The 60,948-nt window shown below is 43.0% G+C and overlaps 2 protein-coding genes across 3 annotated transcripts in view; one reads left to right on the top strand and one right to left on the bottom strand.

Moving 5' to 3' along the window:
• The window catches only part of usp31 (ubiquitin specific peptidase 31), a 16,449-nt gene extending 13,023 nt beyond the window's left edge, over positions 1-3,426 (top strand). For both annotated transcript variants that reach the window (XM_076144176.1, XM_076144177.1), the window contains one exon: positions 1-3,426. This exon is cut by the window's left edge and continues 2,922 nt beyond it. The gene's annotated coding sequence lies outside the window, so the exon portion shown is untranslated.
• A 26,199-nt stretch (positions 3,427-29,625) lies between these two features.
• hs3st2 (heparan sulfate (glucosamine) 3-O-sulfotransferase 2) lies at positions 29,626-43,602 on the bottom strand. The gene is made up of 2 exons (XM_076144260.1): positions 43,118-43,602; positions 29,626-30,244 (listed from the first exon to the last, which is right to left on the bottom strand). Exons 1-2 carry the CDS (start codon positions 43,600-43,602, stop codon positions 29,626-29,628), a joined length of 1,104 nt encoding a protein of 367 aa, XP_076000375.1.
• Positions 43,603-60,948: the final 17,346 nt, after the last annotated feature.

The following is a 60,948-nucleotide window of genomic DNA, read 5'->3' on the forward strand; positions in this document are numbered from 1 at the left end:
CACACTAACCTAACGCGTGTAATTATCTCATTTTTAATATGTAGTCCTCTTCCTCCGTACGTATTATAGAGACATATCGTAACGCGGTGTGTATGGGCCTCAGACTTGAAACGGTAAAAGGGTTCACGCTCACGTTCATCTCAGCGTTTCAGGGGGGCGATGTTGAGACGAGTTGCTCCTTTACAACACCTGGTGCTGCAACGAACAAACAAACAGGCCGGCCTTCCTCTGGCCCCGACCTTTCTCACATTAGCATACTTAAAAAGAAAAAATGCTGATTCACAACTGTGACCACACACACACACACTCACGCACTTCCAAAGCGAGCGAGAACGACCAGGCCATCAGCGGTACTGCAGGAGAGTCGCGCCACTTAGCTGGATTAGTTTTTTGTTTGTAACTGTCAAATGCTGCGTTTCATTTTTCTTCGGTTTGCATCTCAATGGTTAAAATAGTAGAAGAAGACTTTTGTTGAACCGTGACAGTCGTTACAGATATGACATCACCCCGCAGCTGCAATAATGACACGTTAGATTAGCGCACCAGCACACTCAGCGTTGTAGCATACTGTTATTTTTTTAAACACACAATGAATGTAGATATAGGTCCTTAACACACAACATGTCACAGGTGATTATTACTTCAACCAACAGCGTCGTCTGAACTTCCTCTCCTGAAGACTTACAGTATTTCCAACATGCGCTATTATGTCTTTCGTACGGCGTAAGTCCTGTAGATATGGAAGGGGTAGGGGGAAGTGAAGTCAGCGTGTAAATGAGCAGGGTAAAGGTCACGGTGAGGGTTTATTGTTCCACTTTTTCCAGTTGTACCTAACGCATATGTTAAGCGGCAGACGTAAATAGATGTTCCACACATTTCACAGTTGCCGTACTTTATTCCTTCATCCATACCTACGTTGATTGCTTCAGATTGACTCGGCGAACGTATCGACGGCGGGATCCTTAAGACGCCCTTAAGAGATTAACACTGTGTCCTCCTCTCACTCATCTCACTCACGGAAGAAGTTTTTACAGAGCAACGGAACAAATAACCTCACCTGCTGTGTAGCGACTCGCCGGTCTTCCAAATAGTTGGCGGGGGTCTTGGGTCTTGGGGGGGGGGTCTGGAGTGAGTACGTCGTTGAAAGTGTCCTTCTGCGTTGAACGAACACGCGTCTTTGGGGTCAAAGGTGTTGGAACAGCCTGGGTTCATTCAAACGGACGAGCTCAGTTGCTTTCATTGTTTACAATAATATATATATGTATTTGCTTACCACAACCTTTGTTCCCGAGGCTAATGAAAGTTATTTCTGTTCGTATTAGAGATCCACTCAGTGAGCAGCTCATCCATCTGCAGTTTGATCAAACATCCACCATTTCATTCTTATTATGTTTCTTATCCCATCAGTATGATTTTGAGCCGTGTCTAACCGCTGCATCTATTTCACTTTACAGGCAGTTGAACCAACATGTCAAGAATCAATGTGAGATGCAGAGTAGACAGGAGTTTTATATCTGCTTTCTGCCTTTTAGGTATTGGTCCGGTTGTTTTGCCTTATTATTTGTCGTCATCGTCACAATATTGAGAAGGATAAAGGAATGCTGTATTGCATGAAAACGCTAACGCATGTGTTTTTATTAACTATGCAAGACGGCCGCTTTGTAACGCCCAGACAGCAGAGCATGGCCGCTATATTCACATTGCTTAATTTGCACCTTACGAATACCTTGAAATTGTAAATGAAAGATTATCTAAGAATCGCACCTATATGAAAATATTTAACACTTCGATGCCATAATCTTGTGTTTCCCCCCGTCATTCCATCGTGTTTTACTTTTTGCATTCTGCTCATGTGCTCTCTGGGTGCTGTTGTACACCAGCAAACACACTACACACACTACACACACACACACACCTTTTTGTGGTTCTTAACGGCTTCATGCATGTGTGTATTGTGTAAAAGCCTTCCATTGATTTAGGTCACAGTGAGCTCCCCGTTCGAAAGCAGAGAATTTGGTGTCTCACTCTCAATAAGGCGTCTCACACACTGTATCAATATATGCAGCAAAATGCAATAAGGAACAATTTACAGTTTTGTATTCCAGTATATAAAAAAAACACTAAAATGGATGTTCAATATTGTCTACACTATGATTTGTTTCATAATGTGATTTGTTTTGTTGTTTTTTAAGGGGGAATGCAGGGAGTTTACACCAGACGGACACGTAAAAGACAGTTGTTTGGTCTTGGGGAGCACAATTTGGCGAAGTGACAACTTGTACAAAGGCTTTTTAGAGCAGTAGAGGGTAAGTGACCTGCCATGACATCACTGGGGCGGCTGCTGGGGAATAGGGTTTTGAAAAGTAAAGCCACCCGTAGGATTTGGGTTGGGGCTGAATTCAGAGTTTGATTAGGAGTTATTGTGCATCCACATGAAACGACCCTTGTGATGTCACAGAGGTCCGTTTCCTTGACTTCCACAGTCACAATAACTTGTTGAGACCCTGAATAACGCTCAGCAAGCTCAAAAAGCTGATTTTGACGTGAACAAATTGATGCAATCTCCCTTCAATCCAACATAGGCGAGTTGAGAACGCGCTGAAGTGACATGGGTCTAAAACTCTTCACAAACCTCTGAGACTCAACCAGATGGCTTGTTTTTTGAGGCAATGGTGCAATGCAGATGTTTTTTATTACGGTCGTTAAAATGTCAAACGTTTAACGTCTTTATTTACATCATTTATACATTAACCTTATACGCAACAGAGATACGGACGATCCACGCAGCCACACACTGGCAGCTCTGCTTGCGGTTGTGTGCAGTGATCCAGATGTGTCGATAGAAGCTGTTTACCCACACTCTTAATGTCAACAACGCCCACTCCAGGTCACTTCAGTGGGTTTTGCTGTTGCTTTTGTTTTTTTTTGGGGGGGGGGGGGTGTTGCGTTTTTGGGAGTTTTCAGAATCAGTGCGAGGCTTTAGAGAAAATGTTTTTTAGTTTGGATGGTTTTCTTCTGCCTGATACAGAAACCTGGAAACACACTGAATGAATGAATGTCATTTCAACCAACTGGAAGAGCAATGTTTCATTTTATTCCTTCACAAAGAACATAGTGCTGACCGCAAAGCTCTTTTTTTTTTTACTCATAAGTCATGGAACAAAAATGTGTAGGACATTCTTTAATGTATTAGTTGGCGTACCCGGGCTGCTTTGACTCTGCTCCTCTCACTATGAGGTTCATTCATTTGAATCGTTTTTCTATCAAACAGCTTTATTTCATTTTTTACATTTTTTTTAAGTTGATCAAACCGTTTTTGACATTGTACAGTTTTAAACTAATACATTAGACGGTGTCCAAGTCTTGTATGTTAATTTATTTCTTCTTCTTTTTTGTTATATGCACTTTTAATGTGTTGTTTAAGAGTGCATTTCTCCAAAATGGACAAATGTTTGTATACATTGTTGGTTTTCCCATGCAAGAAATGGAAAATCTGATTAAAAATGTTCAACATTTCACTTGGGAGTGTGTGTGTTTTTGTTGTGTCTGGTGCTGCTGGTTGGTACACTAGAGGGAGCTTTGCTCCTAAAAATGGACCCTCGCCACACAGAGTGTGACACAGACACACTGCTGCACACACTTGAGCTTCACTTATGCAGCATTGTAACTGTAATATGACATTTACATTATACAAAATATTGCACTATCCACAACTTCACATTGATTGATCCCCGAAAAATCTATGAAATACTTCTAAAGCATTCAGAGTCTAATGGAATCAGTTTGCAGTCAGATCTGCCGGGCCGCCCACAATCTACATTTCACATTCGCAATCTCCAAACTGTCACAAATTGTATTACGCAGATGGAACGAGACGCGTTGTGTAGGTGAGCGGAATGTTCAAAGCTCCCTCCCTCATCCAGCTCCCATCCAGCTGCTGTTGTGTGAGCGTACCAGCAACACAAATCAACCGCTTATTGTTTCTCCGCTGCACACACCGTGCATCGTCTCAGACATCAAGGCTGTGCACAATACACAAGCGGCTCTAAATTCCGGAGCGGGATTGTCACCTGGAGCTTTTCTTGCTCACAGGATAAAGACGCTGGAGAGCTGAAATATGCTGACACAAGCACATTCACCAGTGTCATTGATGGTCAGGTTGAAAAGAGTAAGTGAAGACGTTAAACACCAAGTACGACTTTGTATTCAATATAGTATGAAATATGTCAGTTATGTGGAATAAGCGATGAGTCCCTGAGGTTTTTAAAGGACCAGAGTCTCTTTATTATGGTGTAAAATAGCAGCGATGTGTCAAACATTGTCAACATCGCAGAGCTTCATGTTTATGGCGACAGAAATCCATCCAGGCAAACAAACCCAGAGGTCCCTGAGAGCTTCTACTTTACTTAACAAACAAGTTTCCATCTGTGTGTAACGCCTACACACCTGGTGAGACACACCCACCGAGATACATGGCTGCAGTAAAGCTGTGTGAGAAAGCTGCAGCGAGCCAGGGTGGAAGTGAGCGGTTCGATCTATTCTTTATTTTTTGTTGCACATTAAGACATTGCAAATATTTCAAAATCGAGCCCGAAGGAAAGTTGGAAACAGTGGGAAATCTATGGGTGTGTGTTGCTCCATAAATCCAAAAGTACAAAAATCGATAAGAGAAAAGCACCGACTGCTTGTTGTGGAGAAGCTGGAACAAGCAGCTGCTTGAGATGTTCACTTGATAAACGACTTCAAAGATTAATACGTCATCCGAATAGTCATTGATTTCGTTTTTTTACCGATTGATTCTGATTAATCGATGAGTCCTTCCAGCTCTATTTGTGGAATATCTATAAACCGATGCGAGGCTATGAGCGGAGAGTGTGTTTATGATGGAGGGTCACAGTCAGATAGTGTGTTAAGGACATTGGGAGTGTAAAGGCAGCTGTTTCCCGCCTTGCTGCTGATTTCCTCACAGCTGCAGTAAAACCTTAGTTGTTTTTTCCGAAAAGATTGAAGCCTTTTGTCTCAACACCTATTGGGCCGCCATTATATCAGCCCAGCCGTAAAAACTGAGAATTGCCACTTGGTCTCTGGCGGAGATCCAGGACATGAATCATAGGACATTTCCTGGTAAGCTGAAGACGCCGTTTACTCTCTATTCTCTTGTTCTTTTAAGTGGAGTTGAACCGGGCGCCTGACTCTTCACTCTGGGTAATATCAGTCCCTACGGTACAGTGGAGTTACTTTAGAAATTCGCCTGTGGTTTTTATCTTCTTTGTCCCCTCTTTTGACTCCACCCAGGAGAGAGCGGGAAAATCAATAGCAATCGATCCCAGGAGGCAGGAGAAGGAGGTTGGAATTCAGGGGAAGGAGCGGGGGGAGGAGACAGAGACGGAGAGGTGCGAGCCGAGGAGTGCAAGAGTCCAGGCAGAATATGCATGTGCCTGCACAGCTAAAGGTCAACCACTGTCTGTAACAACACATTATAAAGTGTGTAGGCCCTCACGCTCACTGAGGGCGCACACATAAAAGGAAGAATAATGGCAGTGACATCACCTCTAAACTGCGAGTATTCACTTATTTTATACACTTTGTACTCTTCCTGCCAACCGTCCAGATGATTCTCAATAGTTTTCTTGCAGATTGTCTCAGTGTGACAAGGCAATGTTGAAGATTAATCGCTTCAACTGTTCAGGATTTGCTCTGGGCATTCATCTTAAAGTAGGAGATAATACACCAATGCCTAATCTGATGTAAAATCTAGTGCTCTGCTCTCCCAGCATTCATTTGTCATGTTCTGCCGTGCAGCAGGCAATTAGCCGCCTGTTCGCCGCTATCTGCCGCTGAGCCTCATCTCACATTCACCTTCACGCTGCTTGTTTGTTAGTCCGTCCGACTCCAGACCACTCAATCAACCTACTTCTTCTCTGGGTAGCAGACACACACACACTCTCACTACAGAGAGGAGAGGCCGTTTGATTCCAGTGGGCAGAGATTTGTGCGATGTGCTGAGGGTCCAGCGGGTCAAAATGGCTGACAGCTCGCAGATTGAGAGCTGAGATCTTTCCAGATGCAACGGCCCAAGCGCTGATCCAAGGCATCTGTGCTGCGGCTGGAGGTTGGGTGGCTGCAGATGTTGTATCCTAGTGTCTGTCTGTCTGTCTGTCTCTCTGTCTGTCTGTCTGTCTCTCTGTTCTGTTCTCAGTACCTGCGGTCTTTGAGCAAACACCTGTAGACCCAACAAAGGCTGAGATGAGTGAAATTTCAAAGGAAGTAAAGACCTTTTTTTCCTCTTTGTTCCATTTTTATTATTCCCTGCTGCCATTTCCTTTTTTCCCCTTTATCTGCCATATTCAGACAAAGCAAATACACAAAGATGAGCGCTGAGAGAAATCGTCACTCTTCCTGATTCCCATCAGAACCATCCGAACGGTGAGTTTGATTTTAATATAGATTTGCAAGACACACTGACATCCGATCACAATGATGTCACGCCGCCGCGCCGATTCGTCTTCTCTTTTGCTTACAAAACATCATTCGCTCAATATCACAATAGCCATTCTCTAAGTCGATATTATTTGACGAGATCATGCAACCGTGCGTCTCTGTGAAAGTGGGAGCGTGTGTGATGTTCTTCATGGCTGAAACTAACCAAAGACACGTGAGCAGGAACATTACAGACATCTGACATCTGCAGCAATATTCACATGTTTACATTATTATGATTATTTCCACAAAGGACCTATAACAATGGAAATCATCAGGGGAAAAATTATAATCTTAGTCAAGGTGAAATATTTGATTCATCATCTTTTTTTTAGAAGTGATGGAAATTTAACGGAGCTTTTTTTTTTTTGGGAGTTTATTATCATTTTAAGGCGGTAATATATAACAATAGTTTTTTATATCTTGTAATCATGATGGTGGTGTTTCTATCTGGTTCCACTCAGCAGGTGGAAGAGTGTGACGGCTACATGACTCATATGGTTTTATGACTGTTGTTATGGCGACATGAGTCACGCCGTGGTCATTTATTATTGTTATATGAATAATATCATCTATTATATGAGTCATATAATGGAGCATTCTTATTGATTATGGCTGTGTGAATATATTGGTTAAGTGGTGATTGTTAACTGTTGTTGATTATTATGATGATTATTTCTATATGCATGCATATAAATACTCTGGTTGTTACAGATGTATGGTTGATGATGGTTTTACATGCATCACTATGATCCCCCAGGATTACTGACCCTCCATCAGCGACGCTCTGCAGACTCACTCAGCTGCCACTTATTCTGATGTGCTGCATCTCTGTGACTGAATTTCCCATCAAGCTGGGATAAGAAATAAAAAAAAGAGTATGAATCTCTCACAGAGACACGAGCGGGTCAATACCCAGAGTGCATTTGCATTCATGGAATAACCAACATAACACACCAGGAGTATGATGGAATATTGCTGCTGTGTGTGTGTGTGCGCGTGCATGTCTCTCTCGCTGACCCGCCGGGTTGTTGTCGGTCCGCTGTCCGTCTGCGTCCACGCTGTCTTGATGAATAATTGCATTATGCGATTACAGGAGGAGGAAACGCAGCGTGAGCCACATCTCTGGGCCCCGGTTGGCTTTGAATAAACCCCCATACACAATGATGTTGGAGGGGAACAAAAGGGTGGAGGGAACAATATTTTAAGGAGGCTTAGTTTTGTACTCATGAATCCTCTTTATCATGATATATGGCTTCATGAGCACAGCAGCTAATACGCATATAAAACCAGATGCCCTCATAAGCTGTTTCACCATTATTTATTTATGAATGAATATTCTCTGACTGCACTAATATATCCCCGGGCTTTGGAAAATGGCTGAATGTATTTGTTAAGCTTGGTGTGGGATTCTTTATTACCTGTCAAATCTGTAAAAGTAATACTTCATCATGTGCTTTTATTTCGGGGTTCCTTCGCCGCCTCGACCGCGCCGAGAATCGTCTTCAACGCGGCAGCGGATGATGGTTAAGTGTGCCGGAGCACTAAGGTCCACATAAAGGTTTTTATTATCGTTACCTACACTCATTGCATTATTAAAACCGAAAGTTTGATGATACTTGACACGAGCGCAAGTGTTATTTATTACCAATGACGGCTTGCAAGTGAATGCTGTGATTTCCTGTCAAATGATGCTTTCAGTATCCAGGGAGAAAAAAAAATGCTCCCTAAAACACAGATGTTAATGACCCAGATGTGACTGAGGCCTCCTAGCTCATATTTACATTACAGACACACAAGCCAGAGTGCTGCAATGGAACGACAGAGTACTTCAGCAGAGTACTTGATCATTTAGAGTACTGTGCACCAGAGGAAGGAGGATAAACATACAAATGAGCAGTTTAGATGCGTATAGTACACCAGTGTAAGTAACGCCATAATGGAAAACTACTCAAGTCCGGCATTAGAAATTCACTTAATTTAAAGCTAAGTAAGTATGAGCAGAACTCTTTACTTTAAAATGTTAATATGGGAGATTTGGAATTAAATACTGCAAATTCTGAACTAAAGCAGATGTTCTTTCTAAGTAAAGTCTAAAAGTTTGACCAATACCTTTAAGAGATTCCAATAAACAAACATTTCATCCAACCAACCCCCTAACCAAGCATGAAATGTTTTTTAACTCCAAACAGTCACAACATTTTGATCTTGTATTGAATTTGAAGCCTTAATCTGTAAAGATCACACAAATGTCTGGAGTAGAAGTAGAATATTTTCCCAAAGAAGCACAAAATGGAAAAACTTTTAGTTGAGTAAATACTGACTGTAGTCACTTTCCCCCCTTGTCTCATGAAGGACGATGGTTCCCCTCCTCCCCGCCTCCCCCTCCTCTCATTACAATTGAACTCTCTTGCAGCATTTCCTCGAGACGCCCGTGAAAGTCAGGTGTCTGCGAACAGGAAGTGACTGTGAGACGGCAGATCTCGACGCTGCTGCATGAAGTCCTAATTTCCTGATCACCTAATTGACCTGGCGTCATGTTCATGACTACTTTGGGAAAAAGGGGGCCTCTGCTGTCTGCTCTGCTAATTAACAGTAAGAAGAGGCTCTATCACGTTCCCCAGACTCTCCTGTTCTTTCAGCTCGCACCAATGAGAATAACAATGAGCCCCGGCAGAATGAATTATAGATCATCCCATACTCTGAAGAATAATATGAGGCCTTTATTGCATAGTAAATTTGGGTGACCGTTTATGGCCCTTTTTGGCTGTTTTCTCCGCCCGCAGAAGCCAACTAATGAGTCGGTAATGAGTCAGCCAAGCGTTGGTTCTAACCGGCCTGAACCTGAGTCCTGCTGCTGTGGGTTGGAGCTTTTTTTTTTCCCCTCTTCATTTCCCTCTCGTCCCTGTCTGGCCTTCCAAGCAGCTTTTCCTCAGTGATAAGAATACACTGTTTGCTTTTTAATTTGGCTAATTAACATGCAAATACAGTGCTAAGTTAACCTTCAGAAACTCTAATCCTGGTAGACCTGTGCTAGCCATTTTTATGACACCCGCCGTCTAAACCCAGAGCTCAGAATTAAGTCCTAAGAGTCTTAAATTTTGAGTTTTTAAGGATTATGCTGCGGTTATGTTGGACATATTCCCCTCCAGATGAAAATGCATAAAGAAGTAACATATGGATCAATGGACGACATGAGACAGAATTCCATATCGGAGAAAGATGTGTTTTTTAACTTTGAGTGGGCATTTTTTTTTATCAGTGGTACTAACTAATATATCACGTCTCATTCCACAGGTTTCCGATCGTTGCTTTCATCTTCTCAACAGGCTTCTGGAGAGCTTCTGGAGAAAGAGTCCATCCGCCGCAGAAACGCCAGCCGCGGCTTTGAGGTCAGCGCCATAATTATGATATAAAGGAACATATTAATGAATAAAATATTAATCTATGCCTCGAGTGTGTAAACTGGAACTCCCCCTCCTCCCCGCCCGTGGCCGCTCGCGAGGCTCTTAAAAGTCTTATTTTCATGCATTTTTAATTGGCTGGTGAAATAAAGGAGAGACGGGAGAAAACAGACAAAAATGAACCTCGCTAAAAGTCTTTACAAGTAATGCAGAGCCAATTTAGGGCAGTTTAGTGTGGCTGTATTCCAGCAGCGTCCTCGGGCACCTCTTTTATTTTCATAGGAGATTCAGTGACAGTAATGAATCATAGTTAAGAGCATACTGCAGTGTAAGCTCGCAGTTTATTAAATAGTCAGCAGCTCATTGCTTTTGATCCTTGGGAACGTCATTGGAATTGATTAGAGTCCGCTGATGTTGATAGCCCTCCGACCGCTCCCTCTCTGGCGTTCTCTCCTCTGCACGCTTTTCATATTGCTTCAGAGGGAGCAACAACAACGAGCAGACTGACCCGAGGAGACGCTGTTTGTGAGTGCGAACGCCGTGACCTTGACTTGTGCTTATTCTCCCGAGCGTCGAGTTTCTCTGGCTGAAGGCGGGAATTTAATCATGGGCGTTCTTTTGTCTCTGAAACAGTTCCACGCTGACATTCTGCTGAAGGACGAGATATGTTTGGGGGAGAGTTATCAGGTCTCGCGCAGGAGCCAAACTCCTTTCAGCTTCCCGCCAACGCGTCGTCTATCATCAGATGATTGATACTCATATCTGGCGGTATCGCGGGGCCATTCTTCTTAATTCTACTCAGCATCCGCCATTAAGGCTGCGGCGGCGAGTCAGGGCCGAGTTATGTTTGCTGATTAGTTTGTGTTTGTGATGCAGCGCCGGCAGTAATGTGAGATTTGTGACATTGACGCTGTCCGGTGAGTCCAGGGTCGAAGAAGAATTATTAATGGCGACGGCAGGAAACGTTGTGCTGTCACTCACAGGGGAGAGGAAGAGGAAATGAGTGCAGGGTGCTGGGACTTCCACTACATCCTTGAAGGTGTAATCACTTTTAGGGAATGTTACTTGAAATTATACCTGAACCAAAGACTTAAGGGACGTGGGAGGAATCCAGAGCAGGCAAAGGAACCCTACAGACACCAGGACAAGCAAACGCCACAGGAAGAGAGGCACCGTGGTGGATTTGAACCCATGACAGAGGGAACATGTCAAAAAAAGGCGTATTTGAGGCCAAATTAAATGGATGCTATTACAACAACTCAACACTAGGGGGGGCTTGAAAAGTGACCCAGCACTGCTTTAGGTAAATTATACAAGCAAATTCATTTTTTCTTTATTCCTATCAAACACAAATTGGAGTTGCCTTGGATTTTGGCAGGTTTTATAGATGAATAACCCATCATTGTTTTAATATCCCACTTATCATCTGTAGTTCCATGGGCGTTCTCCTCCTCAGTCACATTAAAGCTCCGCCGTATGCTGAGCGCTTACGTAACATTGACCTTCTGCCGGCTCCCCCCCTGGGCCCTCTCAGCGTGAACCCTCCTCTGGTGATGTCGCACAGCAGGGGGCCGTGTGGTTCAGTTGCTCCATGCTGGTCACAACTCTTCCTCTCGTTTCACGCTGCTACTGTTCCGTAATGGCTCCAGATGATTCATACTAAGCACTCTGATGTGTGGTTTGTGTGTAGAGCTGCGTGACGCTTCCTTCAAATATTCAGATATTACAGCAAATAAAAACAACAAAATAAAAAATCACTCTCATATTGAACATTGAACACAAATATAAATCTGGAGTTAAAAAAAAGTGTTTATTTTCCATTCCAAATACATGATTCACCTAAAAATAATGAAGATTGAAGTTGTTTAAAGCATTTTTAATCATTTTTTGAGTCTGTCCATTCCATTAGATTGTATTTTACTTTGCTGACTGATAAGTTATGAGCCCGAGGGACTAACTTCCAGAGGCTTAGTCACCAAATCCTCACGTCTGCATGCAACCCAGTGCTCGCCGGTGTAACAGATGAGTGATTCGTCTTTACAGCGGGAATAAACACACACACACATTACGGCGATTAACCAGACTCTCCTCATAAAACACTGAATGCTACAAATTACTTGTGCACCTGCTGTAAAGTAGGAAATGATTGGCCTGACGTCCACCACAGCACATAAAGGGCTGCTCTGTATTGCCTCTGACACTCTGTAATTACTGATTAGAAAAATAAGAGCAACTCAACCCCTGGTGACACGCAATAAAAGAGTCTTTAATCTGTGTCATCAGCGTCCTCAGACCCTCTGCCAGGTGTTATCAGGAGCTGGATATGGCCAGACAGTCAATCCTGCGCCTGCTGTGCTCAGCATAAGGATGTGTGAGAGCAATCTAAAAGCTGCTGCTCTAACGGAGACAGAGCATCTACAGCAGCCTGTTCCTGGGAGCACATAATTTCCCATTTCAGCATATTGGCCTTTTCTGTAATTAATCTTAATTCAGGAGCAGGAATTAGAGGGGGGAGTGCGTTGTATGGAAACTTATGAGAGATTCAGAGATTGGCCTGTACGATCGATCTGTAGCACGAGCTGTTAATTAAGAAAAAATGGATTAAACACGCAGACAGCCGGTTGTCATCGAGGAAACCACTCTATTGCGACGTATCAAAGGAGCCGTAGGTGTGATATACAGTATCTTTTAGGTACCTTGGAAGGAATATGTTTATGAGGTCGTGCTTGCTGACGATGCAGACAGGCCATCTTACTCCATAGGCAATGATTATAAAGCCCCATTTAGTCTTATTCAGCAGCGTTTATGATCACATAAATCTCTTTGGCTTTTATTATGTTATTTCCCTAATGAAATCTGTGAAAAATGCTTCAACAGAGGTGCACACAGGCTTTTATGATTATCACAACAAAGGCACCCATAGCAACATTTTTATTATGGCTATTAACCACAAACAATAACGGTGAGATGACAGAAGGGCGACATCGAGGGCCACCAACCTTTCTGCCATATTTGTTTCCGTCCATTTCTCACCTGCGTCTTGTTTATTTTGCAACTCCAGAGAAGTTATGAAATGAAATTTAGATTTGTTTGTCATTGCACCAACCTCAATGGGAACAATAAGCAAAACAAAAGCAATATTTATTCCATGATAGACTCTTAAAAGGTGGAATTTGGTTGAGATTTCATGACAAATAAAGGGATGGTGTCCTATTAGAAAGAAACAAAATGACCTGCATGTTGTTCTCTGATGTTTGTGTAATTTTCCACTTCATTATATTCTAATCATGATTGGACAAAGCACATGGAGGTCAGTTTGTGCAGCTGAGAACAATATGGCCGTTTAAAGAGGACGATCTCAGAGCCCGCAGACAGAAGCCAAACTGCTGTTTAGGTTTACGTCCAGCAAGTTATTCATTTCAATCATGCAAATTAGATTTTCTGTCACGTTAACGACCTGAGAGTGAATTCTAAACAGCAGAGGACAGTAAACAGAGCAAATCACTGTGTTTTCAGCCATTCAGACAAACTGCACAGACGGATGATGAGTGAGTAAACACATTTGACTCGACAAGAAATAAAATGTATAAAAATATTCAAATTTCCAGTATAAAAATGTGGCATGAATAAAAATAGCTTAAGACTTCTTACCATAAAAGTTAACATAAAAATCTAGGAGCAACAAAACCCTATCTGACCTTAAAAGGTCAAAAAAAGTGGAATTCAGTTAAGATAATTTCAGATAAGTTAAGTTCATTCATTCAATCATGGTAAAAAGGCCTGAAACTAAAATATTTAATTGTTTGTTGATCATGTTTTTCCTGTTTACAGCAGCGTGTGTGTGTGACGCTTCCTTTGAAGAGACGCAGCATCATATTTAATCTCACATAATGGTGCTTATAATTAGTATAAATCAGCTTGTTTGATGTAAGAAACAGCCTGCAGATCGACTCGGCGTGTTTCTGTAAAAGACTTTGAGTTACGGCTAATTGCTGCATATAAGTGATGAGCTGTTGGCTGGATTCAATACAATCTACTTATTGCTGTAGTTGGCCAACGATAGTTTCCTAATCACCATGTCTGACGGCTTCCATTTACACCACCACGTATGGACATCACATCGCTGAGACGTCTGCAAGATCCTGCTATCAATCATAAATCCTGAGATGTGTTTAGAAATGTTGGTGTGTGTGTGTGTGTGTGTGTGTGTGTGTGTGTGTGTGTGTGTGTGTGTGTGTGTGTGTGTGTGAGTGAGTACTCGGTGGAGCTTGCCAAACCCTAAACACACACGCACACACACCATATTTCAAACCGCAGGCAGATGCTTTGGCTGCAAAATGTTGTTGATTATGACAAGAAATTCCTATAAAAAAGACTTAGAGCAGCTTCTTCTTCACATTTCAGAGCCGCTCGTCTTCTCCTTCATTATTGATTGCGATGATCTTAGTAGACGCAAACTGCTGTTAATTCCAGTTTTTCACCCCCAAGGTACAGACTGATCAGAATCTCTGCCTATAGAATGTAATTATGTCGCTTCTGCTGAGTTTAAACAATCATGGTTGACATCAGTCAGAGGTAAGAAGCGTTTTCAGTGTGAAATGATAAAAAAATGATGCGGTTTGCAGAATAGAGGGAAGATCAATAGCAATCAGGAGTATGATTAAACAAAGAGCCTGCCTACATAAGGGGGAACGTTGACCTGCTCCTTGGTGCTGTTTGGACCAAAACCAAGAATGTTTGATTCTTGGTGAGTGCCAACTGAAACAAAGCCTAGTCTGCTTTTTGCTTTTACAGAAAGAAGAGGAAGAAGAAGAAGAAGAAGGAGGAGGAGGAGAAGAAGAACTTGCCACCTCAGCAGGAGAAAAGCCAGGTTTGCTACTTGATGAGCCTTTTTGTTCGGTGCCGCGGTGTCACACTTTATAAATCTGTGATATGCTGAGAGAGTTTCTGGGAATAAAACTGTTGATATCTCACACCCTCACCTGTCCTCCATATAACAGAGTGAGGTCCTCTATGGCTGCCAAGTGTGACATATTCCCACAGATACAGAGAGACTGTAAGGACGGTGGCAGATCAGCCAGGAGCTGCAGAAGAGAGATGAAAGGATGGAGGGAGGAAGAGAGAGAGAGGAAGAGAGAGAGAGAGAGAGTGACTGAAGAAGAGGCTGAACTTCCACAGATCCTTCGAGCTGCATATATTACACACAAACACACACACACACACACACACACACACACACACACACACACACACACACACACACACACACACACACACACACACACACACACACATCCAAGTGATATCAACCACATTAATGCAAACAATGTACGTACAATTACTGCACATCTGTATTCACAAGTCAGAGGTATTACAGCTTTAACCTTCAGACTGCAGTGAGAGACCCCGGTGTTGTTGTGATGATTGACACATTAATAATCACAAATAAACAAAAACAGGTTTATTTCGAGAACCAGACTCAGATGAAGGATCCCGAACACGTCATTTTAATGTTATGTGGTCTGAACAAGTGAACGCAGCCAGAATCAAAGAGGAATCAGCCTCTTTGAGAAACGAGCGGCGGCATATCGGAGGCAGACGCTGCACCAGAGAGGAGAAATGAAAAGACATAAATGTATTCCTCACATTCTTCACAGCGTGTAAAAAAAGACGACGTCATTTCATCATCAGAATTGGAGAGATTTAAAATCCAGTTTAAGACACGGAGTCCAGATTAAAAGACAAACACCTTAACCGCAGCGTTTCAGGGCTCGACAGGCATCAATCAGGTTTACTCAGTCATATGTGATGCATGTGTGGGATTGGTGTTTATTTTCAGCTTCTGGTTCAGGGAGCCTGACGACACGATAACGAGCCTCATTGCCGTCTTCTCAAAGATGCTCACGTGGCGGTGGCGGCGGCAGCGTTCCACCCAGACATCACTGGTTCAAGCGTGAGAACAGAGCAGACCCCCCAATCCCCCGCCCCATTGCCCCATTGTTCTCATTTTGGAATCATCACTCCACATCCATCTGCTATTTGAATCACAGTGATATTTATGGCACACTTACAGCACTTTTTCACTATTTCTGACTCATGCGTGAGGGAGGATCTCAGCACACACACACACACACACACACACACACACACACACACACACACACACACACACACACACGCACATACTGTCAAACCATTTCACGTTCATTGGTTTCAATGAGGGTTTGTCCCCCAGGGAATAACAGACTTTCTGTGCCTGTGCCTCGGCGCTGCTGGATCCACTCACACTCTCTCACACACACTTTACATTCTCTCTGATTGCATTGATACTCATTTACCTTTAATCTTTTTATCTGCGCAGCCCGATCGTGTTTATATTTTTTGCACTAATTCAATCGGCATCATGTCAAATCTAAATATCTGAGCTGATGAAGATAAACAGTTTGAGGGCCCATTTTGCTGGATGGAGAATTAACAAGGACTGATTGAGCGGAAGGCTGATTAGGGATAGATTTTAAATCTCACTTACAAAAGCTGCGGCTGTGAAAGGTTATAAATGCTCGTTTCGCTGGACAATTAAGCCCAGAGGTGACATCAGCCCGCCGAGACGCTGCTCTGAAATAAGGACCAATCTAGTTAGAGTTGGAGCCAATATCCAGAGATTTCCATGGAATAAGTATTCATCCTTGCACTGAACTTTTCTGTCACATTTCCCTCCCAGAGAATGGAGAATAAAGGAGTTGGGTGTTTTATGAATCCGTTTATATCCGCTTATCTATTTTTAATGTTTTCTTGATGGTTTTGTCGCTTTCTAACTGTTGAATCCAAGTAAAGAAATTCCTCCCCTGCTCCTCTGCCGTTCCTCCAGCACAGAGCAGTAGCTTGTTAGAATCCAGTCTCTCGTCAACACTGCCGGTATGCAAAACAGCACGGAGGCAGCCGGGTAAGGAATTGTCAGTCAGGATCATCGGCACTTTTTGTGCTCTCCGACCCGACGGAGGCCACTTGCTGCATAACAAGGCGCCGCCTATACTTCACCCACTGGCTGGAATCAGCAATTCTTCACTCTGTTACAGAAGAGAAGAGGCGGGGGAGGGGCTGGGGGCATATCGGCCTGGGCGCAGCGTTTGAGAGAGAGAGAGCAAAAAATGAAGACATAAATTCATCAGGTGTGCCCGCAAAGTCACACCAGTCGTGCACCGAGGAGTGTGAAGCGAGTGCAAATGAGCGGCTGGTGTGTGTGTGTGTGTGGCTGCTGCATTGCTATCGACGTCCTGCAGCAGCACCTCCTGATTATTCCTCCAGGTCTGTTTGTGTGACACATGCATATTCAATTAGCCGCAGATTAACATCACGTTCACCCAAATCACACACTCATAATCTACTCTCTTTCTGTCTTTGCTCACAAATGAATACTTCTTCTTCACACATGCTTATCCTTATGTTCTTACAGGACAACATGTTTACTACCTGAGACATTATCATTCAAACCCAACACGGGGAGTTTGTTGTACCAAATGTGAAGTGGAGTTTACAAGGCCAGCAACTCTCCCACTCGCTGAACATGTTGAATAGTGATGAGGAGGAGTGTCAGCCGCTTTGTCCGGAGCCTCTTTTGTTTCAGGTGACTCCACGTGACCCCGCGTTCCCAGCAGAGGGTGAAGCAGGGTTGACCTCAGAAAACAAACCCACCCAGCTTTAACTTCTTCTATGGTGATCATAGAAATGAATTTCACTCAGTATCAGCGAATGGCAGCTAAAGCGAGAGGGGCTCTCACACTTTTAATTAGGGGTCCCTCTCTCTCAGTGAGGAAATCTGACAGGTTACTGAACCCTGATCACTGACAAACCAACAATCTGAATAATAGATCCATGTCATTATCTTAAACATGAAGGTGGTAGCTGGTTTGTCTGTCTGAGAACATATTGCAGCCTGTCTGTTACCTTCCAAGCTTCCCTCAGGGATTCTAAGACATTCCCACCCCAGATGTATAATTTTTCCAGCATATTTTGGAGTCTGGGGCTCACGGGGACGTGCATAGAATACCCTCCCGCCCCCACCCGCCTCCCTCGTGCTGGGAGGTTCTTCACCCTGCAGAGGAGGTGAGCGGAGCTTTGGAACCTTTCTGAGAGCTCGACGGTGTCTGCAGTATCTTCCATTCTACGTTCATTCATATTCAATTTTACGAATATTGCGGAGCGTGTGAAGTGGTTGCATTGTGACTGAGTTGGCATGTGTGAAATGGTTGGGAGAACTGTTGAGTTATTAATCACACAGATATGTCAGAACATGTGCCAACAAGCACACACATCAGAGTACATGCAGATGGTAACAAACCTACGCGTGAGCTCAACCTGGTTGACATCTGATAAAAGTGTCATGTACCGAAATAACTCTGTCTCTCGCTCTCGCTCTCTTGCTCTCTCTCTCTCACACACACACACGCACACACTACTCTCACACTAATGAAATGCTTTCACAACTTTAAGATAAGTCTCAGCTCTGCCTTTTGTCAGTGTAAACACACCAGAGGTTATTGTGAAAGGTTGGATTGGATTCAGACGTTACAGCAACTCCCATTGGTGTTATGAGGAGGAGTTTGCGTAAAAGACGCCTCAGTTTCAGTCAGAACGCCTCTGAAGTTCGGCTCCTGTGGTAGAACCTTTCCTCTTTACCTGCTCATGTTCGTTGGGTTCCAATAATCAGCTTCCTGTCTGCTACTTGAATGTAAGCCTGAAAGCATTTAGACCACAGATTACCTGCCAAGACCCCATTTGCACTGTTTCTACACCACCTTTAAAGATCTGTCTCACCTCTCTGTGGTTGTTGTGTGTGTGTCACAGGTCCAGAGTGAACAAAACAGGAAGTTCAAGCGGCATCCTCGATCAATATCAGCAACTTGGACGTGCGCTGCATTTGCAAAAAAAATCTCTGAAATACAAAAACAAAAGCTGGAGCTGGTGTCCAGGGGTTGTACGCATTTACTGGAGCTACTTTGTGATATTTCTCATTGTAAGTACATGTAACTGCTTCACCACAGCACTTTAATTGTTTATTGACATTGTTCTTTCAATTTCTAGTGTATGCGTACTATCGACATCCACTCTGGGTGTTATGAATGTGCCGGCGTGATTATACAGAGTGAATCTGAGGGGGAGGGAGAGACAAATCTCCTCACATAGATCAGTTAGTGGAGCACGTCTTCATTGTGTCGTGTTGGGATAGCAACACTTCCTTTCTTTACATAAAAACACTCATGTGTTTTCAAGGCTAAAGGAGAGGAAAATGGGACAAAGAAGCTCCTTACTCACGCAGTTAGAGAACATCAAGAGTGCCAGTTACATTTTTACGTCAGCTCACTTCGGACACACTGATAATGTTTATTTTGCTGTTCAATATACAGTACTGCCAGGGTATCTGCCCTGCCATCCTCCCTCTTCAGTTGTGTTGATTCACAGTGTGTTGAGATCATATCTGATCTGACATCTGAAGAGTTTTTTAGATTTGATGGGGAATTCCAATTGTTGTAGTGATACACAGCCTGGAATTCAGCTAAAACGGTGTACTTCCAAGCAGCACCTGGGGAGAAACACAAAACTAACCGGTCGTCATTTCAGTGCAGCAGGCAATATTTCTTTGCCTGTGATGAAATAAGGCAGTGTTAAGGAAGCTGGCCTCTATTTTTGCTTGTTCTAAGCTCATAACTCTCCATATATAGATCACAGAAGCACAAACAAGCTCACAATTGTTGTAGACACCATAACCATGAGATTATGTGAGTTGAATCACTACATTTACCATTCAAAATGAAGTATTGTGTCAGTAAACCAACATGAAATTCTATACTTTTATTTCTATAACCTTCCACAGGAGCCATATAACTCCCTAAAAATGATATGGCTAAAATTTTGAGCCATATATCTCACTCAGTTGATGGCATGTAATGTGTTACATGTTTTGCTAAAAACTTCAGGAAGGCTATCATGTGTTTTATAATTCATATTAAAACCCGGGTCAAAGCATAACAACTTAATTTGTAACCTTAATTTCAAGATAAATCACTTTCTGAATTTCTAGAGTGGCGATTTCAAGCCTTGCCACTGGCCCTTTAAATCTCAGACAGGAAACATGACGTCATGCCTCGTAACTCTCTCAAACAACTTCCGATTGGCCGCGCGAAACAGTGTTGGAAAGCTTGGAAGCTCTACTATTGGAGGAAACCGGCGTCGATCCAAACTGAGTAGGCGGGACAGAGTTATGTCCTCGTGATTGGTCAGTTTTCTGTAAGGCAGTCCAGGTGTTCGATTGGAGAGCGCGAAGCTGCGTAGCTCGGATCTCTGCTTGGTTTGGATTCTGAATAAAGGACGATTCAAGCTTCAAAATGACGTAAGTGTGCAAATCTATTCCATATTTTAGCGGTGTTATGGCTGGGACAATGTTATACAACCCGATGTCAAAGTTTAAAGGTCAGTTTTGTTTGCTGTTATTGGTCTGGTGGCTCTACCAGCATGTGTGTGTAGGTGTGTGTGGTGCTAAGCTAAACGCTACTTGCTGCGCTTAGGGAGGTTGCTAACAAGTTTGTTGTGGTAAAAAAAAGTTCTTTTATAAAACATTTAACGGCTGTTGGTTGGAAGTTGGTGTGTTTTGTTTGTTTGTTTCATCACTTGTGTACAAAAGGAAGTATAGACTCTTATTTATGACAAGAGGTGCACTTAATCATGTTTCACCTTATTTTGAGATACAGCTTTGGCTTGTTGTTTGGGTTATTAATATATTGATTAGGGTTTCATCCCAAGACCTAGGGCCAGATGGGCGAGTCAACCATAGGTGGAGCTAGCTGGTTTTTGTTCTGACGATGTTCGTGATTTGACTGAAAACTTGTTAATGCTCCTGCCTTTGCCCTTGATCAAGGCACTAGGGCTGGCTGTAGACCTAGGATGAGCTCAATTCAGAGGAGGACTTTCCCTGCAGGGATCGATAAGATACTTAACCTCACCATCATACAGTAGTTTGTTACATAAAGTATTATTGATGACAGCTGTAGTTAAACTTCATTGCCACTTGTCAGTCTGCTTTGAATAGGACACAAATGGTTATTAGAATATTGCAATGCTTTCTAGTAAACCGTATTTTTGGCACCAGCTTCCAAATCCATTATGCATTACATTTTATGATTGTTAACATTTCAAAGACCTCTCCGACAAGGATTTTCTTTAAGGCAAAGAATAACAAAGGCTTTTATCTAATTGTGTTTTCATACATCCATAAGCCGCTCATAAAGCCGTGACCTTTACTGCCTTCTCCTTCTCGTACTGTACCTGCCATGTTGTCAAGTCATCCAACTAAATCAGTCTGCCGAACCGGTAACATCAAACGAATTGCGTCGTAACTCTTGGTGAATATTTTCTTAAACACAAATTCCAGGCAGATGCATCCGGGGAGGTGGTTGAGATATTTGCGTCTTTTTCTTGTAATTGATAATACAATCACACACTTGGCAGGCTGTTTGAAATGCTTCTTTGTGAAAGCCGGCGGCGTGCGGTTTCTTTGAACGCCCCGAAGATCAATTGTTTGCAGTGATCAAAAACGAATGAGCCGAGCCGATTCCTTTTGAAGTAGAAGGCGCTTCTGCTGCAGGCTCCTGATTTCAAACATTGCTGATTCAGTGACATTCCATAACCCATACATACAGTGCATTATCACGCCACCATCGACTCTGAATAACACAAAGAGGCAGAACGATGACAGCTTAGGAGCTCTGTGCTGTTCTTTCCCTTACGCATCAGAGATCCAATTTGGCAAATAGATACTTTAAGTGTATGTAAAAGGTGTGAAGATGTCGTACGTCTCCCATATGAGCAACGAGTGCCACAGTAGGAAATATCGCTATTCTCTCACGACAACCACCGTGTCATAAGGTTTGAAAATAACTTTTCCTAATGCCATTTTTGGTGACGATAACCTCAACACTGAATAATTATTGAAAGTATGAGCCAGTGTTTGTCTTTTTATGTGAACAGACGCAACTGTGCTCATATTTTCTGGGAGCGGAGGATCGACAATATCAGCTTCACACTTTATAACGCCTCATTATGCCGAGTGTAAGTAACTGAGCAGCTGCATTGGCGGGTCAGTTCATGGTCACCAATTGGGGAAATTATACATGCAGTGTGTTGCAAGAGAAGAATGTACATTACAGTGTGAGGTAGGGTTTTGCTTCTAAATGTGCGTTTGGATTCGGAGAGCGAGTCATTTTTTTCCTTATCACCGAGGCTCTGCAGTTAAATCACAGGCCCTGTCGTCTTTACACGACGGCTCTGCTCGGATGCTCATCAGGCCCTCCACGTGGCAGAAAGCGTGACCTTTAACATGATGAAACATGGGAGGGCAGAATTCTGACACATCGTTTTGTCTTGGGAGTCTTTGGCAAAGAGGCTCGACTCTCCTCAGTGCACGCATGCATGACAGAGCCCTGAAAGGCCACTATCCATTTTCAGAACATTTAACAAGCGACTAAGAGGCACCAAATTTTCTTCCCCTATAACTTCCACCTTTATTTGCTCCTTTACAATCTTAGCCAGAGGGAAAAATAATAATTTCACCGCTTTGTGTTATGATTATTGATTTATTAGCTTGATTGTTAATTAATTATTCATCATTTTTTTTTGTTTTTTGGTGAGCTATAAACTTGTGTCATTGCGGATGTCAGAGCTGGAAGTATTTGTTGAAAATAAAAGTAACAAGGGGGAAGAGGACAGGTTGGAACCACATTTAAGCACATTTACTACAAATTATGCATGCATGCATTTCTCCCACCTTGCCAGCAGCGTTGGATGTCTGTTTACATCTCTGTAGTTGAACTTAAGCGTTGGAGTATTCACTTGCATCACTTCAGCATCACGACTCAAAGAACATTTCAGATTTTCCTTTCACGATGTTCTCCTCTGCTTATTTTTTTTGCCTTTGTGATTATTTTCGTCTTTTCATATTCTGTCAACTTTATTTGGCTAATGTAATACAGTTCAGCAGCTGTAGAGTAATAAATGCCGGAACGTCTTGGCAGTACTTGAATGCATCGCCGACGTTGGGTTTTCAAAACAGCTTTCATCTGCATTAGCAGGCGATGACAGTGCAGCTTTGAAACCTTTGGACATGTAGAAAAACAGAATCAGAAATTGAAAGTCTGCGGTTAACTGTGGGAAATAATTGACAGTAATGAGAAATATGCACAATGAGCCTCCAACAGCTTTTTATAGGCAAAAAGCATCAGGACGGTTCTTCCATTTTGAAAGACGTGAATATTTCTTGATATTTTTTGTTTTGGCCCTGAACCTTTCAAATTTGGTCCTACGAAAGACAAAAGAAGTGAGGAGGAGGAGGAGGACCTGCTGCTGCTGCTGTATCCAAAAAGAAAAAGATGTTTAATTCAAAGGGAAAATATGATCTAGAACAGCGTCTGTTCTTGGCCCTTTGTAGTAAGACTTGCTCCAACGTACATAAAGTCAAAGATGATGAAAACATACAAAAGAAACTCACAAAGTGTGGTCGTAATGCTTGAGCAATCTCTTTTTAGTCTGTGAAATTTTGAGCTCAGAGTTTCTATTGCATATACGGACATAAAATTAATTATTAATTGATATTGATGGAATGAATTGATAATCTGCGCAAGCAAAAAAATTGTCAAATGTAAGACAAGGTTGAGGTTTGATTTTATAGTCATCAGATTCTGTACACAAAGAACCTCAAGGCCATAGAAAAGAGAGTGTTTGACACAGGTTTCTGTTTTTTAGGTCTACAATCATTTTAAGTGTTTAGGACGGAATGTCGTTGATAAACTTGTTTTAATAATTCAACAGTCGGGGCATCTTTGAAAGTAGAAAGACTGACGTTTGCAGTGGATCTCGCTGTAAGTCCCAGTTATGTCAGTAAACATTAATAATCCTCTGATATTTAAACAAACTTGTCACTTGTTTCAGTCTTTTGTTGCATTTTGCGTCTCTTCACAGCTCGATGGAGCAAAGGAGCCTCCTGAAGCGAGCGTACTCAAAAGTATTCAAGTGTAAATGACCGCATCTCTATGGGAAGAGATCAAAACTGGTGATTGGTGATTGAGATGTGTAGATGCAAAATGGAGACATGGACTTAAAATATAGGTTTTGACCAGTTTTACCCTGGATACTCACGGCGAAAACATGAAGAGTGCGTTTAATCAGAGCGGCGGCGCTCTGGGCAGAGCTAGCCGGAGTGATCATCAAATGTCTTAAAATATTTAACGCCTGGCGGGAGGGTTGAGGGAGCCGCGGAGATGAGAGAAGGAGTTAGACTGATGCTGGCTGAATGAGGCCATTTTCTCTGGAAGTATGAAAGTAATGACACAATGGAAATGCTTTGATAAGTCGCATTACGCTCATCCATTGCCAGTGTGATTGCAAAGAGCTTTTGGTGCAATTTATGATCATTTCCCTCGGAGAATCTATCCCAAGCAGAAGGAATGCATTCGCTCTGATTATTGTCTCCTCCGCTCCAAAGTCAGGCCATTAGTTCCACAATTACAGAGAGTTATATTCCTTGATGATTCACGCTTTTCTTTTCTTAACGCCGACACATTACGAGTCGACTAGGTATTATATCAACATGCCATGTCCTCCATCCACGTTTATGACATTGATTATGTTTTATTCACACCCAAGAAAACAGCTACGACAGCTTTATGAATCCACTTCATTAGGAACGCCTCCATAAATCTCCACCTCACATCGATAATTACATCTCAAAAAGCCACACAAATTCATAGAATGTAGAAAAAATATCAAACAACATTTATCTTGGAACACACGACTACCAGTGAGCATTTTTAATCAAATAGCGTGAGCTCATTGTTATGTTACGTCCACTCTGACTCATTTATGGCACATCTGGCCTGTCCATTTATTACAGGTCACACAGATTATTATGAGAACATTTCATATTCATATGTTAAGAGAGCCACAAATGCTGTATTGACACCAGGTCTTCAATACAATTGGACATGTCCACAGCAAATGGCCCACCATAACTCAAACATCACAGACGTCATGTGATCATATTCGTAGTGTGCATCCTGGCACCATTCCATTTATTTCTGCAGAAATCCCTGCATTTTTGGATTAAAGTTAACTTCCTGCTGTTTTATATAAATTCCTGCTTGTTGTGACTGCTCTCTGGGACTTTGATCTCTCTTCTTGGACTGTCTAGCTCCGGCTGGTGCTGGGTTATGGCAAAAATGACAAACTGAGGAAAGTTTAGCGAAGCAGCAGCCATTTGGTACAACTATTTAATGTGTGGCCTCCAGAATACACAGTCAGGCAGTTTCCCTTACTTGAATAAGGACTTAATTATCTAAGTTAGACACTCAGATTGACTGCATTTATCAGGAGTCCAGGAGAAGGTTTCTGTTATCGCCTCACACCCTCCATTTTCCTCTGGGGCTCCCCTGGGTGCAGTCCAGCACAATGAATGGACTCTCCTCCGCTGTGATCCCACGTTTGAACTTTTTAAAGGCACACAGCAGAACTCAGGCCTGAAGCCACAGCTGCAGTCTTCATAACACTTTATTTACCATTTACCCTCTGGGTTGGTTAACCTATAAAATTGCAATGGCATGATTCTGTCTAGCAGATGACGGCTTCAGACTCTTCCACACTGCAACACATATAACGTATTGTATTGAAATATTTTTTATCAAGTGGAAGAAAATTAAACAATGTGAAACTTGTATTAAATAAAATAAAGCATGATCTGATCATGCAATTAGTGATGATGTCTTAGATTTAAGATTCATATCTGCCAATTTAGCCCAAGCAGACCTGGTACTGGGTTTTTGATCACTTGTTTGAACATTATAAATTATATGATCAAGTGGACTTCCAGGTTCTTCTGAATTAAAGACCATTTCCTGGACAGTCCAGTAGGTGGTGCTATAGCACTGGGCTAGTGTAAGGGATAGAAAGGTGGATAGTTGCTTCCATACATTGCCACAATAATGGTGGTTAGGTCATCTATAACATAAATTACCAATCAACACTAAAAGGTATACAATTGTTCTACCAAATTTAATTTAATATCATATAATAGATATATGAGGTAAACTCATTTAGAGCCCGTGTACATTCTTCTGCTTTAGTATGTCTTTTCTTATCAAACTGATAAAAAAAAATGGAAAGAAGAAGAGGAGAACACAGTAATAAATTGACTATTTTCCTTTCCCACAATATGCTATTATAATGCTGTATGAGAACAATAGAATGCTAATGCCTACCTTAGTTAGACGTGAAACAATGTGGTCGCTCCCCCTCAGGCTGGCTACCACTGCGCTATCCCCGGAGCTGCTTCTGGAGCTTCCACTACACTACACTTACACTGCTGCTTAATTAGTTACCAGCGAGCCTGGAGACTCGTTCTGCACTTGACCTTTGTGAGGGCAAGGCAACCAGCACATGTTTGACAGACCAGAGGAAAATGAGGTGAGGAGACCGGTGAGCTGTGTGTGTGTATGTGTGTGTGTGGGAATGTAGTTATTCCCTTTAGCATATTTGATGGTAAAGCGTTTCATCAGTGTGGCTCGCTGTTGGACGTGTTACATCAAGAGCAAAGCAGTGTAGAGACGACCTCGTATCATCGTGCATCAGGAGTGGGAGTGGATCCATTTGGTCTGTCTCTCCATTCAGAGAAACAGCGTGAGTCGAGCGGCTGACACAAGTAATCCCAGCTCATGTTCGTGGAAAACCTGGGGGAATAATGGCATATTCAAACGGTGTATTGATGCAGGTAGAGGTGCGCTCACGTGCCATGCTGGTATTTAATGAGATTTCCTCCGGAGGGGATTTCAGCCTGCCAGGTTTCACATCATCCAAACGAAAGTCTGCTCTTCTCTGTTTCCATTTCAGAGATGGAGGCTCCTCATTATCCGGCATGGCTCATTAGGAGGGACGAGGGGATGTCTCCGATATGAATACTTAAGATTTAACTCAGAATGGAAGGAGTCGTCTTGGTAATTTAGTCGTGTGTCGTCATCGCAAGCAGCAATTCTTTAGACGGCGTATATGCTGTGACACTGATATGCGCGCACACACACACACACACACACACACACACACACACACAAACACACAGCCACACACACACACACACACACACACACACACACACACACACACACACACACACACACACACACACACACACGGGGGCAAAGTCTGTTAGTTTCAACCTTGACTTGTTGCATTTACGAAAATGGAAAAACAAAAACAAATTCATGCCGGTCAAATTTCCCACCATGTTCTCCTACACATTGCTCATTAATGGCAGAGGTATAACTTACAGCTGAGTCTTTCAAAGTTCATGACATTTACAACAGCTTGTTTACCACTTGGTATTTGCTTTTGAAGGTTAGACTGGCCCCGGCCCAGAAAGCTGTTTTTTTTTTGCCATTTTACCCAACAAGTGGTTCACTCCAATCCACACAGCGCAGCACACACATCACTGGACATTTATCTGGGATGTGACACGTTCTGGCCCTGTTTACACCTCGCAGTCACCTATAATCTGTACCCGGGTACCTTATGTTATAATGAATAGCGCAGGGAAACATAAATCTGACTCATTCCAAGATGTTCCCGGCTTACAATCTCTCCAGGATGCATTACGGATCCTTCTAGAGTATTCCGCTGATGTTGGATAACATGTATCGCCCAGTGGGAGGGGTTTAAAAAAGGCTCTATATGCAGGGAAGATAAGGTTTTGACGTCTTCATATAGATACGATCGTGTGGCAGCGGTGAGGCACTTTCTCTTCTCCGTGCCGTGTCATTTAGCCCCGAGCGTTTTTTGAGGAAAAGTTATAATTAACTGAGCTGAGATAAAGTTGGGCTTATTGCTAAACTGGCACGTCTGCTGATGTCTTGCTAAGCAGCAGCAGCAGACAGGCAGGCAGGCAGGAAGCATTGGCAGGTTAATCAAAAATTAATAGAGAATACAACAAATGACAGCTGCTAGTGGCCGGCCTGACATGTCCTGGAAGAGAATGTGACTGTGAATATTTAATTTGCTTAATTTGGACGGTCACTTTTGTCACATTGGCGCAGTAGTCTGAGTGCGTCTTGAAGGGGGACGTGCTCGCGTCGGCCCTCAGCTGCTGGGAGAAGGAATCCGAACTCCGTATATGCGAGACGCTTTCACTCTGCTTCCTCTGAGAGATCATATTGTCCTGACGTGACGCCTTGCATGTACTGTGACCTTTAAAGACCACTTTACAGCAATTAATTACAAATGAATGGATTTGTGTAATAGCTTTAATCCACTTATCTGTCAGTCCTCAAGGTAGCGTATGTGGAACTGAGTCTTGATTGCAAACATTCCCAGGAGCGAGTGATCATCCTCACTGTAACACCAGACAGACAGACGGGACCGTGTGTATGCAGGGCTGTATGCAATGTTTTTGACCAAGGGTATTTAGAAACATTTATCTCACTTTATAGTTAATTACAAGTTAAATGGCCGTATTCAGGCTGCAAATGCTGCAGGATTCGAGGAAATTTTTTTCTTTGGGTTCAGCCACAAATCGAAGTGATATTTCCATATACATTTCTTACTGCGGAGTGCTGAACATTCAGTAAATGAAGGATTTGCAAGGAGGCAAACGCACAGAGCCGTGTCAGCACTTCCCTTAAACAGCACAGAAGGGAACTGGCACAAGGAGAATGTCAACGTCTCGGACCAATTAGACCCGCTTAAGTAACAACAAGCCTCCAGCACACGCAGATGCAGTTCACTTGTCTCACAGTGAAGTTTAAAGTCCTTTTCACGAGCACTAGTGCTACCTCGGGACTTGTCATCTGTGTTCTTAATCCCGCGAAAACCCGCCATCTTCCATATTCCGTGCATTTTTTTTCTTCAAACCCCCACCACAAATTGCCTGTATCTTTCAACAAACACACATTTAAGCACTTTAATTCTTCTTTCTTCTGGGGCCGAGGAGTGTAGAAGTCGCAGTGCAGTGCAAGTAAATTAGTTTTGTCTGCCTGCAAAAGGAGGCTGAAGATACAGAGTGTAGAAGAAGTTTCGGAGTTAACATGATCCAAGAAAAGCAATATTTGTCCAAGGTACGAACCTCAATCAGTGTTTTATATCCTTTGTTTTATTACATTCTTAAACCAGTTACAGTGCATTTATTCAGTCAATCTGTCTCACAATAATGAGGTCGTTTTCACTTCAGAATCACTGACAGGCTGATCTTATTTATTCATTTGACATTTTGCTGTGACTTCACGTGGAGAACTCATTTGAATAATAATTCCATTGGTTTGAGTTGGAATGAATGTGAATAAAAAAAAAAAGCAAATCTAAGCAATTCAAGCAACATTGTTAAACGTCGAGTGTCGGCGAGAGACTGACACGCTGAAGGACATCGATGCCGGCGGCCTGTTGAGTTCCTACGCCATGTGTATGTTAAGGGAGATTGTGTGTGTTTTCATTCGGAAATTGCACTTTTATCAACCCGACACCCCAGCATGAGTTCAACCAAATATATATGACTATATTTATCCTTTGAGTTTAGATTTATATTCTTTATCTATACAATAAATTCACGATTTAAACATTTATCTGAAAGTCCGCTCACTTATGCTCTGATGGGACACCAGATTGATCCAATGACATCAGAGGTAGCAGCCATTGTTAAAAACAGAGCTCCCTTTATGGCGTTTCAATCCCACTTGAAGTCGTGTCCCACCGTTTCATAGAATTTGATGTTGAAAGGCCTATAAAACTCCTGCAGCTGCTCGATGACCTCCTCGTCGATCTGCACGTGAGTCCTGCCCTTGGATTTGCCCAGGCAGCGCGGCTGGCTGCTGCTCTCTGGTTTCTTCAGGCAGGGGAAGCCTTTGGTTCGATTAAAGTAGAAGTGCTTGTCTGTGATTATTCGCTTCAGTCCCAAAAAGTCCTGAACTCGCCCCATTTCCCACGCCGGGTCGGTGATCAATCGCTCGCCGCTCACAAAGTGCATCTGCGAGGGGCGGAAGTACTGCAGCCAGTTCTCCAGGTGCAGGATGTACATCCCGATGCGGATGGCGTTCCAGGAGGTGTCCACCAGGCCCAGGCTTCGGTTTTTAAAGGCCAGTTCTTCGAAAGTGGGAATGTCAGGCTTCTTGGAGAGAGTTTGTGTGTAGTCAGAGATGGCTCTTGTGACTGGGTTACGCACCACCACGATTAGCTTAGTCTTGTGGGACATTCTGGCGATCCGCCTCGGTGCCTCTCTGGTGACAAAGTAGCTGGGCGTCTTCTCTAATGTGATCTGGCTGTCGAGCGTCCGTGGCATCAGCCCCCTTGGGAGAGAAACAAAGCAGAGTTGAGTCAGTGGGAGTTATCTTACCTGTCCTGCTGCATGTCCACTCGCATCTCAGGTTTACAAGCGGCAACAGCGGAAAGAAGTGTGGAGACAAACAGCAGGGCCGGCTCGGACAAACTAGGCTGCATACGCGGCTGCTTAGGGGCTCCTTTGATGGTGAGGGGCCCCCCATGGCAGTTCAGTCATTTAAAAACAGATTTTGATGGAAATTAGAGATAAAAACCTTCAATTTCTTAATATTAATAGACACACATGGGTTAAGCAGTAATGGTGGAATGTGTATTTTGTTTTACATGTAGTAGATGAATAGCTTTGTGCTCATTTTCACAAACTGATTTTTGATTTTGTATTTAACGTCTCGTAAATGAAAGCATTAAAGCAAGTAGCAAACAAGTACATAACCTCAACTCCTCTATGGTACAAAAGCCCATTGAGCCATTTATCTACAATTTCAGGTTCACAAAAAGCCAAAGAGATCTTTTTTTTAAATATATTTACTTAGAACCTGTGGCCACCTATGGAGGAAACCTTGAGAAAGGTGAGATGTTAATCGAAGCCTTGACTCGATCATAATAAAGAAAAAGCGATTGAAAATTAGATAATGATTCACGTTCAAGTAGCAAATCTGCTGTAATCACAAAAGGCCAAAACCCAATTTAATGGTTCTTTTTCACCGTTATTCCTCCCGAGCTGCCGAGCAATAGTGCTTGTGCTGCAGGAGAATAGCTTCATTATGGAGAGGAAAGAAAAGAGAAAAGGTATTAATGTTCCAATTTAGTTCTCTGAATTGTAGCTGGGGCTTCTATTGCCTCCAAAGCCGAGGCCAGGCGCTTATTATTGACCTTTCACTGGGGGAGAACGTTTCATTCATCTGTACATTCAATCTGTTTCGCCAAAGGGAACAAAAACCTGGACGAGCTAGTTCACGTTACAAACATCACGTTACAAACACGTTACAGTTTTTCATATAATTCCATACGGCCGACTGTTTTGGAAGTTTCAGCATTTAATTTATTGAGATATTTAATATAAAACGAGTAGCTACTCAATTTGCTGTAATTGCCTTCTTGAGGATTTTGTAACGTGACACAGTACTGGTTTTAAACTGGGAATATAGCAGCTCACCGGAATGATCCACAAGGCTTTTGAGATGAATGTTGGGCTTTTTGGGAGGAATTTGGAGGAAAGGAAACCTCACTGTAGCTGTGAGGAAGCGTTGGGGTTTGGAGGTTTGGAGGTTTGGACGCTGGGACGCTGCGTTTGCTGCCTCGGGGCTTGGATGGCTCACAATCACCCCGGGGTAAAATTAATTCCAAATTGTATCGAGAATTGTTTTTATCGGCGTTTGTCGCGAGCAGTGACCATGACATATCCCAAAACACACACGCACAGTACATCAACAACAGAAGGAGAGATTGTGTGTTGGAGTGAGCTGTTTATGTGAGAGAAATATTGATAAACTGATGCGGTTTCATAGGGACGAATGGTGTCAAACTCCACTCCACAATGTCTGACACAAACTTCATTCTCAAGGGTTTATATTGTGGTTGTTGGGTAAATTGATTATCTGCTTTTTACCTGTTTAATTCCCAATGTTTTGAAAAGGAAACACTTTACTGGTGTAACTCTGAGTGGCATGGAAGCAGCTCCATATATGTGTAAGGATCTAATAAAAGTGTGTTTAGGTTAGGTCATCACTGAATCTCAAAATGTCTCGTACGACGTCATCATTATTCTTCTAACACGTTGTTCTTGCAATTCACAAGGAAAGGTTTGTAATTAAGTCGGCAAATTTACTTATAGGCAACAGACAATTAATACAGATGCTCCCATCCGAATGATCAATTGGTTCATTTAAACCTTTTCCTGTTTCCTCTAAATAAACCAAAACAATTCTGCAGTAATTTGGCAGCTTGGTAAGAATACATTTAAAACAGGGCCTAAATGAGTAAGTTGTAAAACGTTTCATAGCAAATCCGACTCGATTTCTGATTTACCTGTTACATCACCACTGCGTCGCTTTTGTTGTTGTTATTACTGTGGGACTCACTTAGATCAAAGCTTAACCTTCTCAAAGCTTCCTTCCTCTAGGTGGGCACGGTCATAGGTTAGCTCCAAAGTCTTGGAGAATATCGATCCATTAAGTTTTATTTATGAATCCCGAGTCGCAGGCTCGGGCGCCTCAGGGCCACTCGGTAACGATTAATCTTTGATGAGAACAACACCTTTTCAAGCAAACAGTCCAGCTACACGTTCAGAGAAAGAGGGAGAGAGAGAGAGAGACTTGCTGTTTTTCCGTCTAACCGGAACTTAGACAATTTGTTGGTGTGTGTGTGTGTGTGAGAGCTGCGTTTGTTATCTGTCTGTGACACATTCCTCCGTCCCCATTGCTGAAACGTGCTCAGACCTGCAACTAGGGGTGTTTGATATCGAGCAGTGACAGCGAGAGGTCAGAGGTGATTCTGTCTAACACACACACACACACACAAAGTGCATGTGCAGTATAAAAATGTCTGACACGATGCGCATGTAGGCGCAGAAAACGTTTTTACATTAAATGTGTCACAAGTGGCGTTTATTTGTGCTGGGCAAAGCTGAAAACGATAAGCGTCCGGCGAGCGGTCAGACGTCATTTAGGTGCCCTGCGGGGTACCTGTAATGTGTAGATATATTTGTTTTGATGTAGAGCTTCATATTCCTGCGTTCATCCTCTGGTGGTTTGATTCGAGGAGGAAAAAGATGTGTGGCAACTACAAATAAGCCTGAAACTGCCTTTCCAAATATCCAAGAACTGTTATAATAATCGAGAGATTTTATTTTATTATGGTTGCAGAATCCCGATGGATTAATCTTGCTTTATCAATGCCATGCAGAATGTTTGATACCTGAGGCCTTTTCCAAATGCAGTCCCCCAAATAACAGATCAGTATTTCACACTGCATCTGAATTTCAAAGATAAGTGTGAGGCTTTAAATAAAGTATGTTCACACATAATCACCCAATCTCTCTGGAACATCTTCATTAGTATGCATCATATCTATTCCATGTCCACGCCAGTGGAGGCAAACTTTTGAAATGCACTTTAAAGGGAGCACACACACACCAGACACGCACAGAGCGAGCGTTTGATTAACCAGCATTTGGGGCCTGTTGTAAGAGATTGATTGATTACCACCTCCTTACTTAAGAGTCGACGCTAAATTCATTGGGGTAATTTCCAGTGCGTTGCCAAGTCTTCTTCGCATCGTGTCGGTGAAGCTGTGAGTCAGGAGGCATTAAGGCTTTGACTGTGACATTTTAATCACTGAGCTGAGGTAAGGAGGATCTGCCCAATTCCTATCCATGAGACTCACTGCTGGTAAATAGTTGAAAGCTGAAATCAAATTTCCGCAGCATCCTTCAGCTTTAATCATATTACTTTATAATTAATCTAAACATGTCAGTTTATGTTCTTGTAAAGGTGTTTTACCCAGTAATGCAGCACGTTTTCCATTCATTACAGATGCATTCGATACATTGACATCCCTCATAAACAGACGATCTAGAAAGGAACTGGGTTTAATGTCTTTTTGCAAACACATTGAATGGCTTATGAGACAAAGTCAATTAATTTCTTACTTTTCCTCCACATGCTTTACTTACTCAAAACAAGAAGCATTGGTGAAGCAAACCTACTAGTGAAGGCCAAACGCAGAAAGGATGCGAGTGGTTGCCATGGGTATACACACGTGGTTCTACCTACGCCAGGAAACAATTGTATAAAATGCTGGCAGTATCTACCTGCACAAGAAGAAAATATGAACACAACAAACCCGGCGTCCTTCCCCGACTCCAGCAACAGGTAGTTAAGGTCGACTGTGTAAAGCGTGGAAGTCATTGCCATTCAGTAATGAGCTATGCAGCATTGAGAGCTACTCTGCATATTGGAGCGACCCTGAAACAGCCTGCTGGCAAATCCTGCCAAATGATTTATCCGACGCTGGCGAAGTGGAAGCGCAAGTTCACACTTACTCCCCTCTGGACTATGCAGTATCATTATGGAGGAATAAGCCTCAACCTCAAACATAGAGGTCTTTATGTGAAAACAGCCACGGCTGCCCATTAAACACTGACGCCCCGCGCTCGTGCGGCGCTGCTCATTTCCACAGGGAGGAACGATCTGTATGTCCTCACCCTGGCCTCACCAGGAAGAATACAGAGAACAACAGTGATGCTCACGCTGCTGTTTGTTTCCCTGACAGTGGAAGTAGCCGTGGTGTCTTCATTTCATGTGCGCCTACAGCAAATAAGCGGCAGCCAACGCAGCACACCTTCACCATATGAATGTGTCTTTGTAAGGGTTTCATTGACCCCGGGCTCTAAAGGCTTCGTCATCCACCTGTTGTTATTAAGGCTCATTATTTTATTTTTTTAGGCACATTTTTCTTATAGATACATACATCATTAGGAGTTTGTTTACGTTTTCCTCCCTATTGTCCTGGTTGCTGGATAACGATGTGCAGCTTGCTGTTTTAACTAAGATGAGATGTCCTTGGGAATGCAACATTAACCTGGGCAGAGAAATTAAATCTGAACGAAAATTATTTACACTGCAGCATTAAAAGAAATATTATTCTTCAGTGAAAACCGAAACGAGTAACCTCACAGCGATGGTACAAACACCAGTACACTGCAAATTTGACCTGACTTGTCGTCAGAGTGAACCACCGGGCAAAGTGCTCTAAATGTAAGCCACCTATCCACTTATTCTCAACAGCAGACACCATGAAAGTGACGGATGCCCGGCCCGGGTCACCGAGATCCACATCTAAAGAAAGACCTCAGTCAAGAGTTGCTGCTTGTTGGCAGCAGAGGGTGAACCACTTTATCCAGTGATTTCTTCAAAGGCGTCTTCACTGCTATTGACACTGAGTGACGGCTGCTTCCCTCTGTCTCTGCTTTAGAACTGGCACCTCCACTCGCGTGTCCTGAATACAGCGACTACACGAGGATACTTCAACACCGACACAGTGTAACGCGCCTCTCGCCTCAGCCGTCACTTTGGAAATAATGCAGTTTGCCTTATTGAAGTTTTGACTTATCATAATCTCTGTGCAGTGTAGGTCTCCAGGGAGACAACTGACACAACGATACAACTGCTACATTTGACATTGACAATTTCGAATGGGCGACGCTGCGGAACTACAGGTAGCTGAAACCATCTGTCTGTAACACCGGTTGTTATTTGTCAGGAAACTCTCTGTACATAACAGGCAGGAAGTTTACCAAGTTGAAACACTATACAGCAAATAAAACCAGTATATCTAAAGTCTAAAAGTGCTGAAGCCCCACTAGTGGCCTCTAGAGGCTGCAGTGCTCATTAGACAATACTAGAGTACATAACAGGCACGATAAATGGTTAATTAAGTTTCTGTTCCCAGTTGTAGAAGTAAAACTGTAAATGTGTTGTTGAGAGACCGGAGGCCCCTGGATGAGGTCAGCAAAGTTCCTGATAACATATATATATATTTATATATGTTGTGAACAGAGTTGGTATTTTGGGTGCTGGCACAAAAGGTAAATTCATGCAGAGGTGAAAATGGTGGTTCATCCTCTGGGGAACATCAATATGCTCTGCAAATGTCACAGCAATGGGAAAGTCTTTTGACCTTTTGTTTAGTGGCACCAGAGGAGAGATCATGATGCTGTCACGGCAGAAGACCGGGACTATGATTATCCACCAAGTCATGGCAGTAGGGTGTAGTTGTTGAGATAGCTCTGTTCCAAAGTCACCAATGGATTCTCTTCATACCCGTTCCAAACGACAAACACTGCAGCCTACGACAATAGAGAACACAATCATATCTGAGTTAAATTAAAGGTCTGAGGTCTAAAGCCTCTAAATCTAAAGCTTAATTCAGGCAGCGTTTGATCCAAGCTATTGAATTATTGTATCGTCCTTGTGTCCGTCGCCCTTGTTGTGCTTATACGTGATAATGAAAACGAGAGAATGCAGCGAGACTCTGAGCTGTTCAGCTGCAGACCGATGTGTCTTACCGAGAATGTTCTACTTCTGCAGAGCGACGTGGGGCTTCATCAGGGATGCGGACCGTCAGAACAAGTAAAGGTCAGCTTTGAATCGTCTCCTTGTGCACAATCAATGGACTCGGAATTTATTACTGCCATTTCACCGCTGTTGGAAATTAAATTGGAGCGGTGCATTGGGTCAGTCTAAGACAAGTTCTGAGTTAATATTTGAAGAACAAATAAAAAATTCTCAAATCGCAGAGCTCCGTAGAAGAAAAGCTGGCATATCGCCATCTCCTGCGTTCAATTTAGGCAGAATATTGCAACGTTTTGTTCAGTTTGACTGGGATTTCATCTGGCAATTATCCAGACTCGTGTTTTGCAGAGTCTTTGCTGCCATCTGTAATTATTAGAGGGGATTCTGGCAACACATTGTTCCTAATAAAGCAGTTTAATGATTTCGAGTGATTTCACTTAGAAGCCATTAATCACAATGTGTGCGAGTGTGTCTTCAGGGGCGGGCAGAAACATTTAGAGAACGGCCTTTTACCTCCCACCGGACGCCAAATGTTTGTCATCACTAAGACTGATTATGAACCCCGCTCATTACAACAATACACAGGCTTTTCAGGCCGCACAGGGAATTACCCAAACTAAAAGGAGTGTGTGTGTGATGTCTTACAGCAATTTAGCAAGTTGGGCAGTAAATTATCAGAAAGAAGTCTCCAGGGCTCCTCATCGCCAACACATCAGAACACAATCAGAATAAGCAGAATGTGGAGGAACAATGGTGTGAGTACAGGGAATAGGAACACAGAAAGCTCTGATGTGCAGCAGAAAGCAAACTTCTACAAGCAAAGCCACATAGACGCTGGATGCAGGATAAGTCAGATTATCAAAGAGTGTAAGTAAGATTGTGAATGTCAAGTCGAACAAACTGCCATTAATAGACATTGAGAACAGACCAGTGAGGACAAACATGATGTCAACCATGTACAGTAAATGATTTGAAATGTACCGACATAAGAAAGTCAAAAGATGGAGAAAACATCAAAGTCACACTGAATTAAGAAAAAGGCTTGGCTGAGGAATTTGCATACTAACCATTGTGGCCTCGTTAGCCTAAATCCAGCCTTATTAAGTGTGTGTGTGTGTGTGGGGTGCACCTTCCTGCTGTTTCTAGTCGGTAACTGCAGCTTTGGGGGATAATTGCCCGGCTGGCTCTCTGTGGAGACGTTAGCAAGATTTCCATTTGGCAACCAAAGCATCGGATTTTCTTCTTATTAAAAAGTCTGAAAGCTTAGACCAGGATTTCTGCCTGACGTTGCTCATGCGGTTTCTTCATCCTGCCGTGTGATTCTCTCTCTGTCTCTGTCAGTGGTGCTCAAAGAAATGGCGCTAGATCCCGTGCCCATTATTAAACTGTCACTCAGTCAGCTTACGCCTCACTTGATGTCTGCTCATTAATCACCTCTTCCTCAGGACGTAACAACCTGCCTTACGCTTCCTGCGCATCTCTTTGTCCTTGTTGAAAATAAGTACAGGATCTCTTTGACTCCGGGGCCTTATTAGAATAAAACAAACTTAAAATCAGGACCATCCCAGCTCTGCTCTGCTCTAATAAACTGGGCTAAGCGTCTGACCTTGTAGGAACGAAACTCATTTAATGTTGTCATTTCATTTCAACTGTGGGCAATTATCCTCCCTGAAATAACAATTATTCACGTGTTGGTCTGCAGAGATAAATGACTGACGATTGCTCTTCTTCGGCGCATACCCGTCTCACCTACGCGTGTCTAGCATACACGACTGCCAGGACTGATGTGGAGATTTCTTCAATTTACATCATTTTTAGAGATATGGGAGCTCTCAGAAGCTTTTTCTGGGTGTACAGGAGCCTGTGGGAACGCAAGAAGCAGTAGTCTTTTAAATGCGATGTGGTGATTTAGATGTTGGGAAGGTATAGAAAGAGATGGAGTCCATTGGTAGGATTTGAGGTGGCTGTTCTCCTGAGAATAAAACATTGAGTGTGATGCAGAAACACACTAAAGAGGTATAAATGTTAGATGATTGAACAGTGTGACTTGTTGCAGGAGCTCTGGGGCCCAAATGTGGCAAAATATGATGTTGTCTTGTTAGATATTGACTGTACATTGAGTAACGTGAATCGTCTCCATCATGACTGCTGCTGCCTTGTGAGCCGAGAGTGCAGCCTCAGTCGTTGCTAGAAAGTCCTTGATCCTAAATAAATAAATACATTTAAATACTTTTCTGGTTCTACTTGATCCTCCATCCTTGATCTCAAATTCTGGCAAAATACCCGTTTGTCCTCGTGTTTTTATTATGCAGCTCTAACGTTCCAATCAACGTAACCCTCCAACACCTGAAGTGACTTTGACCTCTGGAGTCTAAACGTACAAAGTATCAGAGCCACTTTTGAAAACAGTAAAAAACGATATTACGAGGATAAAGTCTCTGGCATAAAACGTTGAGCTTTTTCTTTGGTTCTCACTACATATTTCAATATTCTTGTGACATTTTGACTTTTGTCTCCCCAAATATTACCACTTTATTCTCAAAATCTCTTTCTCTTCCCCCGATACTCCAGGGGGTTGAATATATTCCAAAGGCTTTAAAAAGAACTCAAGCAATTAAGACCCTAGAATTTTGAACTTGCCTATTTTGTGAGATGTTTTTTGGAATAATCTTTACTGCAATCAATGTTATCTTATTTATAAACATACTGGTGTATATATACAGATATCTGACTTTCAGCAATATTACTAACCAGGCCAGGCTGCTTCCTTCATATATTACATGTGTTTCTTAATATATGCGGAACTGCTACATTTCTTGAAGTGTTCTAACTGAGGGAATAAGAGAGACAGGTCCTTGTGTGATTTGCACCGCAGTCTCATCGGGGAAATCTCTCAAACGGCGGTGTTGTTGTAATTATGTTAAGCGCGGTTCGTCTCCGAGCAGCGGCGGGATGAAGACAGCTCGTTAATAATGCAGAGTTATGCCTGACCATCTCTCACTGCGTAACGCCAAGTTTTTTTTCGGTGTTAAATGAGAACCACCGAACCTTCTGTCCTCATCAAATTTTCTGATGATGCCGTTCCACGTCGCCCTTCCTTCCCCGAACCAATTAACACGGACTTGTGGCGTCTTCCTTAATGCGGCCTCTCCTATGAATTCCACAGCGAGCTGAGTGGAAGTGCCTCCGACTCCCGCGAAAATCAATAGAGCCGCGTTGCCCTTTTTAAGTCTTGGATGCCGCACAGCCACGTGGTTTTGTTTGATCTTTGCGATTCCGCCGAGGAGGGTGGTGAAGTGCAAAGTAAATTGGTGGCAGTAGGAATGTGTGTTTTATCACAGTCGGTATCGTAATGTGAATACCCTCGCACAATATAAATGAGGGTGTGTGTGTGTGTGTGTGTGTGTGTGTGTGTGTGTGTGTGTGTGTGTGTGTGTGTGTGTGTGTGTGTGTGTGTGTGTGTGTGTGTGTGTGTGTGTGTGTGTTCTGTTCTGTTCTGTTCAGGAGGCTCAGTAATGAACACTGCACCATTTCCCCTCTGTGTCAAACTGATGTCTCATGCTAAAGGTAATAGCACAGACTGCAGTGACAGTGACTATAAGCCTAATAGTGTTATTCCTCTGATACACAGGTGTGGATGTAGAGCATCACTGTCAGAGCAGTGTGAGAGCTGCAGAAGGGACTTTAATCTAAGGCAATTCCAATATGTTTATCGCATTGAATACCAAACTTTTGCCGGTTGTGGCGTCTCAAGTTCTTTTTTGTTTTGTGCCGTTTCAATGACATTTTGGGAGATTGGTGGGAATTGGGTCAGGATCCAGACACAAGGTTATTCTTCCTCTTTAACCTAGCAACACAGGCAAATATTGGACTACTAAAACATGCAAATTCACCCTGATCCAGATATCGGTTAACACGTATGCATTGACGGGGAAGGGGGGCATATTCACGGATTAGCTATATGTTTTTAAGGGATACACATATAAGGCAGAAACATGCAAATACCACCAATGTGTGGCAAAGATGATCCAGATTCAACTGCACAGACAGTTTTGACAAAGTTTCAACTGCGACACATACAGTATCGATCCAGATGGAGATACATAGTATGTATCGGCATGATGAACCACAATGACAGTAGGGTCTTCCATTGGCAAAACAGTCAAATCAAGAAGTCAAATCTAGTTTTGAGCGGACAAAATAATGAAGATAAGAGGTGACCAAAAGGTGAGAGGCGATGGAGATAATGTATGGCCATGATGGATGGATGGATGGATGGATGGATGGATAGATGGGAGCACTGCAGGTTAAAGTTAAACTATGTGAATATAGAATGTACACATACATAAAGTAACTTGCAAGAGGCACAAAATGTGACAGGTTGAATGAATGAATGGGCACTTTCTGTGACATGCTGCCTACAAGCTAAACACAGTGACAGGCAGCCACTGAGGGCCAGTTTAATACAATGAATGTCAGTCAGCGACTCGTCGGCAGAAGCCACAGCCTAAATTAAACCAATGTCGGTGTCAAAGGTAAAGCGTCTGTATTTATCTTGAAGGTAGGAACTGTCACTTTCTGACAAGTGTGCAATATTCCAGCTTTGTAATTTTCCACAAGTGACAGCGCATCAGTGCAGAGCCTCATCGTATCCCTGCTCCAATCTGGAGTGACACATATGAAAAGAGGGGATCTACGACAAATGTTAAAAGATTCCGATGTGATTCTGTGAGTCTGTGAGCAAAATGTTGATGTGTTATGGAAGCATTCGCACATTTTTCACGGATTTTATTGCCTTTGTTCACATTTAGCATTTTGATTAATACCTAAATGAATTTTCTAATTGAAAATATTAAACTTTAGAAGCCCGAATCAAATACTCCGCCATCCTGGAAATGTTTGATCAGTGAAGAACTTGCTGTGCTGCCACCTATGAGTTTCTTCACAGAGGCCACACCCACATTAATCTGTCAACCAATTACAATAAACATTCATAACTGTCCTGTCCAACATTCAAAATGTCTGTGTAGCAAATGTGGTCACCATTTCTTAAACTTTAAAAGGAGTAATTCAAATAAGCATGTGTCACGAAAGTCCACATGGTGGCACTGTTGCCATCGTAAACTTATCGCATTGTCGCTTTAAATCTTAAATTTTGTAGACATCTGTTCAGATTTCCTGTCTACTACAGAGACTTATGGGGCATGAACCGGACCGAAAAAACCAACAACCTCTTAGAGACGATGAGCGTGACAACTACACCCAAAGTTACATTTCAAACGTGTATAGACACAAATAAATCAAGCCTTACTTAAACCTCTGGGCCCATTTTAAATGCTGAAACATATCTAAACATTTACCTCTTCAGCTCACAGACAGATGGGTAGTTCATACAAAGTACCATTTCCTAATCCATTTCACTTGTGCGACACATGACAGTAAACACCACCTGTTGATGTTCCTGCCTTGGATTTGTTGCTTTCAAAAGTGCCGATTGTCTTTTTAAATTGACACACATTGTCACACTTTAGAATGTATGTGGAATCAGCCTTCAGAAATAGAAGTGTGGGTTGTGTGCGCGTGTGTGTTGGATGGTTGTGTTAAATCTTTGTTACAAATTACACACGCATTTATCTTAAATATATGCAGAAGAGATTGTGTTTGAACTCATAGCAGCTCTGAATAAAATGAAATGATTTTAGGACCTACGCTCCTTTTGATTTGACTTCTGAAGTCGATCTCAGACAGTTCAAAGCTTTAAAGTTTAATGTTCTGATGCCCTGCTGTGTGTGTGTCTTCCACGCTTCAATCTTAGAGAAACCAGCACAACACCACATATTTAATAGTTCATTTAATACACACATCCAAAGCTTTTGAGGCTATGGAGCAATGTTGTATTTCCTACACGCTGAATTTTGTGGATACATTTGAGCCGGAGCCACAGGGACAGAAAAGCCTGAGTCGTGATGTGTGTGTGTGTGTGTGCGCTGTGTGAGAGCTGCTGCCTCACCCTGTTCACTTCTGTGGCACTGTGGGGGACGTTAATGGAAGCTGTGGGTAGCTCCCACTGACCCATAACTATCACTGTCATCAAGATCTCTGCCTTTGTGATTCGTGCATCATTTCAGTCACCGCGGAAACCTGGAGACAACAACATGTTTACTCTGCCTCAGCACCAAATCCCAAAGCTGAGGAATATTGGGGAGAAACTGTTTTGATCCCAGTCAACCACAGCTACACACACACACACACAAACACACACACACGCACACACAGGAAGGCAGGAAGGCAATGCCCTCACAGATGAGAAGTTTCAGACCATCTCCAGCCTGAGAGTTGCTGGTTTGAAGCCAGCTGGCAGGCTGTGCTCTGGGCTGTCTGTGTCATCTGTGCTGTAAGGCTGTGAGAGTTGGTGTGAACCGTTTCTACATGAGCGTCATGTGGAGCAACCCGGAGCTCCACTGGGACCTAATAGCGCAATACAGACCACAATACACACGTAAACAGAGCAGCTGAACTACTTTGTGGTGACAGTGTTACTAGGTGTGTGTGTGTGTGTGTTAGTGAACCGGCTGCTCAACAGTTTGAATGACAACTGTGCACTTTTGTATCCATGCCTGTCAGATAAACATGGGCACTAAATGTTTGACAAAAATCATCTGTGGCAGGGGCGCACATACCCCCCCAACACACACACACACACACACACACACACACACACACACACACACACACACACCACCCTGTGTTACAGTTAATGACAAAATGATGAATAATTGGCTCGTGTGTGTATTCATCGCTCCTCACCTGTACCAGTCGAGCCCTCTGTCATAGTTTCTGTCGAAAAAGTGCGGCTCCGTCCCCAGCGCGCGCACATCTGGATGTATCCGGATGAACTCCAGCACCGCCCGGGTGCCTCCCTTCTTTACGCCGACTATCAACGCGTTGGGCAGCTTCTTATTCCCGAATTTCTGCGCGACGCTCATGTTTCTCAACTTCGCCTCTGCCCAGCGGCTCCCAGAGGAGGCAGGCTTGCCGCTCGGACCGCGTACATCACTCGACCTCCCGTCCGGCAGCGAGGCGCAGTCGTGTTGGATTTCCCCCAGAAGTTTCTTGCCCCCCGCGTTCTTGCTCGGCGGGCACCTTTTCCCGTCGTAACCCCGGTGTGTCATGATTGGGCTGCGGCAGAAAATGACGCTGTAGCACAGGTAGGTGCAGGAGAGCGACACGGTGAAGATGAAGGCGAATCTGGCGCTGGATCTGTTTGGAGACGGCAGGAGCCTATGTGCCATGTCTCCATGGGTTCAAAGTGCCGCATGGTGTTCCATCGGAGCCGCTCTGCTCTCCTGCGGGAGTCTGGCTGTGTGGACGCGGGTGGACGCGCCCAGACATCAACTCAGCTGCGCGTCAATCGCACGAAGTGGAGGAGAAACTTGGAGCGGAACGTGATCCTGGTCCGACGGGGTTTGGCGCAGGAACCCGAACCAGCCAGTCCCTCCTCAAGTTCCCTCTAAGTTTCTGAGTGCATGTCGGATCTTTGGCTCAGCTGATGGCTCTGTGTCAGAACGGAGCTCAGGAGGACTTTCACGTCCATCTTACCCCCCCTCGCTCTTCTAGCAGTGGAGGAAGAAACTCCTAGATGTCCTCAGTGTCTCCTTAAGACTCAGTCTGATTGCTCCGCCGCTCTGCCCTCCTTCTTCCTCTTCCACGATAAAGTTGTGAACATATTCAGTTACGCGCTACGGGCTATATACATATTTAACCATCCCCCTGACGTCATCCATCACAATTCTATATGCGTTTTCTATTTTTAAAGGAACATCGTGAATATTTTTACGCAGCGTCACGATTGGAGAGTTTTGTCTGTGTGGGAGTGATTTATGTGGCAGATCATGTGGTTGTCAATGTGCTTATCAATACCTTAATCGATATCTCGGTCAACGCTGAACATTCATCACTTACGTTAATGGCGTTTCGACAATGCGCAACACATTTCCTTCTTTCTCAGTCATAATTCATCAGTGTGTGTGTGTGTGTCACTTTGTGTGAAATGACAGTAGAGAGAATCATTTTATTAACTCAGAAAAGTTTGTTGTAATCGTGCATTCTGGGTATTCTCAACCAAACCGACCGCTCTTGTACTTTATTTTGTTTTTTACTCTATTTTATTTGAACCCAACATTAGTTTAAATATTAATGAAGTATATAATTTTTAAAGGGAAGCAAGTAAACTCTTCCTATGTGTGTATGTTGTACTGCTCTCCTAAGCCAATCTTAGATCTTGTAATGGAATAAATAAAGGAAATGAAAGGGAAAGTGTATTCATTTCCCTTAGATGGAAACATTTGCATTTGCGTAAGAGTTAATTTGAAAGTGGCCATTTGAGAGCACTTTAAAAGAAGCCGATTTTCTGAATGATCACGGCCACACTACAAACTGGAGGGGCGGAGAGGAAGTGAAGGCAAAATAAATAGAAATAGCAGTGAGTCAATAGCCGAGCCTCTGCCTCCTTCCCAATATACACCAACTTGAGTATTTATAAATGCTACTGTTTTTGATATCAAAACAAGTGCAGCAGCTTCACACGAACAAGCCAACCTACATTCAGAGCACACACAGCAAACTGCACCTCTGCCTGAGGCTTCACAGTCCTCTCCAAATCTTATTGTATTATTAGAAACCCGGATCTGGCTTTGCGTGGAAACACATAGCGATAAGACGATCAAGAGCCAGAGTGCTTTTCTTTATGTAAGTCCAAAGCGTCATAGCACCAAACACTCACCTAACTGCGTTTATTCTGTGGACCCGAGATCAACTTTGCACTGAAATACTTTGGAAAAAATGCTAAATTTGGCATCTTTGGATCATTCACTTCACTTTCTGATGGCTTATTTGTTTGTTGTTAGCTAATTCATTAAGCTACTTAAGCAATCAACCAATCAGGATGAAAACAAATCAGACCTGTTTATCTCTGTATTCGATCAAGATACAACAACCAATTCTGTAACTGAGATTATAAGGATTATATGTGTTAAAGCAGTGGCGAGCCGAAAAATGGACATCACTGAAGGCCTAGGTGTGAAATGCACGGCCCGCCACTGTGTTAAAGTCATGTCTTATTCTAAAGGTCTGTACTTTATTTGAACAAGACACATTCTGTCTCGGCTCGTTCAGTCTTGGTGGAAGTGTGTGGTCTGAGTGCCCCACTATTGGTTATATAAGTTATACTTATACTGAAGTGTGTTTTCTTTGAAGTGGAATGATGATTCAGTGAGAAAGTGTCAGTGGTTTTCTGAAGCATTTAAGGGGAAGTATTTTGCTTTGTGATTGTTGTCCCTGAACCCTTTTATACTGTTTTCACAAAGAAGAACTTTTTAAAAACCCTTCTGGCTCCTTGGGAGTTTTATCGTCACGCTGATGCACTGTACTCAAGGAAATAAACAAGAGGCTGCTTTCTACACTGCTAAGCCATACACTTTTTATGAAGTCATCAGTCAAGCTGTGGAGCTGGCGAGCAGACAGCATCATTTCACCTTCAGCACATGATGAATGATGTCAGAAAATGTTACCAGCCCAAAAAGTTGGATGATGTACAGCCACTTGCACTCTCGCAATTCTTTTGGACTTCTTTCTCCCTATTTCTTGTCACTTTCAGTTCAGACTTTCAGAAAAAAAAACCCTGACACACAAATAGAATGACAATGAGATAAGCAGGGAACACGATGAGTTCAGTGACCCAGAATTTCTTTGATTCCTATCTACTGAAGCTATTAAATACGGTTTTGTGAATTATTTATTTGGAAGGTATTACAAATCCAAATTCAAGGTTGAAATGACAGCGAACAAAAGAGGCGGTAGCTTTGAACATTTAACGGTTTGGTCCAACGTCAGGTTCAGGGCAGAAAAAAAGCGATAGGCGACTTGAGGCTGTTCACAAACTGCAAATGTGAATGACAGAATTTGCTCTTGACAGAATTGGCTTTTGACTCTTAAGGCCCACTCGTACTTTCAAAATGGGTGAATTTACCCATATTTCGCTCTACATAAGCAAGTTGGAGTTTCCATACAAACCAGGCTTTTACAGAGTTTCCAGCTCCTCAGTCTGTCACTTTGGAGGACAAGCTGTTTTGGTTGGGCGTCGACAGAATGCAAATGAGCCTCTTCTCTAATTGGAATGTCTCTAAATTACACCCACTTTTCCTCTTTGCTGCTAAGCAGACTGAACAATAGTTTCCGAGATTGGAAGACATTTCACAAATGAAGTTAGTGTTAATGTAGCAATCCCAAACTGCTCGTTGGAACCGACTTTTCACAAAGGTGAGGGTCTGACAGCATCCAAAAAGGTTTCATTTAGCACTTTCTGGGTTCTTACAGACACAGATGAGAGACGTATGTCGGGAAGGAAAACATGTTTTTGTGACATATGAGCCCTTTAAGAAGTACAATTCAAGAAGTGTCATGTCTGGCATTTCACAGGGCTGTTGATCTGTAATAAAGTGGCCAAAATAGAAAAACTATAGTGTTCATATTCCTAATTAGTCATTCAGATTGTTGTATAGCTTTTGCAGAAATAGTCAAAAATACAAGACTTTATATTGCAATGTTAAGAAATCGCTCTAAATAATTCCTGCTACACCCCGGGAGTCTTGGCAGCAAACATTCCACAGTTTCACTCAGCTGGATCCTAACTTCCTGAGTAATCCGAACAAAGCAATAAACAAATAAACAGTCAAAAGGTGAAAGTGTACACCAGCCTCCCCGATGACGAATCTAACCTCACGCTGCACCGGTTCTACTGCCTCTCCCACTTACTAACAGACACACACACACACACACACACACACACACACACACACACACACACACACACACACACACACACACACACACACACACACACACACACACACACACACACACACACACACACACACACACACACACACACACAAACCTTCTTCCTACTTAAATCTGGGCACATGGATGCTGTTGAAACCTCCTGCACCCGTCTGCGCTCGCATCCATCTCACAGTGAAGCTTTGCTCCTATCCTCAGGACATAGAGCTGTAAATTGAACCAGTGTGGGAACTTTGCGATTTCTTACTGATTTCCTCTGAAGAGGCTAAACCAGGACCGGAGGGGGAAAAAGATTCCGCCTCATCTGTGTGTGTGTGTGTGTGTGGACACATTTGCATACAACAGTTTTACCACAGGAAAGAATGCAGGTGGGGGAAAACTTGAGACACAGACAGAATATCATCGCGCTTGTGTCGGATGTGTTCCAGAAATTAAAACTCTTGTCATATGGGAAGTTTGTCATTCCGTCACTTTTTTGGAAAAATGTGTAATTGTAGGGTAATATTTTGACTTTCATTCTACACACACAGTGAAGAGTAATATACTAATGTTCTTCTCTGCACCCTGTATATACTTACTTACACATACATACACAGATCTATCATATTTACATTTTATCGTTCTATTTTCTTTCGTAGGTTTTGGTGGTCATATCTTTCATATTTTCCAAAGTATTCAGCATTGTTCAGCTGAAATCTCTTTCCTTCAAGCCCTTCAGGGCTCCAGGCCCATCTACCTTCATCATACTTTCAGGCAGAGAAACCATTCAAGCACCTTTCAGGCCTTCAGACTTTCAGCCACCTATTCAGCAGTTTCAAGTATTTTGCGTTTTGTTCAGATAATGGTTTATATCAGCAAGTTTAAAATACTTTTTACTTTTTCGATTTTTCTGCCTTCTCTATGTGTATTGCGTCTTGTTAGAGTGGAGGCAACTTGAAGGTGATTGGCTGAGAGCCTCACACTCTAAATTCATCTGCTGGAAATTTCAACTTTGAAAATGTGTTCAACTCTTAATAACGTCCACAATTTTGACACTTCATAAACAATACATACATAGAAACCTAAGAAAGCCTTTTTAGACCATAATACATCCCGTGTTCAGGAAGTTCTCCTGCTTCTCACGGTTCAACCAGTTTTCAGATAGCAGTTATAGTTTTTGTGTGAGAGCCAGTTGTTCCACATGTGCCTTTAGACTGACGCAGCTCTGTGTCTCTGCTTAATTGACTGCACCTGTTTATAAACAATCAGCAGCCTCTAAGAATTTGAACTTTAGCTGTCACTCAAACTGCTTGTACCTTCTTCATTTTTTCAGATATAGAAACCCCTCAGACTTATCGCATTTTCTTCAGGAAAGGCATTTCTAGTTTTTAACATACTTTCTTCTTGTGTATTGCTGGAGTAGCTTGCCATGACTTTAGGGGTGCATTTTTTTGCCTTATCTAAAATTCCAAAAAATAACACTTACTTTCCAAAAACAGCCTGAATTCACTTGGATTGCAGCACTAGATGCTAATTACCCTCACAGCGCTCCTCCGCTGCTGTATTAATGCAGTCGGAGCTCCAGCTGTGCCCTGGCTTAAGTTTGTATTTCCAACAGACGATAATGTCCCCGTGGATTTGCATTATCTTTGTACTTTCCTAAAGCTGCAATAAACCACTTAAACACAGCTTGTAAAAATAAAGCACCTTCCCTTTCTCCTTCGCTGTTGTTCCCCTGTCCTACCAAGGCTATCGCGACATCGTCATTCTTAAATCTACTTTCTGCCTGTACAGAGTTAATAAGATCAAAGCATTAAGTTATTCCGCCTACTATAACTTTCCTCTCTCCTTAATGTGGAAAGCTTGACGTTGCATAGCTAAATTGTGTGACAGGCTGCAGATTTATTGATAAATCTGGAAGAGGATCCAGTGTGAGCAATGTTGCTTTTTCTTATCTGACAGCAGTGATGAGTTCCATAATTCAACTCACACACTAAAAATATGCCAACATTATTTCCAGGAAGCAGCACCCAGACTCTCTACACGGTGGAGGATGAAGAGGAGGGGTGCCTCGACTTTGGCAGCGTCCACAATCGTCCTTCTGTCTCCCATAACGTGGACACCGAACCTGTGAAGTTTAAGGTTGGTTTCAGAGCTTTATGATCCTTTGAATTTGACTTACATTTGCCACCTAAATGATGCACTGCACAGTTTAGTCTGACTTTCTGCCACACTGGCCAATGCTCTATTTCTACTGGAAAAATTCTTACAAAAATGGAAAGGAAGGACGAATCTGAAGTCTTTAAAATGTTCCAAAAATGTATTTCCGTGTAAAAACAAAAGAGCATGTAAAAATCTGGAAACATATTAAAAAAAGTTTTTAAAAAAAGGAAAAACTAGACAAAAATGTGATTGATTAATAGAAATGTAAAACCATGGCTGTGTTTGTTTTTGACAGGCCTTTAAAAAATGTTTAAAAATGTTTTTACAAGATTTGTGGCCTCGAAGGCCAAATCAAATGAAAAGTAAAACTGCAAAACTGATTGTAGAATCAGTTGGGCAGGTCAAGACGAAGAGTTGAAAGCCAACGACTTTGTCAGGTCTGATTTCAATTCTGAGATCATTAATTCTGGGTTAAAGAATTCATGTTAAGATTTGACAGAAATATCAGTGTCACGCTGTTGTGATTATCAGTTGAATTAGATTGCTAAAGTCACTTTCATTTAACTTAACGAAAAACACTCTGGTGCAAAACGGACTCAGGAACGATCGTTCAGGGAGACAGGCAAGGACAAGGAGAAACAACAGAGGACCAGAACGTAAGACGGCGAGCTGCGGTAATGTCTTGTTGCTTTGAGACCGGGCTAATGTACTTTTAAGTGCCAACATAAGTATCCTGGATGTTTATTCCCCTGGACTGAATTCATAAGAAAGTGTTACACAGCTGAACAAACCCAGTTCATCAAAGTGTCTCACCAGGAATAAGAAAATTGTCCCCAGTGAGTCAGCAGATGATCTGAGCCATGCTTCTTCTCTTTCCTCCTCCTCCTCTTGTTGAAAAGTCGCAGTTAAACACGCCGAGCAAACAACGGCACTGAGTGGATTTGAACACAGATGGTCTTGTTTTGCTGCAGCTGTTGTCAAAGTTAATGTGTGAGTGATTTATTACCTCCGTCAAAGAGGGGGGCGATATTTGTCACCATTCGACGGGATCTCTCCAAAAGCAGCAGATGCATTTCAATGAAGTTTTGTCCATGGGTACAACTCGAGTAAAAAGGAAGAGTTGATTATTACCACGACCGCTTTTACATCTGACTCATCCTCGTCGTCTTCCCGTTTTCTTCCGCGCCCTGTGTGTCCGTTGCCGATCCGCTGACAACAAGCACAAAACCCGAAGGCCGTCTAAAGGCCATAGAACAGCAGGCCGCCTCTCTCCTTGTCAGCTGCCGTGTCAGCTAATTGCCACTGACATTTTGCCTGTGTTGTTTATATCAAAACAATTTTGATGCATTGATTTCCTTTTCTTCCTCACAAAAAGAGGGAATGATTCAGAAATGCCACCCTCTCGGCTGTCTGCTAAGCGTCTCAGCGTTCGGGCCCAAACTTTGAGCGTTCGCACAGTTTGCACGACAGCGCTCAGTGATTTTCTGAAAGCAGCTAATGTTTCTGATTCTGCTGCTTGTGCCATGCCGATTTAAAGTCCGAAGTTGCAGATGTGGATGGCAGCTGGTAAAATAACCGCAGCTGCTGAGATCGATTTAAAAATGCAAACGATTGATAATAATTTGATTTGAATACGCCCTTGAATAATAGCTGTGCTGCCCTCATTGACTCATAGACGTGAAATTAAGTAGTGGCGAGCCAGTCAGAAACGATCCTATTGTTATGATGAAGGTTACTGACTGGCTGTGGGTATTTGACTAAAGAATCAAAGTATTTCATCCCCGAGTTCTCATCCGACCTGTGAAGTCGGTGAGTCATCAAATTATTCACCACTCACATGAGTCAGCAGAGAAGCAGCCAGTCAGTCAGTCAGTGAGGGTGAAGTGTGAGTAAAAATGAAAACACACTGTTCAAAGCAAAAGCATCCTTCACTCAGGCACATCAGGATTTCCATGCTCTTAACCCTAACCTTAACCCTAACCCTAACCCTAACCCTTAATTTCGAAACCTTTGCAATGCTTTGATGTCCAACAAATACATTGCTGAACTCAAATTTTGCAACTTTGGCAATGTAAAACACCCTCTCCTTACTATTTGAAGCTGTAAAAATGAATAAATAATGGAAAAAAAGCACAATAGGTCACCTTTAAAATGTAGTTATCCCAGCGACTCTGCACGTGTGTTCGTTTGTTATGGTAAACTCTCCTGGATTTTATGACTCTGCTTCTCACAAGAGCTGCATTCTCATCTCCATTAAACCCTCACTTACATGACATAATGCTCTCAGTAATTTACAGGGAGGAAATGGCAAAATTATGCATGAAGCTTGCATGAAAATTGTGGCAATCTGTCACATAGTTGGCTTTAGCAGTCGCCGCCTGCATCATCATAACACTTCTGCGGCGTGAAGCATCGAGAAAACAGTATGTGTGTGTGTGTGTGTGTGTTTGTGTATTGCAGGTAAAGTGCCGGTGTATAATTTAAGCATTCTATCATGATTGGTTGCTGCCCGACTCCATTTCCAGCTCTGTGATAATGGACAGCTGTTATCGGGCAAAAATATGACGCCGTTCATTTGTTCTGAACAGCTCCAAAATGACAACAACTCATTGATTCTCTCACACACACACACACCGCACGGCTGATGGAGTGTGTGTATGTGTGTGCGTGCACGTTCTGTTTGGATTTCAATGACACACGCTAAAGGCTGATCCTGCTCCTGATCGATCATGGTGTATTTAAGGCCGCAGCCCTCCGCTTCTGCCGCTGAAAATGCAACGAGAGGGCGATTGATGGGCGTGAAGTGGGTTTCGATGTCTTTTCAGCGCTGTTTTAGATTTGTTTTCTTTGATTGCATCTCCACAGACGCTTTATTGTGGATGGGTTGCACCCTGTGAAAAGCACATAAACAAGGCGAAGCTAATCCCCGCCATTATTCTGAGGCTCAACAGCACTGAAACCAAACAAAATGAGAACTGTCCCCCAGCGGGACCACGTACCGCAGAAGGACCTCAGATTGGAACACGGGAATATATACTGATAATGAAACGGGACACAATAAGTCTCTCTCTCACTCTCTAATCCTGCTCCTATTGGTTTTCCAGAGCACATATTTGTAACAGTCTGTGAAACCATAATGATACATTTCAGACCAAACGTTTGACCTTGAACTACCTGAAACAGGAACTACGCTGTTCATTCAGCCAGTGCCTACTGTCTATACTGCAACCAACACTACACACACACACACACACACACACACACACACACACACACACACACACACACACACATAAACATACACACACACAGACTTCCAATAATAACATTGAGAGATCATGTGGTGTTTCGTGTCTTGGTTCTTTGGTGCAGAGGACAAAGGAAAGTTCCAGAGTTTTTCGATGTCACCTGTTGCTGACATCACACTTCGATTCATCTTGTTTGTGGCCGGCAGAGACATTTAGCAGTGCTAAATATTTTAATTGGATTGTCCTGCAGCGTATCGTGTCTGACAGAGATGATAATGTTTAATTTTGGTGATATTCTGCTCCAAGCTAAGAAATCATTTTGCACAAATCAGCCTTCCACCATTTTCAATCAGACGTTCCTCCAAATGAGCACACGGAGCAGAACACCACAGATTCTTTTTCTCTCTCATTCCTTAATAGAAGTTTGAAAGACCAGAACGCAAACGCACGTAAGGTACAATGTCGGAAATGTCGCTCACTTTTTGGCAGACGTTTACGCGGAAAATTTGATGGTTCGTCACAGATCATGTTTTAAGGCGGCTTCGTTCCAATATGTTGGCTTCTCCGAGGAGCCTTTAAGTTCATCTGTCAGACAGCCCGGCATCTGGTTTGAGCGCCGTGAAGGCGCTGTGTCGTCGGAAAGAGAGAGACGTGAGATTTAAGCATCTGTTTCACAGGGTTATTATAAGCACGCGCTACAGTACGTGAGAAATGTGTATAATCAACCAACTGTTCACTCTTTAAGAGCTTTGATTGGACGAAGAAAGAAGCGAGACTCGAATTCGATTAAGAAAAAATGTATGGAAACGTATGCAAATTATTTCACAGAGCAATATGCAGATGTTGTCGTTTATTCTGAAACAGAAACGACTGGTTTTTTACTCCTGCCCGTGTGTGAACGTGGATCCCGCACGGATCGGCGGAGCTCTGAAGCACATCTATTATTGAAGTGCGAGGGTGAATTTTTAGAGTGCGCTGAAATTCTGCCATATTCATTATTTATGTTTGAATCCTTCACTGTCCCCCTCGCCACGCTCAAAAACTCATTTACTGTCGTACCATCAAGGCCCCGCCACCTTCGTCCTCCAGGATTCTCATCTGGGTTGATGTAGGTATAGATTTTAGGGTGGAAGGATTTGAAAAGGTGAAAAGATGATGCTGGGCAGTGACCATGGAAACAATGTCGAAGAAAAAGACAGAGGGCAGATACAACAAAACACACTCGGCCCAGAAAGGATTTTTCTATCAGAAGGTAACACTTGGATATGTCTTTACACGGATATTTCATTTAGAACAATTTATCGTTAAAAGGTTCGCCCGGGTTTGTTCTGAGTGCTGCTTCTGCACGCTGCAACGCCGCCACCGTGTAGACAAATGAAAGAAAAGGCATGAAAAGGCTTCAATCATTCATCGCCTCCCTCCAGCAGCATCTTAGAGGAGGAGATTCAGAATGCAACAACAACAAAAAGCACAGGATTGTAAAAGTGCAAAAAGAAAGTAGGTTTTTCGGGTGATTTGTCAAAAAATGCATACAAAGGCAAGGTCAGAAAAACTCATCCGAGATCAAAAACGCAGGAAAGCAAACATGAGGATCACAACAGCAGGAAGTGAACTTGAATAAAACAGGAAAGTACAAATGAATAACATGATACAAATACAAACAGGAGCAGGAGCAGGGTATGACAAATGTTCCTCCTGGAGGATGAAATCTAAAAGTGGCAGATTTATTCCCGCTGTCTGTGTTTTTAACTTCCTGCTCTTCCACCATTTGCACCCGATCGCTGCCGTCGTGTTCATTAGCGACACGGGTGAGTTCTTGAACAGGAGCAAATGTCAGACAGTATATTTAACCTGAGTCGAGGTGAGTGCAGATTTGATTTACTTCCACCTATGAGCTCATACGAATAGAGAACATGATATTCTGCATCTTCCAAAGCCGTCCTCCATTCTCCAGTTGAACAATATTCAACCTGCATTGACCCGGAACGCCGCACAGCACCGCCTGAAAGCTCGGACACGTCTCAGGGATCGTTGATGAACTGATGCCGTTCATATTCATCATAATAATGTGTCATTCTTTATGGATTAATGTGACTCAGTGTAGAAATGAATGAAATAGCCAGACAGACAGTCCGGCAAGTATTCGTGAATGAAAAAAATGATTCCTTATATAAACGTGGAACGCTGTGCCAACACTCAAACGGGAAGATTGACTTTCCTGCCTCACGCTGCATCAGAGTGTGATTTACTTCTGGAGAAGATAACACTTCCCTTGAAGAGTCTTTTATCCTTTCTTTTCTGGGCTTATGCAACAGCCTGTTTACCGCATTTACCCCATTCATCCTTTTAAAGGGAAAAACGCACGCAAGTGGAGCGAAGTAATTTCCCGCACGTGACCTTCTGCCTGAGTGCACTCGCCAAAGAGAAAAAAAAAAAGCACTTTTCCCTTCCCCTCCCTAGTCGAGCTGAGCGCATCCCATTTTGAAGGAGATGACAACTTCATGAGGCTCCGGATGATGAGCTGACACATCCAGCGAGTGCGGCTTCTGATATCCTCCGAGCTGAAGCTGGAAACGCTGCTGGGCTATCAGTGGACGGAGGCTTTTGAAGTGACTTGAAAGAACACAAATCCCAATGAGGAACGGGTCGAGCAAAGTGTGAAGTTCCTCATCTGTAACCAAACTGCGAGTCTGAATACGCACAGGCCGGACTTGCAGAGGACAGCAAAATATCTCCGAAACAGAGTTCCGGGCAAACTTTAGAAAAGGACAGATACGTGTTTGCATTATCATTTTATAGGTATAGTCAGTAAAGCAAAGTTGGCTCGGATGTCCCACTCCCTCCAGTCCGTGTCCTCCGGTTCTTCCTGGGATCCTGGTGAGAGTGGATAATACACATAACCCCTCCAACGTATTCCGGGTCTGGCCTGTGGTCTCCTCCCAGTTGGATATCTTGCCAGGGAGGCGTCCAGGAATGCTGATGAGACGACTGATCCACTTCAGCTCAACAACAACAACAACAACAACAACAACAACTGCACCAACAAAATTCCGGTGACCAACAGAAGCATTCCAAACTTCTCTACTGTCGATACGATAACACAGACAAAATTCTTTATTCTTCCACAGGAGGAGGAATGAGAGCTTGTGTCCACAGCCCCGCAGTGATGACAAGAGTTTCTCAAAGCGTGTGTGATTTAAAACACTGATGTTGTTGTTTTGAAAGCTCCGGGCTGCTTGCTTGGGCACATTTTGCGCGACAGTTCATCCGTCTTTATTGACAGCGGAGAATTCGAGCACGAGGGAAGCGATCTGACACATCACTTTTTCCCGAACAAAGGGGGGACCCAGGCATACATTTGCATGATTTTTAAAACCTGTTGTTTCACCGTTTTAGCTCTAATGAAAGAAAATGTGTCAAGTTCAGCCTGGTAGAAAAAAAAGGGCAATAACACGACTCTGACCCGGAGGACAGAATAGCTGCAGCACGTCAGCTAATCACTCCGTTATTAAACTGCTAATGAGGAGATGAAAGCTGGCTCGCTCTTCTTCAAACCAGATCATCTTGCTATTTTTACACCGTTCACTGATTGTCTCACTTATTGCCGCCTCGTGTTGTGCATTATCACAGAGGCACTTAGTCATTTTTCAATTCCACGGCGCAGGTTTTAGATTGTGGAAACGCAAACACCCCTGCTACCTCCTGCTTCTTCATCGCTTTATAAAGCAACTTCTGTTCCATCTGTGGCCTCTTTCTGTGGCCTTTATCTTTGCAAATAAAGGATGAAAGGAATGGCACATTATTACAGAGAGATGAGTAGGAAATAACTTTACTTATTTGTGTTTGTGCTGTATTTATGAGGTGCAGTGTTCATATTGTTTTCTGGGGGGGGAGGGGCGGACCAAACTGCAACAAAGCACACATCCTCCTGTCTAACTTCAAATAATCCAAACCACATGCAAAAACACACACATTTCATCTCGTTGTTGAGGATCAGCGATTGTCGCTCAACTTCACACTCATTCAGATTGATTACATACAGTATGTTCTACTTGTCGATACCAGATATCTTTCACTCTTTCCGTTTCTTCAAAAGCAAAATTGAGGATTGTCATCAGGGTTACAAACATATCCTTATAAGTGAGGAGGTCAGACTCGTCATGATACCTTTACCTCTCTACAGACTCTATGCTGGTCAGAGAAATGTTTGAGAATCGCTTCCTGCTGTGACCATTTCATATGAATAGAACTTCAACAGGAGCAAACACCTCTGCACAAAAACCACTTGGGTTCTATGCAATGCTGAAAATACCCTCATATCAAATCTGTCATTCACCTTTGCCTGCTTGTCATTGTGTAATACCAAAGCGCTTGACTACAGCCAAACCCATGAATGTGTTGACGTCCGAGCGCTCAGATCGACGTCACCACTTTCTGTCTCTGCGCTCCAAACATTCAGTTTTCCCAAACATTTCTCTCCGGTTTATGTAAATGACACGGCTATGGAGTAAGGCGCGGCGTCGTGGCCAGACGAGGACGAGGGAAGATGGAAGGCGTTAGGAGTAAAGAAAGAGTTGAGGGGGATGAAAAGGAGGCAGGGAGAGGAGCAGAGCCACAGACAGCTGAGAGTCAGTAGAGCTAATGTGGGGTCTGAGTGTGTAACCTCACTCTGGGTGTTGCTCTGATTAAAGAATGATTTATAGGCCTGCTGGAGAGCCCTTTCAGCAATCTGTCTCCTCAATGAGTTTTTTTCCCCCCCCTTCGAGGCGTTTGGTAAATCAAGCTATCTCGGAGAGGATCTTGGGTGGACAATGTCAATGTGTTACTCAGAGTGAGCTATTAAATGCTATAATCATGAAAGCACGGAGGGGAGGGGAGGGCGGGGGGGCATTCAGAGGATAGGGCAGTGTACAGTGTACAGTATTGGTTCTGACCGCTTTCGTGGAATGAATCAGTGCGCCGAGACATTTCCACATTTCTCATTTCCACACATCAGCCTAATTTTAGTCTGTCGGCTTTAATCTTCATTTGCGTTCACGTTGACAGCGACCCGTCTATAGGCTGCTGCTGCTGCTGCTGCTCTGTTTACGCCCTGACACTGATGGTTGAGACACGTTAAGTTAAACACATATCCTACCCTGAGAGTGGATCGCTATACAACCGCCCTAATTGGTTCTCATTTAAAGACGCACCGCGCAGGAGCGGCGTTTACGACCGACGTGGTAACTCACCGCTGTGCTTTGACACATTTATCTATCATTATTAAATCCCCCCCAAAGCCCCGGTTGTCTCTATGCAAGCGCCGTTGTCATGCCGAGTGCACACACAGGACCAATCACAAGTGCAACAGCTGGAAATAACTTTATATTGACGCAAAATCTCCATATATCTGAATCGGGGGGGTGACACACACATGAGGCAGCTTATGATTATGCTGCGTTTAGGCGTTTAGATCACGACCTTTTTACTATTCCTGGCACTCGAATGCACCACGTGACGGCTCCGCAATTATCGTGTCCTGTTTACCCAATTAAATTGATTAGAGTGCGCTGTATCTTCCTAACCCATAACAAATAATCCACTGAGCTTAACCTGTTATTAAGCCTGTGTGAAAATAATTACTGCACTTACTGTTCCCATTGTTCCGTCAGAGCCCTCAGGAAGCGCCGCTCATCCTGCTTACATTTTTAAACAGAAGGTCGGCTCAGTGGGTGTTAAGAGTTTATTATGAGCATTGTCTAAGCGTCCTCCAAGCGTGATGTACAATGTGATCGCTGATTGATAAATTCTAAGCCCAGCACTGAAACGTTCAAGTAAGGGGTTCATATTGCTTTGATCTCCTTCCAAATCAACCTACTTCTGTCAATTTCATCACAGATTCAGAAAAGATCGGCCATTTGCGATATGTTATTATGGAACACAGAGTTCAGCTAATTTCTTTGTTGTGTTTAGAGAGAGGTGAGAGTTTGAGGAGGCCAAAGCAGATGAGTGGAGTGGGAGCCAGATTAGTTCAAAGTCAAGTCCCAAACATGATTCGTAGCCCACGCGTACTTAAGCACTGACTTGTTTGCCTTTCCGGTCCAACTGGCAGACTTTTGTGTCCCTCTCGAAAGCAAGAAACACCATCAGGACAGACGGGATGAATTAGAAGTGGGGAAGAGGACTGATCGCATGAGACAAACTGAAAAATGACAGAAATGGGGTGCTATGACCAGCCAACTGGACCCACGTACACGGGGAGGGAAGTGCCAAGGACAGCTGCGGTCTGTAAGATCCCTCTGGACAATGGATGACGAGGGACCCCTGGGTGATGCTGGTTGTGGAGGACACAGATGGAAAGGCAGACTGGGATGATGACACACAATCCATAAACTGGTTGAAGTGCGGCTATGTGCTCAGATCAGATTATACAACATCTATACAGTATGCCCTTGAATGTTATTAGATGAGATTGCATTATTATGAGACAAACTAGACATCCAGACGAACACGCGGAGGTGCTGTACAGTCACAGTTAACAGGCCGCGTTTGTGATCAGCTAATATGGATGATATGAGGTGACGATTAGTCCTCTCTCACACACACAACAACACAACCTCCGAAGATGACAAAAATCTGGCGCGGTGTTGGTTCTAATAAATGTAAGAGCAGCTGATTGTTGGAGTGCTGCTTCATGTGCGGAGGAAATGGGATTTCACATTTTTGCAGCTGAAGAATGTAATCTGTGACCGTCTAATGCGCAAGAGGGAAGAGTAACCTTGGCCAACGCACAAAGTATCTTTTATTCACTGTTTTCGCCGGCGTCTCTGTGATTAAACAGGTAGTCTGCCTGACAAGCATATGACAGGTCTGCAAACATTATGGATTGGATTGGTAATGGATATTCCTGGAGCAAGTGGTTAGGTCTCTCTCTCTCTCTCTGTCGCTCTCTCTGTCTCTGTCTCTCTGTCTCGCTCTCTGGCTGGGAAAGTGTCAGTTATGATATTAAAGCTGTCTCTACTAGTGACCTTTTTGCATTTGCTCTGTATGCTATTACACTCAATCAAGAAAGGTCAGCGCCGGACGTGGGTCTCATGCAAAAACTCTTTTTTTTTTACGATTGTGTCTGCTGTTTTCGCAAAAACCGGATTCCATCACTTCAGTGCACAAATAATGGAATGTCATCCATGTGCTTTTGTATTAGATGGAGGATTTGGTCGTATGTGTTGAGTCACAGAGCGTGCTGAGCTTGTGTGCAGTTTTCCGTCTGGCAAAAAGTCCAAAATGTCATGTTTGGTAGTTGATATCACAGTCACACACGCTGGGTTTATATTTTAGATTACCTTTTATTCGCTATTCTCCCGGTTTTGCATTCTTCCCACACGCATTTCTAAGCCGTTTCCCATTTAGGGATTACAGATATAGTCGCTTTTGCTTGTACTGTTGCGTACAGACGGCGACAGTTAAACAGTCCGAGCCATTAAGAACAGATGGAAACAAAAGAGCTCATGCATATTTTATATCATTTGGAAATTAAATCACAAACAAAACATTTGTATCGTACCATAAAGTCATGTGCACGGCTGCGAAATGCATCTCCCTACATTTTTATTGCCCCCTTCCTTTATTATCTGGCAGCAGAAATCACAATCATCTCTCAGATGTACTGTTCACACGTTAATGATTATGGCTCTGCCTAACAACACACAGCACTGTGAGACTGAACTCGGTCCAAATTGTTCCACGTGCTTTGCATAGTCAGATCAGCGCTTGTAAAGGGAGCCCCTTGGTGGACAAACTTGGAACTTCTCCTCTAAACAGACCAGACGATTATGGAATAACAAAAGTCACTTTTAGCTGAAAGTGTCAGACGGAGGCAGTTCACTAAATGTGGCATCCATTCAGCGAGGATAGAAACATTATTATTAGGTTAAGGACATCATTCTTCCTCTGTTTATTGTGTTTTGGTGACTGTCATGACTAGGACTCTCACATTCAGACATAATGTGTAGTTCACATAACAACATTAAATGACACCTACCTGCAAATGCAAACATATCTATATCTTTTATGCTCTGAATGTATCCTGATAACCTTTGGATGTCTATATAGTGTTGTATATACATTCATACGCATTTCAGATTACAATTTCTATTAAATTTACTGTTAAAATAACATGTATTATTCTATTAATTCGTAGAGAAATGGCCTCCTGTGGCTGTGTGTGTTAGAGGGGTTAGTGAGGTGGACAGGGTGGAGGTAAGGAGTCAATTGTCCTCTTGTTGATTTCTGTGACCTCTGTGGGGTTCATTCACATCTCTAATCAATTCACCAATCCCAGCTCAGAATAACCCGAGCAGCCACATCCCAGGCCCTCACACTCCTTCACACAGGTGTCGATAACAATAAGCA

The sequence above is a fragment of the Genypterus blacodes genome, unplaced genomic scaffold (assembly GCF_046128005.1).
Source record: "Genypterus blacodes isolate CSIRO-AG114 ecotype Tasmania unplaced genomic scaffold, CSIRO-AGI_Gbla_v1 ptg000028l_1, whole genome shotgun sequence".
Classification (NCBI taxonomy): Eukaryota; Metazoa; Chordata; class Actinopteri; order Ophidiiformes; family Ophidiidae; genus Genypterus; species Genypterus blacodes.

Excerpts from the sequence above, each read along its gene's own strand:
- hs3st2 (XM_076144260.1), bottom strand. The coding sequence starts at position 43,602 with ATGGCACATAGGCTCCTGCCGTCTCCAAACAGATCCAGCGCCAGATTC. Across the intron at positions 30,245-43,117 it reads AGAGGGCTCGACTGGTACAG|GGGGCTGATGCCACGGACGC; the intron begins GTGAGGAGCGAT and ends TTCTCTCCCAAG.